Consider the following 72,089-nt stretch of genomic DNA (forward strand, 5'->3'; position numbering starts at 1 on the left):
GAAGAGAAATTACTTCTTGAGTATGCACGCGTTGTGGTGAATGCGTCATGTAGGTTGTGCACTTAACACGTTGTGTAAAGCATCACAGTATGAAAAGGGTAATGCAAATACGCCGTTTGCCCTTCCCCGGTTTGGGGAATGGTGGGACATGTGGGAGAAGGGCATTTTACTGAGAAGCTCCGTTGTTGTTGTTTTCCGTCTTCTTTCTTTTTTCCGGTCTACACCGCGTATTCGGGCGCGGGATTTGTTTTGTCAACGCAGTGCAGCCTCAACATGTGCTACTACCTCACAGTCGACAGCCCTAGTATCGGCCAGATCACTCACTTATGACCATCGTGCTCGCCGGCGATTTCCAGCTGGGCTGATAATGTGGCATAAATGCAGGCGAGCTGGTGCAGGAACTCCATACTGAAAAATGCTGAGTCTGGCCACAGACAAAAACGACGCTAAGACACAAACGACCAGAACTAGACTCGTCGAAGCAGGAACAATGCCTTCCTTGATTTCATGCCCGTCACGTTTGGTCTCCGACGTCGTCTCCGGACTTGCGATGCAGCCGCCACAAATGTAGCACTTCTTAAATAATTCCCCTATGCTTGCCGTGTACGATTCCGCCGATTTTGTCGAATCTATCGAGTACCGTGATTTAGCGCCCAACAAATGACGACTGTATATACAACCTCGTTCCATGTTTCTCGCACCGCACAGACGTGTAGTTATATATGTCAGTATACGCGGCATACTAAAGCCATGCCCCTGTTTGTTTTTCTTTAGGGCTTATGTAGAGACGAGCGTCCTACTCTCTAGGGATACACCGTTTCCCCAGCGCTTTGTCTATAGATCGTGTTCCACGAGAGGATGTCATTGAATTCCTAAATATAGGTTCTATTTCGCAAAATTATAAAGCTACTTGGAATACACTCATACAGACTTTTGCCACAGATTGAGACCATTTGTATTCGTGTTCCGCATTAATCAAACTAATTTGCATAATTAAGGCGGACACATGCGATCGAGTTTACGTTCGCTTCCGGCGAGAAATGGCGGCAACGTCGGAAAATTGTTTTTTTTTTGTTGAAGTGATGCAATCGGCGTAAGCTGAAGAACATGCTAGCATATACGACAAAACCATTATTTTCTTACGCAGGGATCTGGAAAACTGTAGTAAGTTTGTCGAATTTGTTGATTGCAATCAATCTGCTGTTGCTGTAGGGAATGACATCATTTCGGCCCAGACATCGCGGCTGTGCGTGCCGAGAGAAGCGATTTTGTTGCGTTTTCCATAAACTCCCGTGTATTCAACATTTTGACAAAGTTTAATTCGCTAAATCATTGGATCGCTTCAGACCTTAAAAAGGTTTACGAGAACCCTGTGAACAAAAATTTCCCAGAAGTGAGTCCACCTTAAACGTCGAAAAATTCGCAAGGAAAGACAGCATTTTTCTTCCTCAATTTGGAAGCCTATGGCCATAGCACACTATTCTAATCAAAATCGGGATGTGTTTCACAGGATTTCGACAAAAATTTGACAGCCGAAACTCAATCGCTGGGCGAAGAATGCCCGGTGAAATTAGCGTTTGTGGAACTATTGGTTCCGCCTTTATCGAGGTCAAGCGAAAAGCGGCGACGCAGTTTTATTCCGATCGAAGGCCTTGTCGCACAGCCCGTCATTATCAGTGGCTGGCGGTTGATGACAGACACCTTGGTAAAGGCGAAATGTGTGATTGTGGCGTGATTTTTCTTCTTGCACAAGAGGGAGGGTATTTGGACGGAGCCAACAGTTTCGCAAACCTAAATATCAGCGAGCGTGCTTCGCCCAGAGACTGATTTTCGCTGTCAAATTTTTGTCGAAAGCTTGTGAAAAACACCGTGATTCTGATTGGAATAGTGTTATGGCCATAGGCTCTCAAATTCAGTAAGAAAAATCCTGCATTTGCTTGGCAATTAAGGATTTTTGTTTTAATGCATTAAAATAAATGCATTAAAAGTTTAACTATGCAAATTAGCTTAATTAGACGTCACTACAGGCAATGCTTCCCGCCTTATTAGACCTTGAGTTGTGAGCAGTTATATCAGTGCATCAAGGTTTAGGCGCTACCAGTATACAGTAGATCGAAAACGATCGTCTCTCGTGATCCAAGAAAGAAAAGACAGCACGTGCGCGCGCTAGCGTTCAAGCGAGACAGCAAGTGTGAACCACCGAACTGCAGTAGGTACTGTACATTTATTTTTTAAGAACCCCTCCCTGCGTCTATCGAAGCGGACAAATAAAACCTGGCTTGCTTTATCTCGTAAAACAAGTCAAGTTTTGTTGAGGTTCGACTTCGAAACGATCTTTGAAAAAAAAAAAATTGTTGCACCACACTCTCGGCACATTGGACCCCAAATACTGGCTATGGGCATGGTTTACGCGCATGGTGTTACGCAATGTATTATGTGGAAATATCAGTTAATCTAAATCGAAAACAAGGAGGCGACCGAAATTTCCCCTTTTCAGAGCGCCCGCACGATGCCGGCGCATGATTCCACCGGGTATGCGAAGCAACGTAAGACTCGTGTGTCGCAGACGGTCATAGCGGTTTAGTAGCAGCGTTCCGTTATGGGTGCAGGCCATTACGATCATGTATGCTTTTCATCGGACTCGTACGAGTGCGACGAAGTTTCTTCGGAGCCGCGGGTGTACGCGAATAGCAACGCCCGTATTGCGCGGGTGTTCGCCGCGTATGACGAGTGTTCCTTCAGAGCCTCATCTATATATTTTTAGTTCTCTCAGACTTGTGTAGATTATCAAAGGTGATACGAGCGCGACCTTGTATACTCTATACCTCTTCGAGTCATCATTTTTGCATATGTGCCACGTTGAGTTGGTATAGGAGCAGCCGGGAAGAGTGTAGGAACAGCGTGACTCACCAACACTTTCGTTCTTCGGAGACCCATAGCTCGTGCATCAGACGTGCTCTGATGTCGAACATCTGAGATTCGAAATGGTTGGAACATATTCTACTGTGTCGAATCAGTCCACTTCATTCCAGTCTTCCAGAGCGCTGCCTCCCACTCACGGCTAAGCTTTTCATCTTTCGGGAAACGAAAATAGGCAAAATCCGACGTAGAAGACTGTTTGTTGTCGCAAGTTTTTATACACCACCTCTCTTTTCACCCATAACTAAAAAAAAAAGTTAGAGAGAGACCGAGAAAACTATAAGGCGTTGAACGTACACAAGCAAAGACCAAGCAGACGCATACCCACTGACGCAGAATGGCCACTCATTCTTGCTTGCAACACGTCCTTACAGCGGCGGCTCAGAGGCACCGCTCCTCACATTTCAAAAATCATTTTTGTGACATTAGCGCCGTTTTCAACCGAGGTGTTCGTAACCGAGTTTGAAACATGCGAATAATCGTAAAAGTAAGAGAAGCGTGTACCTGATTTTGTTCCGAAGTCTCCCTTTAACATGCTGGTCCATGATAATACAGCAGTGACGATAGTGCGAATTTCGACCGGCTCAACAAAGGTGTTAACAATTGAGCTTCAGTGAAAAAGTCGTGGCGCTGAACTTCTAACATGTAGGGCACCTTCCGGTCGTTTATTCATTTTATCTGTGCGTTCTGTCCCGGAGTTTCCAGTTCTTCAGCAAAGTCACTTTAGGGTTATTGCCATCGCAACCTCGTGATGTTCGCTCTGGATTCCATGTGTGTTCACAGACTGTGGGTATGGTGAAATGAAAAAGCACATTATCTGCTCACCTTGGTGGAAACGGGCCTCATCCAAAAGTCCATTGCTCCGACAATTCATTACTCCCTACTCTCACAATGTTCCCCACTTGCGTTGCTAGCGTATCACGATGGTTGTAAAATAACATATGAAATCTACGGAGTCGTTCAGTGACGTGCTTATTCGATAGGCGTAGGTTTGTGTGCTATTGCCCAGATGGTGGTTGAAACGTTCACAGTTTTCTCTTAGGCCATTCACTATGAGCTGGCCCCATAACGAAGTGGTCGACCGGAAGGCTGAGAGTCACAGCAGCTTGTCTTCTTGCGGCAACTACGAGGACGTGTGCAAGCCTCCGCCCGGTGCTCCTCCCATTCCTCAGCCCAAGAGGAAAGTGTCTCTCAGTCATCTGCCCTTCATTACGCAGCCTCAGAATGAACAGGACATTCGGTGCGGATGGTGCGGCTTTCGACCAGCTTTCCTCGAGAGGTTCGAGCATCCGCGGTACGTACCATAATGGTTCACGTTCTTTCTACTCACGCGCGTAGGATGCGTTAGGGGATTTCCTGTTGTGGGACCAGCTATCCAATGTCGTGAGCCAATAGATCCGCGAATGAAAGCAAGAGTTCCATGCCAGTAACGCCAATGCTGAATGCATACTGTATAGGTCTTGACTGCGACTACATGGAACCATGCCTTCTGAATAGTCACATAGATAAATGATCGGATGAATATATTCGTTCAATAACAGTAAACCAGCCGAAATAACTCGTCAATCTTGCAGAGTACCAACAATAAACGAGCAATAAATGTTAACCGATAAGCAATAGAACCAGCCGTAGCGTTTCTTCAAGACCTATAAGGTATCCAGAAGTACGATTGCGGAAACACGTATAGAGTTCGTTTTGCCCTAGCGCTGTAGGTCTTCTGATGACTTGAACACTAGGTCTTCTGATGACTTGATATCGCACCACGGCACATACTTTTCATTGCAGGTACGTGCTGCTTGTTCTGTGTTGCATGGTGTTCCTGCAAGGGCTCGTTGTTAACGGGACGGTTTACATGGTGTTGCCGACTATTGAGCGGCGTTTCCAGCTCAAGAGCTTTGAGACCGGTTCTGCGATTTCGATGTACTATATGGCATCCTGCATCTCTGCTCCCATTGTCACTCTTGTAGCGTCGAAGCGGAGCAAGCCCACATATCTAGCCATGGCTACCATCGTTATTGGGATTGGCACCATGGTGCTCACTATTCCACATTTTATGGCACCACGCTACAGGTACGTGCAAAAAGTCTCGCAAAACCTCGGTAACTCATAAAGTAACAGTTTCAAGTTACGTGTACCCATTTTATTCCAAGTGTCCGACAGGTCCCTCTAGCAATGATACAGTAGACTCAAAACATGTGGATCGGCCAGAACGCATTTCCAGATAATTGGCGGCAATGTATGATGGGTTCGGCACGAACCTTGGACAAACCTGATAGCAGCGACCTCAAGTGCCTCCTGCTGTGTATTGACACCCAGTTTCTGATAGTCATCGGTTCGCCGAGCGCAACATACCTTGAATTCGCTACGACAGGGCGAGTTTTCTAGTTTTTACTAAAGAGGTTCAAGGGAATACGCTATGCAAGCGTGTCTCTGCGAATGAGAGAAAGAAAAGGTTGGAAGAAAGCACGTGACAAAGCATATGTCCACTGAGAAAACAGCAATAAGGGGGCATTGGCAGACGAGCCCACAACGCTATGGTGAAAAGGACGAAACAACGTGGACCTCACGTGCAGCTGTTGTGGTATCTTATTTGAGAGCGATCCAATGAGACCGTTCTACGTGCGCGACGGGAAAGGGAAAAGCTAGAGGGGCTGCCCAAAAGGCTGACCTACTTGCATAGCGTATATCGTCCGAGACGCTTTCTTGTCGCTCCATCGATATCACACTGTCGCGGTGTGAGCATTAACAAGCACTCTTGATCTCGCTTTAGAATACGTACTAGCTCCTCCTGTCTCTCTCCTGGAACATAGCTCGATAATGGGATTGTGGCTTTTGGACAGAAGCTACAGCCTGAGTTCAAGATCATGGTAATCATAACTCCGGTAGTGTTCTTAGCTGTCAGACTTTGTAGCCGACATATGGTCGTCAATAGACCTTTACCCGAGAAACGTCATGACGTTGGCAGACGGACTGAAACCGAAACAAATCCGAAGGGGAGGACTGGGCGGTTCCACGAATGGGCATTTGTTCGCTGCCTCCGACTGAAAGAAAAGTAGGACGGGAGGTCGTGTCCCTTTCACGGACCATCGTAATCCCCTCAAGGCCATGACTTTCGGGCACGACCTTGTTCGCCCCCTATAGCTTTGAGCGTAGTTCAACTCTACCAAATTGGTGGCGCTGTCGAACACTATGACGTCATTTGCTTACAAACAGGGTCCATCGCAGCGGACACTGGAAGGATTCAGCAAGAACAGAAAAAAAGATTAGTCCCGTTTATTGTTGCAGGCATAGCTTATCTGAGGATGACCTTTGTCCAGCACAGCACCAAGACGCTGCAATCTGTGCATCTGCAAGAGGCAACTTGCGCACCTACCGTTACGTTTTCTGGTTGGGTCACCTGATTATGGGTGCCGGGTCCTCTCCCATGTACACTCTAGCACTGACCTACCTGGATGAGAATCTTCCTACTACTTTATCCACCAGATATATTGGTAAGCGGGACCTCATAACTGCAAGTATGCCTAGAGTATTGCATTTGACTTGCAGCTATCTATCATGCCACGTCGCTGCTGGGCACGGCTTCTGGGTTCGTACTCTGTGGATACATTCTGAATATCTACACCGACTGGGCTGTCGATGCGTCCAAGTAAGCTCATAGTGCAAGGATTCAGTTAATCACTACACTCTAAATCGTTTTACACCTTAAAGGGTGTAAATCAAAATGTTCATGGCGCACACCTTCTAAGGTGTATTTTAACACCCTCATGGCAATTGGGGTGTAAAGGGTGCAACGCCGAATAAAACTGCTGGGTTCGTGGCAATATGCTGGTAACTGTGTATTCACAATTACCAGCATATTGCATATAATCACATTGAGGTCCATATATGTATGTACATCAAGGTAATTAAATATGTGTGTAAACATGCAGAGCCGACATAAAGAAAATCATGTGTGGCGTGGCAGCTGTGCATGGCAATGAAGCATGGCAGCTGTATATGGCTTTTCGTAAAATTGTAGACCTTCTCATGAGAAGGCACCTCCCCCATATGCACGTTCATTACTTAGAACGTTGCATTTATTCGTTTCTTCAATGCTTTGCAGTGTTGTACCCACAAATATCTAACCCTTCTAAAATGCATTACATGGCTTATTATCCTCGACTCATCAGGATGTTTGGTCCTCTGCTAGCTGTATGGTGTACGCGTTTCGAAGGGAGACACCAGCATTTTAAAGATGTTGCTAGAAAAACTCGACATTTTAAGAACATAACCCTTTCATTAGCAAGAAGACATCAATTTTATCAAATGTACGTGTGGTCGCAGCCAGAAAGGCCACATCTACTGATGGTCCCAAAGAGATACTGCTTCAACATGCACCAGAAGCAATTCAGAGCTACATTCATGACCGTGATATTTACGCAGAATCTGTAGTCTATGTGAAAAGTGGAATTGATAATGATAACACGTTTGCTGTTGGCTGTGTTGTTGCCAAAGTATCTTCCGAGGAGGACTTACCCGCGTTCGTTGAGATTATACAGGCATATATGTTATTATCTCTGATACCATTTTTCTCATACAAACATTAACTACAGGTGAGTATGATGAGCACTATCATGTATTTGGTCTGTCTTGCAATGACGAGCAATGTGTTTTAAGAAATTTAAGCATTATATCTCAACAGATCTTCTGAATCTGCGTACATTACTAAATGTGGTAGACATGTTGTAAATCCACGCCATGCACTTTTGTAATGTAACTTCCCGTTTCCTGTTGTTGCATATATTTACTTTTGCTCATGTGAACTAAAATAAACAAACTCCCTTCTTACACCCAGGCGACACACTTATTACCATATTTCATATCAGGGTGTAGTACACCATTGTTACACCCTCAGAAACTTCCAAAACAAAGTTGTAGGGTGTGAAAGGGGTGTGATCATTGTTAATACACCTATTTTACACCTTTAAAGGTGTGAAACGATTTAGAGTGTAGGAAATATAGAGCTGAATCCTCAGTGACGATGCAGCGAGTAAGTTATATATCATGATGAGAAATGTAAAACGAATAATAGCTTGTGAAAGTTATTGCGGTTGTGGAAACATCAGCTGCGCGTGTCAGTTGCGTGTCTAGATGGACACCACACTGAAGATTTTTTTTTTTAAGACGACACATGTTGTGGTTTTGACGGTATGATTACAATACGTAGAAATTGGAACTTTATTTCAAAGGACCTTGTTAACGGTGGGTTCCTGGATGTAGGCAAAGTCACTGAGCATCATTTTGAACAACCATACTGAAAACACCCTAGAATGACGTAAAAAGACGAACACGGTTATGTTCGCCACCATCGGCTCGCCTGCTTTCTCGACGTTCTATCTGACATTTTGAAGCCTATATAATGCGCCGAAGCGGTGGACATGTTCCACAACTCCGTTTACTACTATCGCACTATTATGCAGAATGGGATTTTACATTCCAGGCATGGTCTCACAGCGGACAGCAAGGTCTGGGTGGGTGCATGGTGGCTCGGGTACCTAATAGGCTCCGCTCTATCGTTCATCGTTGCCTTACCAATCAGCCTTCTACCCAAACAGCTCCCGTGTAAGTGCAGTTTCTCATACATTCTTTCGGTGACACACTCCAATGTTGCATGTACTTCATTAGGCCGAATGTGGGCCCAACTGGAGGAAAGATGCGACGCCGTAACCAATAAGTCCAAGTCCCTGAAACATACGAACAATGACATCAAGCATTTGCCTTCAAATGTGGTACTGCTGCTGCGTAACCCAACATTCGTCTTTATCTGCCTCGCGGGAACCACAGAAAGTAAGATCTCTATCGAACCCGGTCTTGTGTCGTACCTGAAAAATTCGTAGCAAAAGCGACCGATTTGCGGGGAAACGCACATAAAAGTCGGGCAAAATCTTCGCCTGGCTGAATTCGTGTCAAATAAGAATTGAGCGACCCACGAAGAAAAAGAGATTCCCATGCATTTTCCAAGTAATACGCACATGTCGCGTAAGCTCGCTGCGTAAACCTTTGAGTTGGAGGGGTTCCGGAACGAAACGAGAACCATGTCTGGCGCCGTTCTTCTTTGCCTCCTTGTCTCCCTCTCTTCCTTGTTTCGGAACTCTTCAAGCCCAAAGAGATGCTTTAAACGCAGACGATGAAGAACTTGTCTTGTGCTAACGTCGTCATGGCGCACCCTTTCGACGAACGTAGCTGAAGTCACGGCCTTAAACCAAGGTTGTATGCTGTTTATCCGTTGCTTCTTTCTCACAATGCAGCTATGATCATAACGGGACTCGCGACATTCATCACCAAGGTATTTGAGTCGCAACTTGGATTGACCACTTCTGTCATCTCCAAGGTTTTAGGTAAGAATAGGGTTCATCCTGTTAGACTCCTCCCGACATGTATGTGTTTCAGGTTGCGTAGCCGTGCCTAGTGCGTGCGCAGGCATCCTTTTAGGCGGCCTGTGCGTCAACAAGTACAACTTGAGCATAGAAGGCATCATCCGCATGTGTCTTATATCTTCCGTCATTCCGTGGTTCACCAGCTTTATTTTCCTCTTCCACTGCCCGAATCTCTCGTTTTTTGGTCTCAACCATACGTCCAGCAGGTTTGTGTTCACTTAACATAAAAACTAGAATGGTGTAACGCCGTTCAAATAGTAGCTTCCGCGCCAAACAAGGAAACGGACTGGCGCCGTGGCCAGCTTTTGTTGATAGTATATACAATAAGTCGAGAGCGATCCCTGGGAGTGGCAACGACACGCGGGTGCTGCGAGACTTAAAGTAGCACAGGAGTCTGTTTTCTTTCTACAAAAATGTAAAGTAGGTCAGTAAGATCACCATGAGAAGTAATTCACACCACAGAGTCATAATTATCGCAGAAATTCAATTTAAAGCACGCCGCAAAAAGCAACCGAGCGCCACGGCGGTGGAGAGCAGTACCAGCCTGGGATCTGCCTGGGATCTCGCGCTGACGCTACAGGGGCCACGCTCGCTGATTTGTCCAGAGGAATGTCTGCGAGACTGCGACTCGGCTGTTCGGGGTTCTGAAAAAGCATTGCTCCTGGCTCGGTCATTATTCGGCCGCTCCTTCTATCCCCAATTCTCCGTGCGAACTGGCACAACTGGTTTACAGCGGCAAAGGGACAGGGCGCTGACCCCCATTGACCTAGCTAACTAGAACGAGTTGCCCCTGTAACGTCATCGGTCTCGTGGCATCATACCTTCTCGTTATGCCCGGATGGCAAGTTTAGGGTGAACGCGACCAGCTCCGGTGGCGCAGCGGTAACGCGTGCGCTTGGAGACTGGGAGGTCCGCGGTTCGAATCCGCGGGCCGGCTGTGCCGTCTGGGGTTCTTCCTGGGTTTCCCTCAGATGTGTAATAGGCGTATGCCGGCACAGTTCCCCTGAAGTCGGCCCATGGACGCAGCTATCCTCCCCCCAAGCGGATTCCGCTCGGTCTTCCACTTCACCCTTTCCTCTCCTCCTCTCCACCACCTTTCCCTTCCCGAGAAACATGCCGCCTAATCAGGCAGGCAGACCTCTCGGGTTCCTCCCAACGACACTCCTGCTCCTGCTCCCCTGGGTGAACGCGGGGAACCATGTTTATGTGAGTTTTCTTTCTTTCTTTCTTGTTTTTTTTTTGGTAATCAAATTGCGCACATCAAAACCTTTCGCACTATGCGGTAAAATGACACATCAGATGTCTGAATCGGATTATTTATTCATTTATTTTATTTATTTATTTTTTTGTCTCCCTGTGTACTCCCTTAAGGGTACCGTAAAGCAGTAGGCGTGCAACGTCAGAAAATTTATCTGTTCGACAGCCACACCTTTCGCGACTCTTACGTCACAATTTTCCTCCCAACTGCACTTGTAGTTTTTGGAAAATCGAAATGGAAAGCTACTTGCAGTGTTGCCACCATCCTCGCACTGCTCGTCGAGTATGGCGGCAAAACTACATTGCACGCGTATAACACCGGGCGTAAAACGGAAAGTCTGCTACGTAATACGTAGCCATCAGGAGCAGAAAATCATTCTTAGGGACGTAGATCTCTGCTGCTTGATAGACTGCATTATTTCCCACCAGACGTCGGTCCGAGAATTTGCATCGCAATTTTGCTAACAAATTAAATATGTTAAAACCTGTTGCGTTGAGTTTACAGGCAATAAACTGTAGAATTAAGCCAATGCAATGCGGTACCCTTAGCTGAGCCTACACTCTTATTTTGGTAACCTTAATATAAAGGTAAAAAATTGGACAAAAATATGCCTTTATCTATAAGTCTACACAGTTGCCTTTGGTTCCTTTAAGCTAGAAGTCTACAGGGTTCCCTGGGAAAATATCGCGGTTACCTATAAATTAAGAGTACATATGCCTTTTATATGTTTTGTTGTAACCCCTAACCAGGGTAGTGACTTGTGGCCAAATTTACCTCATAATTTATTATTTAAGTTTAATCCTTTATTGTGGGTGCTGGTTATAACAGGGAAATGGCGGGCAACATATGAGAGAGAACACTGTATGTGTGTGGAGAGAAAAAACAGTACAATCAAGTCAAGGTTAGTGCCAGAAATATGTATTTTTGAATGCTTACAAGGTATATAAATCAGGATAGATACATTCAGATGCATTCAGTAATGTCAAAATGCAGCCCTTCACGATAATAATATACACCACATTCATAAATACGTACAGTCCAAATCAGGCTGAGCTGTTTTGGTTAGCTGACTGGAACTACAAGGCTGTTCTTGCTGTGAAACATTTCTTGGCAGTGAACCTATTTGGCAAACAAAAATACTTTACTCAATATGATAGTATTAGAGTTCGTGTTTTTCTCAGTCATGGCAAGGCACATTAATAAAAGTAACTGTAGCTGCATTTGTGAATACACCACACTGGTACCAAAAGAAGCATTAGTTTCCTATTGTTTCAAAGAAGCTGTTTTTCTTTCCGTGCGACTTTTCAAACAGAGCATTATAGCTCTGGACGCTGTACTTTGAGTGGGATAACATTGTGGCTCAGACGTATATGGAGTACAAGCAAAGCAAGAAACTGTGCACACACTAATACCATGAAATTTACTGCATAAAAATTGCAACTCTTACTGTCTATGTTGTGACTTACGCGTTCCTCGACTTCAGCGCTCCCCTATCGATTCCATTTTCTTTTGGATTACTTATTAGCGACGTACTTATAATAACACTTTCATGCGAAATTTGTTTCAAAACAGTTAGCACCGCGCACTGTCCATCCTGTCGTTTTTATTACCTGAAATCTAACCAAGAAAACGCCATTACGGCCTTCGCAGTCGAGATACCCATGGACTAGTGATTGGTGATTTGCGGCAAGCTTTTTTTTTTTTAACGCATCTATTTCACAAAGTCCAGAGTGCTTTCCCGGAGTATGCTCGCAGTAGCAGCACAATATTCTTTTCGGCATACCCGCTTCGTTGGTCTCCCATATATACTCTGGGCAGTCGCGGTGTCCATCAGTGCACCTCCCGCGGCGTACCCCATGGATGTCCGTATTCTGAAACAGCATGGCCGCTTGAAACAGTAAGCAAGTTTCAACGACGTGGGCGTCCACTAGCCGCAAGCTGTCAGCTTACCTGCTTCGGCGCGAAGGTACCGCAGGAATACCGGGTTATCACAAGCAGCAAGTCGGAGTTCGAACCCCAAATGATCGCTAAGAATTTAAATGCAACGCAACCGACCGCGTCCGTTGTTCTCGACTTGTTCGCACGGCTCACTTCACATGACAACGCACCTCAGTTGAAGAAAGATAAAGACTCACGTGCAGCGCGAGCGCTCGGACAAGTCACGCGGGCTGTTTTTAGAAGTTGTCACCGTTGCCTTTATTTCCAGGGAACACCGAATTTACAAGTGACGCTGTTTCGGAATGTAGTCGTCACCTCTAAAAATGGGCTGTAACCTTTCCCGCCACTCGTTGTAACCGCAATATAGGACTGTAACCTTTCGAAGAGAAAAGAGTACCTTTTATGCTAGAAGTTACGGCTTTTTATACGTAACGTTTACGGTTACCAGATTAAGAGTGTACACTAGACGTGACCGGCAGGAAACTGCATTTCAAGGGAAGAATAGTGGGACGCTTGAACAACAAACCAGTCTTCTACAGAGTTGTAAACAATCCCGAAGGTGTGGCTGCGCGAGTTTTGAGCTCATTGTCGAAGGGTTGTCTTCGTCTTACCGCGTGAGACTAAATGGACATGGGTGTCTACGCGCACTCACTTTATCATTTGCTGGTTGTACATAATATGGCGATCACATGTAGGAGCCGCATGTAATACACAATTTGGCTTCCATAATTCCATATAGTACGTAAAACTATGAAGCGTGACCGTGACCACTTTAATGAGAATGTGATCACTGGGCTCGAAAGGCTACGAGCTAGGCGGATACGTAGAACCCCGGCATCTGAAGAGGAGTTCAGTTCAACTGCGCTCATATACTGGGGATTGTGTCATTTCTGCAACATTTGAACGCCGTAAAGCACGCTTAGATTATTTTTTTTTTTTGTGCTCTTTGGATCATCAAATTACCTTTGTGCAAGAGCATTTTGTGCAGAGTATTCTCTTCCTTTTTGTCAACGTGGCGATTCCCGCGATTCATTCTGTAGTGTGTCATATAGTCTCTGCACCGCCACCGCCATTGACGGCCTATGACATTATGGAAAGCTGTGAGTAAAATGGCCACTTCCTCGCACGCCGTTGCATTAACGTCACTTCTCTCAGGTTTCTTGTCAACAATGTGACGACAAAATTCGACCAGTCATGCAACGCCTACTGTGGATGTCCAATAGAGAACTACAACCCAGTCTGTGGCAAAGACAAGAGCACGTACTTTTCGCCCTGTTTCGCTGGCTGCCGAAGGGACTATATTTTCGAAAGCTTTAAAGCAAGTAGACTTCCGATGGCACTCGTATGTTTGCAGGAAAGACACTCGTTTTACGTCACTTTTTTGTTCGCCTTTCTGGCGCAGGTGTATACGGACTGCGAATGTATCAACCATGAGGGTGAGTCATTCATAGTGAACACGGGCACCACGGAGCGAGTCCAAGCGGATCGCAAGAAGTGTCACCAGCAGTGCGATATTCTTCCCAGCTACATCGTGGGAATGATCCTTTATATGTTCGCTACGTTTCTCACCTACACTCCGGGATTGTCGGCGACTATACGGTAAGCGCTGCCAACATTCTGAGCATTGTGTAGGAACCTTGTTTCTTCCAGATGTGTGGACCAAGACTTGAAAGGCATAGCACTGGGATTCCAGTGGACGGCCGTGATTTTCTTAGGTTCGTTAAATAAAACGTAGAAGCTTGACTGACCGAATTGACGCAGGTGCGTTTCCGGCATCCGCGGTGTTTGGTTACGGCATCGACAATAGCTGCATTCTTTGGAACTCTGTGTGCGAGAAGGCGGGCGCATGCGCGGTGCACGACAACGAAGTGATGGCTCGGAACCTGTTCACTGCCACCATTGTGTTGAAAACACTCTCAGTATTGTTCTTCACGAACGCCCTTATATTCACGACACCCGAAGCTGACAAAGATGTGCCGGCCGGAGGATCTGTCGAATACGACTCGAGTTCCGCTGTGGTGCCTCTGTCTCAGGGTCGTCGCGATCGACTTCGACGCGCATCCGTTCTATCTCTCTATTGAAATATATTAAATGGGTACACAATATCACTGGTTTTCGCTTGCATTAACGCAATTGCCACGCATGGGAGGCTTTACTTGCGCTATTACTACCCTGTGGTTCATGGATGTACTTTTTTTTAAACCATTGTTGGGAATATGGCCGACCTGGTGCAAAACTCCTCGTTTCACGTAACGTAACAGTTGCCACCCAAACATCAATTCCTTCATCATTGCCTTCTGCCATCACTCGGCAGCTTCTCGCCTTTTTCTTTTTTCTTTTTAGCTTTACATCAGCCTTACCCAATCCATTTGGCGGGCGAATAAAACTCCAACCCTCTATTCACCAGTAGTTGTATTCGCGTCGTACGCGTACTCCACAAAATATTGTCGTGGACAATGCAATTGCGCAACTAAGCAGTAATGGAGCAGAGTAATGGATGTGCATGCGCAAAATTGTTTTGTTTTTCGCTATGAACTTCGTCTTTGACTGAAACGCGAGTTGCATCTGCGCAAATTTCTAGAGAACGAGAAGCTGAAACACGTTCCGGGAGGGGTAACACGGCGTTTAAGCTCGAGATTTGCATCTGCGCAACCTTCGTTCATCTTACTGTGTCCAATAAGTGGTGCATATAACTACACTGACACTACCAGATAATTTATGTAATACTTGCTGTTGTAGTTTACACATTTAAAGGGGTTGTGACATTTTGATAGACATGATTCATTGCACACGCGCACGATGTACTACATGTCACAGTATGGAGGAAAAAAACTGTGTCGTAGGTTGCGATTTATACAACCGTCGCACAGACGAACTTTCAATGAGTGACACTTGCACTTTGTGTCATTCGTGTGCTGTCACACGGCATCTTTTAGTGACACTTGGCGGAAAGTGCATGAAGGATATAGTGAGTTCCCCAAACTCCCTTCACTTCTCTTCGGCGAACCGAGTGCGTAACCTCGACGGCAGGCTTTGCGGTACAGGCAAAACCATTGACTAAATACGAGGGCCCCGACATCACAATATTTTTAAACAAGTGTTTTTGGTAGCGTGTTCATTTGGTTTTAATATACAGTTATCAGTGTTGAAAACTTCGCTGTCTCGGCGATCCGACGGCGGTCATCTTTGTTGTGGCACATGTTTGAGCCGAATTTCTCTTATTTTGGAAGATTTGCAGGAAGTGTTTCTAAGTCAAAGAAAAACATTCTGAGGAAGGTATTGTGGCGCGCACCTAAACGTTTTGACGCACTTCCTATCGTAATTGCCATCATCGCTTAAGTCAGCCAGTCAGCCATGTAGCAACCACGTAATGAAAGTGACATTCTCTTGATTGGAGTGCACTTCACGCCCATGTGGCACTAAATTAGCCCGTTTGGCAGGTGTATCTGAATCATTTCGGAATAAACTTCCGCATCACGCTCCACGCGAGCGGTACGAAAGCCTCGGTTTTTCCCATTGGTTCCCGAAATCACATGACCCCTCCCGTGGCTGCCTCACTTGCTTGTGGGGATATCACAGCCCGACGAGTTTGGGTGTTCGACGTGTAGATTTTCTACGCGTGTGACTCCCTTTGTTGTAAAACTGCGAATGCAGCTTCGATCACATCGCGACATCGATCGCAACATCGACATCTGCCCTTCGCGGATGCCTTGTCTTTGCCTTTGCCTGCCTTGGCGTGAAGTATCTAAACCGAAATTGTACTTACTTGAATACATTGTTAAAGTTTGCCCAAGTTTGCCACGTAGTAATCCGAGTAATCCGAAAAGCCGTTCCCGATACACAGCTAGAGTACACATTTCCAAGAGTTCTTCTTAGATGCTACGTCTTTCATGTATATATCGTGTGGAACGCGCTTGCCGGGCAAGTACTTCTAAGGAATTATGCTGGGTTTGAAATTGCAATTGTGCAGTGCTTTCTTGTTTAATAACTTGATGTATACTGTCGCCTGTAACGGTCCCTTTGATAAGATAACAGCGTGTTAAGCAAATAAGCGAGCACCTTTAATATATGTTTCCTCGTGACGTGCATCTCATTTCTAATGCATGTTCTGAACTTCTACACGAACACTGAAGTTCTACTTCTTCTGAAGTTTACTGAACTTCTACACTGAAGTTCTACACTAATGAGAATTGCAGTACACTGAAGGTCGACTAAACTTTATTAAAGCGGGGAAGCGGCTAAACACGAAAGACGGTAGTATCATATGTCTCTTGTTAGAGCATAGCTTGCTACGCCGCGGGCGAACTCGATTTGACTGATGGATCCCTGACAATAGTCTTTTATCTTTGCGCTCAAAATTCTTGGCTGTGTCAACGTCTCGGATACAGGTGCCACTTTCCGAACTACTTATCTTCAGGTGTGTCTCCACCTGAAAGTCCAACAGGACGCTCAATAATCAAAAGACGTCTGGATGTGGACTGTAGAAGCACCCATTGAAGCGACTGTGGAACGACTAGCAGGCGTTGGCGGTATTCCGCATGTTGTCAGTCATCTCAGCCCACATTTCCGGAGGAAAGCCAGAGCCGTCTTTGATATGTACTCATCGACAAGATAGTCCATAAATATATGGGGCACGCCATTCGCAGAGCTGGGTCAGAGTTCTGCCCCTGTACGGGACAAAAAGTATTCCATTGGCAGAATCGGGGTAGACGTTGAATGTTTCGTTGGCGGAGCAGGAGCAAAATGTTTGCTCCAAAGAGGAATAGCTTTTGACCCACGTCGCCAAAGCAAACCCGGGAAAGCACGGGCAGGGGCGCCAAGCTGTAGTAGAAATCTATTGTAGCTGAAAACTCACGTGACCTCCGGAGCTGGACTAATGACTGAGGACTAGCCACCCTTTTTTTCTTCTTCTTTTTTGATTATGCCGCGAATGACGTAAATGACGTGTCACCCGTTTCTCTCTCACTACTTTCCTCCTCTCTGCTCTGCTTCCCGTCTTTCCCCATTTGTTGTTTCTTTTTGTTCACTATTTTTTTTGGTTCGCGTTTGTCGGAATGCAGTGGGAGTTACAGGAATACGACGGAGCCTTGGTTGTTGTTTTTTTTTTCACATGAAGTATTTTATTGTGCGACATACGGTTATGCAAGCAAGGCTTGCACAGCATGACTGTGGTAACGAAAACAACATGACATTAATATTGCTCTGGAATTTGCTTGAAGAAGCCTGATAACGTCGGACTGCCTCTTGCAAGGACTGCTACTAGGGACTGGAGCTCAGTGGCTGCAAGATGAAAAAAATTGGTATCAGATATACAGCCATGCATGTGAAAGTTGCAATGTAAATAGAAAGAAGGTGCTTGAACGCGAAAAATAAGAACGGTGGTAGGGTTGTGAGAAGCTCGCAGCCATGGGGTGTGATGAGCGACCTTAGTACAAAAAATACCTTTTATTGCGATACTTCACAATGATAATATTCAGGCTGAATTGCCTGACAAACTTAGCTTTGGCGCTACGTACAGAACAGATACTAAGTCAACGTCGGGCGAAACGTGTCGAGCAAAATCACCGAGAATCAGACTTACAGTAGCGTCATACCTTCATACAGTACGACGTGAGCGGGTATTTAATCATAACATTTAGTTGATATTGTTTCACGAAAAGAAATACCTACCATCGTATCTGCAAAGCTACGCTGTCTGTCTCGGTCACAGCGTATTCCGGTCCCGATTTACGGTAACTGTTAAGCAACTTATTCACAGTACACGAAGTGAATGCGGTGTTGTAAGGCAACAAGCAATGGCAAATGACTTACCTGTCGGCAGTCGTTGACCGGGTATCGGGTACGAGGCGTTCGGATGCTCGAACTGTTTCTACACCAAGAAGCAGAGCAGAAATGTTGCGCGCATCTTCCCTGGCAGCTGTGACTGTTCGAGGACACTCACATGATGCAGCTTGCGTTTTTAACCAGGAAAAATCAGAACTCATAGGCCAACCCAACCGCTACACAACACGAGCCGTACGAAACGGACGCCGGCGACTCCGTGGACGCCGGTTCCAACCGGCACAGCCGCCACGCTGTCGCCTGTTTGAGCGCTCGTGAACAAATTTGAAAACGGCCAATCATCGCTCAGAAAACGAATTCATCCTCATGGGAACCAATCAGTAATCACTAGCCACCGGATGTCTCCATGACGTTCAGTTTATGACGTTTTCTGACGTCAGATGACGTGAAACGCGGGAAGCGCCTCACTTTATCCCGCCAAGGAACTGGCGAGATTCGGGCACTTGGCACGGGGTCACGCGCTCTGCGGAGCGCGCGATTCGCACCTTGTACGAGTATTAGCATTCCGTTGACGAAGCAAACCCGTTTGACCCCGTCGGAAGCACGCACTCAAACCCCACCCAGCGCGGGGAAAGACCTGCTCTCCCAATGGAATACGCCAATAGCCGGAGCTTTTCTTCCCGCTGAGCGTCCGAGCACATATCAAACACAAGACAGCCTGTAACTTTCGATGGTCGAAGGTATGGCAAGCCACCTGTTTAAGCCATAAACCCACTTCGAAATTCCCAGGCTTGAAAGACGGTGACAGCCCTATAGTTTCTGGATTTTGCGCCACCATGCATGGCCTAGGTGAAATCGGCATCCTCTACTGTTAGCACTTGGCCACGAGAATGTTACTGCGTTGTGAATGGCTGTCTCAAAGTCGACAACAGCTATTGCTGGTTCAAAAGCCTTACCCGCCTCCGCTGCCGCCTGCTTGACCAACTGCGCCACCCCCAAAGAGCATGTTTCTTCTTTCGATGGCAGCAAGCTGAACACGAGCGGGACGTAAATACCATTCCGGAGGACATGGATTGGGAAGAGTTGCTTGAAGTACTGAATGGTGCACGATCTGAATGGTCCGTCCATGAAAATCTTGTCCAGGGTGCAAAGAAACGAAACATTTGATGCGTATGAAAGGACAACCACTCCTATGCTGCTGTCGTTCGCCAGTACGAAGCTTTCTCCCCTGTTAGTTGTTGTTAAAGATGCAGACGATGCCAATTTTTTGTGTACGTCGTCTCTAGACTTTGGCAGGCGAGGGAGAGTACGTCGCCGCGCACGGTATGCCGCTTCTCGAAGTAATTTCATGTCAATGTGATCGACAGTTGCTTCATGTGTTTCTGCCTTTCGTATCTCCGCGCAGATTAATCGCGACGGTTTTTCTGTGCAGTTAGCCGTAGTTTTTTGTTTCACGGCAGCTGGTACCACTTGCCTGTCTAACGTGTGGCGCGATGCCTCATGGTTGTGGGAGAGACGTTGTAGATCATCTTGCAACATTGTTTCTTCACCGGTGGTGGAAAAGCCAGTATCACAAGTTTTCACAGTGCCCATCGTCATCTTACAGATTTATCTTTCCTTGCGTAGCCACGGCGAAAATTAAATCCACTACCTATAGAACAATTATATCCTTCAATTTGTCGCTACCGCACTTAACCAAATCCTTGGTGATAAGTGAAACCGTTGCGAAGGCGTCCAAGTGCACGAGCAGGGCACGCGCACTTTGCGCAAATACATTACGCCCGCTGTATCGTGTTAAAGGGACCATGAAGCGTTTTTCGCGAATTCCGAGTACTCTGCAGGAAACCGTTCTCATGATCTCTCACTATGGTAAACACATCGGCTTTTTACCGTATTCAGTACAACGGGGGCGCAGTTATCAGACAAAAATAGCAGGGCGTGACGGCTGGATATAAGCCTTCCAAGCGGGCTTACGTCATAGCCATCCAATGCTCTCATCCAACTGTGAGTGAACTTCGGACACAAAATAGCACGACACAGGTGCAGCGCGTGTGAGCAGTTGAGTTCGACCCTGAGTTGCCTGCGTTGAGTTTTCGTTTATGTCCAACAATGCGAACGCTTTGCATCTTATTCCCTGTGGGTTCCAGCCCATTGTGGTGTCGTGGGGAACGAGCAGGCCGACAGCGCCGCAGAAGCAGCACTCTCGTATCGGAACCGGACCCGCATTGTTCTGCTCAGAGGAGACCGCCGTTCAATTCTGCGACGTCTAGTGACACCCCTGGCGTCCCGCCAACGGACAACCGACATTCTTCCCCCCTCTATGTTGAACAGAGTTGATCCCACGCTCGCTTTTCGCATGCCACGAAACACATCTCGTCAGGATGCTGCATTAATCCACCGCATGCGCCTCGATGTGGCCTTTACAGCTCAGTGGCGTTACCACTTGAGACAAATTGATTCTCCCACCTGCTGCCACTGTGGTGCTCTTGAGGATCTGGAGCACATTCTTCTTCATTGCCCTCACTACGAACCTTCCCGAACCACACTCTCCGAGTCTCTTCGTCAGCTGGACTCTCGCCCTTTCTCCCTACCGAAATTGCTTGGTCCCTGGCCCAATCCAGCCCAGCAACGCTCTGCGCTCAAAGCTCTTCTGACATTTCTGGACACCATCGGACTTCGATCGTTATTGTGAAGGGGCTCGTTATTTTATTCCCCCATTCCACCCAGCAATGGGGTAGAGTATCGCCTGTTGCGATGAAACTCCCCACTCTCCAAGGCCGAAAATAAAGTTGTTGTTGTTGTCCCTGTGGGCACACAATGGTTCAGCTTCATTTCAATAGCAGCGGTTCTTACTTCCTGAACAGAATACTGTCATTGACTGAACATCACGTTTTATGACATAAATTGCCATGGAAGAATCGGAGAGAAAGCAAGAAAACAAGTGGACGTGAGTGAAAAGCGAATTAAAAGTAACTTGGAACTTAGCTTAAGTTACTTTGGCAAAGTTACCTGAAAAAGAAATGAGTTCCTCTGAAAGTTACCACGGCGCAAAAGTAGAGAATTAAGTTATAAGTTACCAAAAAAGGAACTTAGTTACAGTAATGAGTTTCCTCGAACTCTGGTTGAAAGTGTGTATTTGCATGAAAGTCTAGCCTCTATGAATCATGTTCCCTAGTTGAGAGTTTCAAGCGATGGTTGATGATTGGAATCAGTACTGCATTAAGGGCACCTTAAAGCTGCAACTAGTCCAATATATGAAAACACTCCTGAATTATTCATCCATATGCAGTTAAAAGCCACTCCATATTGGATAGGACAGTACTAAGATGGGCAAAAGCATATAAAGAAAAAGTATTGCATGAAAATTTTGCCTAACATACAAACTCGTATTAGTGGGACATACAAACACACCAGCCACATGTCTCTTTGCTGGGTTCCAGCATGTTTACTTTACTTAGAGACAATAAATAATTTTTCAAACTCGAATGTCTACTCTTTATTCTCCCTGCTTAAGGTTGCGACAATATATGTTTGAATGCAGCCCAACTGAAAACAATGTGATCCGTCTGATCAAAGAAGTTTCCCAGTGCTACAGCAGTATCGGACTGTGCCACCTTTCCAAGGAATATACAGAGAAGGTGACAGCCAGGCCTCATTTGCGAAAGAAATTGTCAATGTTGATCATATTCAACAACCAGTAATGCACTCTGGCCACTTACCTGGTTGACTGCTTCAAACTTGCTGTTGGAACTGGACTTGTGATACTTTAATGTTGGAGCGTTCACCACAAGACCTTGGTACTTAGCCTTTTTATGACTTATTCACTCTACCTCTAGTCATTTTGAACTGTCTTTACCGCCATTTACTTCCCCAGTGCGCATATTTCTAGTCGATATGTTTTTACCGTCATATAGCCTTTATATCACGTAATATCATTCTAGTCCTTTGGAAGTGTTTTAGTTCCGTTCGGCATTTCGTGTCATAGCTAGTCTATCTAAACTTCCTGTGCAAAGCATAATGTTTATACCCAAGCATATTAAGGTGGTTACATTAACAAACGTGCCAAACATTCCCTGGCATTCCACACCCCCGAGCAGAAAGGAAATGGGAGAAACACGAGAAGCAACACGCTGCACACACTGACAGACGACAAAAGAAACGTAACACAACAAATACAACATCACACAAAACCAGCAAATCACATACTCGAAGTTCAAAGTACAAAATTGGAACGACACGACCTCACACGAGTACAAAATAGACAGGAAATAACATGTATGTGGCGGGATTTCACACAAAAAACGTAAGGAATCCAATCACGAGGGATTTCTGCAGCGATCCGTGGCAAAATTTTAGCGAAGCAGCAAGGGAAGCGCTCACAAACAGCAAAACTTGTCACAGCTTACATGCATTCCAATGGGCTGTAATGTCTCTTTTGAGCACCGCAATATGGCGGCCGGTTGGCGTACCCTTTCCCGCGATACCCTCACCCATCCGCTATCCAGCCTTTATACATAGAGATCAGTGGTCGAACGGTAATACTTCTTTGCTACTCTTGAAGCTTGAAGCGTGAAAGATCAAGAAAAGATCTTCCCGGAACAGCACCGCAAGCGGTACTGCCCCGACGACCTTGTTATCGGCCGCGCGTTCAAAGACGCGGACCGCGTTATCAAGGGGCCCTTCTCCAAATATGAAGCTTGAAGCGTGAAACGTTGTGCCGTGCAGTGTTGCCGTTGTAGCGACTTTATCACCAGATTTATTAGTGACTTTCGGAGCAGGTTAGCGCCCAAATCTACGGGTGTGGCGCGTAGCGACAAATGTAACGACACGAACAGTCACCGACTGATTGCGGTCTCAAACAACCAATGCTGTCTGGCAGTGATTTATTCAGACACCCTTAATACTCCCACAATGTTCAGTGCCACCCACCTAACTTTTTTTTACCTGTGTGCCTCCTACCAGTGGGTGCCGTTGCGATTTCAGCTTTAGACACACGTCTAGCTGTAACGACGTAACTATATAATAATAACCCCCCCCCCAATTTTTTCCAACACCCCTTGTGAAGAACAGAAGGACTCAACGCGGGTCCAAGCATTCGCTTTAATCCGAACAAGTGAGCGTGCCCACGCTAGCTTAACTAAAAGAAGAAGCTAAAAGTCCATGCAGGTGAGCTGGCCACCAGCTCCTCTTTTTTCTCCACATACGAGTTTCAACACCCCTCCATGCTTGGGACTCTGGATCACGACCTACATAATAACAGGGCGACCAGGCCACTTTCCCAAATCCCTATGGGGCGGCTGTCCGCTGAGCCTCCTCGCCCTTTCCTCCTCTCACCGGTGAAACGTCCGCTTGGCGCGCTGCCCACATTCCCTAAAACAGCGGGACGCCGCATTGGGACATGTGACGACAAGGTGTTCGTATTGACTCGTGTATATATCTTTTCGACGTGTATATTGGTTTGTAATGTACAATATCGACTGCTGTACTCGTTTTGTCGGGGCATACTTGATAGGGATACTGTTTATTTTGTTTTGTCGTGCTATGGTATGGTATGGCATAAGCATATGCAGTGCGTGACACGAGCGCATCTCGTATTGGTACACAGCACAAGGTACTTGATTTGATACCACGCCGTCCTTACAAAACAATTAAGTTCCCCCATACCTTGTCGAGCCTGGGAGGTACCGGGTTCGAGTCCCGGAGCCGGCTGTGCTATCCGGATTTTTTCCTGGGTTTTCGTCAGACGCTTTCAGACATATGCATGTCTGCCAGACCCATAGTGTCCCAGCCAGCATGTCGAGATCCTATCTGCAATTCACCATTCGCAATTAACTGAAACCGTATCCTGAACCGAATCATGTGATTTCAGTTACCGGATCACAAGAATCTGTTCAAGCGTGAACGCGATCAACTTTGGATGCGATATTTGTATTGCTTTACAACTGTGATTAGTGGTGTTGAACCTGCTTCTGTTGAACTAGATCTCTTCGTCATATAATGGCTACACTTCTCAAAGTAAAGGGGAAACAGTTCAAAACGTTTTCGCTAATATATACTTGCAGTGCCGTCCTGCTAATGGGGGAGGGGGCTTGTTTATCTATAAAAAAGGGCAAGGTTATAGCCATGCAAAGAGCCGGTTAAGCTTCTCGAATAAAATTTCCCTAGACTTATATGTTCATTTTTACCCGTAGGCACTTGTAGCTCATTTTGCGACATCCACGCGGCCTGCGGATACATCCTAGAGAAAACCGAAAAAGTACCGGTTCAACTGTTTGGTTACCGGTAACCACAAGCATTAAAACGGCGAACCACGTAACTGTCACCGCTTTCAGAGTTCTGACACTGAACCGTAACCGAACTGATATTCGCTTCGGTTTCAGTCCTTGAGTGATGGACTAAGGTCCGTTTTTTTTTTTTTTTTTCATTTCATTTATTTCTTCACAGAAAACAAGTGAAGGGGAGGCTGAGGCAAAAAAGTCTCTAAAGGACTTGACAGAGGCCTCAGTCACCCGACATCAGCAAAGACAATGCATATATACAGCAGAAAGCACAATACGTAACACTGATAATGCTTGATAATACAAACATGATAAGTATAATGATTTGTAACATACACTCTCGTTACTTAATCAACTCAAAAAGTTTTCGCACTGCAACTAAAAAGTTTAATGAGTAAAGCAAGAAGTAGAAAGTACTGCATTCGGCTCAACATGAAAAGAAGCGGCCAAAAACATTATTCTAATGCACAAAAATAGCCTAACAATTCACACTTGGATATTTTGGTAAGGTCATTGTCAAAAGTATTTAACAGCTTACTTAGATTGTACTGCAAAGTTTGAAAGCCATAGGAAGTCCTACATTGAAGAAAGGAGTATTTACAAGGATTGCGGTAGCTGTAGACGTGGCTCACGGATTTCAAATTTGCCATGTCTAGAAACCCGTTGTCATTTTCTCTAATGGCTTTCTTATATCCTAGAGCAAGTCTGTAGTTATACAAGTTGTGAATTTTTGGTATATAATGTTTTGTGAACAAGCCTAACGTTGTATGTCTATAAGGTAAGTTTTCTAAAAGCCTTAAGAATTTTTTCTGAACCAGTAAGAGTTTGGAGAGTGAGTGTTTTGAGGATGTGCCCTAAACAAGAAGACAATAGTTGAAATGCGGTTCAATTAGCGTACGATATAACAATGTCAAAATGTTGTCTGGTAAGATGAATTTGTACTTAACTATTAGTCCAAGACTGGAGCACGCCTTCGCCCGAACATGTTGAATGTGAGCATCCCAAGTTAGAAAGGCGGAAAAATACACTCCTAGGAGTTTAACCTTTTCAACTACTTCAACTTTTTCGCCACATAAAAGTATATCATTTGTTAATTGGAAGCTTCGGTTGCGAGATCTGAAAATGATTGCCTTGGTTTTGGCTGGATTAAGCCGCAGACGGTTTGTATCTGACCATTCAGAGAGCTTTAGAAGTACTGCATTAGCTTTCTCAACAACATCTCTGATGTCCCTACCCGTGAAGAACAGGCTGGTGTCGTCCGCATACATTACGAACTTTGTCTCTGAGCACACGTCTACAATATCATTTACGTATAGGTTAAAGAGAAGGGGGCCCAACAAGCTGCCTTTTGGAACTCCGGATTTCACGGGCTTGAAAGATGACTTCTTGTCTTTTATAACTACGCACTGTAGCCTACAGCTAAGATATGACGTTAACAGCATTAAAGGAAGTCCGCGTATGCCGTAGGAAGAAAGCTTACTTAGTAAAATTGTGTGATCTATCGAGTCGAAGGCTTTGGAATAATCGGCTATAACCCCTAGTGTGAACTGCTTGTTCTCAATTCCTTTCGCTACTATTTCCTTCACTTTTAAAAGCGCTGTTTCAGTGGATTTTAATTTTCGATACCCATATTGTGCTGGCGTTAAGATAGAATGACGATCAACAAAAGTGATCATTCTTCTATATATTATTTTTTCAAACACCTTAGACAGTACCGGTAAAATGCTTATCGGTCGGTAGTTGGACATGACCTGCGTGCCCCCCCCCCCCCTTTATGTATCAGACAAGGTTTGGCTATCTGCATTTCAGCTGGGTACACTCCGTGCTCAAAACAGAGATTGAAAATATGCGGTAAGCAGGGTGCTACACTGTAAACTTTTTCACACCTTTAAAGGTGTGCGCTATGTACATTCAATCTGGTTGCGTAACATTGCATCTCCAGTATGATATTTTACAAAATCCGGGAAGCATTACTAAAGATCAAGTGTCAGTGCAAATCTTGCTTTCATTATGTCTTGGATATCGTCGGTACGAGCAAATGCATATATGCATCGCTATCGATAATCAAGCACGCGCAAGTGTCTACAATACTGTTGAGCAATGTTGGTCTGTTGCAAGACTAAATTTTTGGAGGACAGACAACACACGAGTAAAGAAAATTTGTGCGAAACCGTGCTCCATTATGATGTTACCAAAATTACACCTAAAAAGGCGTGCGCCATGCACGCTATTACACCTTTAAAGGTGTGAAAAGATTTAGAGTGTATGTGGCTCGCTACGCTTTTTATTGGCGCTATTTGCATGTTGAAAACATCCAAGCTCTTGCTTTTTTTCAGAGAAACAATAGTTGAGGACACTTCATTAGCATCAACCGGAGAGAAAAATAATGACTGTAAGTTGCTACGTGCTGGATGCATTCGTGTTGGTGTTGATTGATAAGATGGTGGAAATGGATTCGCAAAGTACGCGTTTATGCCCTCAACCATATCTTGTCCTGTTAAAATGGTATTATCATGGACAACACTGTGGATGCAGCCATGACCTGTACCATTTCCTCGCAGTTTGTTAATGACACTCCACATATTGCTTCTCGGATTCGTCAGTGAAAAGTCTCACGTAATAATCTTTCTTAGCACGTCTACTTGCCGCCGTGGCGTAATTCCTAAAATTCTTATATGTAGTGTGATTGATTTCAGTTCTATCTTTCAAAAACATTTTATATAATTTGTCTCTTTCCCGTATAATTTTCATTAAACTAGTTGTCATCCATGGCTTCCTATAGGTTTTGCGCAATGTTTTCGTAGCCATAGGGAAGCAGGAGTGGTATACCTCAAGTAACTTTTTGAAAAAAGAGCTGTAGGCTTCATTAGGTTGATCTATTAGGTTTCACCAACACCAATTAACATTTGAACCGAGACAGGAAGTATCGTCACTGAAATATTCATCAGATCACGCAACCCTGGACCATAGGCTAACAGCAGTTCCTGCTGCTCTTCCTGTGGCGATACACTTCTATAAGCCGCTATTTAAATTTAAAATGAATTTAAAGTTGGTGCCATCACTGTACAAGTGGGTCTGACTCGTCGTCTCCAAAGTGAATTGTTGTTGCAAATCTTTTCTACTTGCTCAAAACGAAAAGGAAATAATGTTAACAATATTTTAAGAGGTAACATAAAAGTCACCGCCGTTGGACTGTAAGCTTTTAGAGAAATATCTCAGATGACAGCACACCTTTTCGCTTTTCGCGCGAGGGGGCATCTTGCCCTGCAAAAAGGGCACTACGGCATAAACCATGCCCATGTGAACTGACAGTCTTCGTGACGGCTTGGTGCGTAAAGATTACGACATGTTTGTCGAAAAAAGGGAACAAATAGCTGACGCGGACGCGAAGAAAGTTACCGCATAAGCACTATAACCCCACTGAAGTAGGGAATGTCGCTAGCGCCACCAATGCTCCTGCGGCAAACATGTGAAACAAAAAAGCCGCCGCTGGGACGGGGGTCAAGTGAACTGGTCGCTCTCTTATTAAGTAGGTCGTGCTCTGGATAAACCACTGCTGTCTGGTACCCTCGGAATGACATTTGTCATCTAGAGTAATTTTAAAAAATAAAAAATATTTTTATGAACTTCAGCTGCGCACAGCTCGGAGGTCTGCATTGTTTGGTCCACATATATGCACACCATAGGTGGGGAGTAACGCGTTACAAAGTAGTGCGTTACCGGTAACGCGTTACATTCGAGTAGTGAAATATGGTAACGCATTACTTTTGGAAGAAAAGTAATGAGTAACGTAACGTCATTACATTTTTACTAACTAACGCGTAACGGCGTTATGCGTTACTGCGTGTTCGGGAACATTGCTTCATCGTCTAAACTTGAAAGCTTGAGCGAGGACCGAGCCTGCAGAATCCGGGAAAATCCCCGACTTTTTTCTATTCATCTTCAATAATGACAAGAAGGTCACATTCGCACCCACGAAGAACGCAAAAGAACGATTATTCACCTACCCTGGTTGAGGTCTGTCACCTTTGTTTACCACCTCTATTTTTCACTCCCTCTGGTATTTTTCGACGAATGGGGGCGAAAGCGACAGAAAAATAACATCTACCGTCTGAACAAGTAACAAAGTACCAAGGAATTGGCTGTTTGGATTTGTACTATATGAGATAAAAGGTCACCGTCTCTATCAACCTGGACAAGGAGCACTCACTGGTCATTAGGCGTCCTCTCAGTCAAACGGGCGAAGCTCACATATAAAAATTTTGAACATCAACTACTTCTGCGTTGCAATAAATCGTACATGTAAATCGTATTCATGCGTGACCCTTGTTTGTGCCCAACATTGGTTGTATTGATTTGCGGAATGCACTTATGTGACTCAACCAAAAATGGTACATATTATAAGGACAACTTGTGAAGTAATGCAGAAGTAACGGCATTACTTACGGGAAGTAACGGCGTTAGTAACGCGTTACCTACTACCGCAACAGTAACGAATAACGTAACGCGTTACTTTTTGAAAAAAGTAGTGAGTAACGGTAGTGCACTACAAAATAAAAGTAACTTCCCCACCTATGATGCACACCAAGGGATAACATTTAATCACACATATATTCACGCCTGTATTTATTCAGGGTGTCCCAAAAAACGTGTCATTGCATTATATAATAAAAAATCATATTACGTAAGAATCGTAGCGTAAAACGGCATTTGTTCTTACTAGGTTTTTGCAACCTCCTTTCGTCGGACTGATAACGATTGCTCTCATCATCGATCACTATGATCTTCGTGCCCAGAAAAGCATGATGTTAGGCTATTTTTTCCGATATAGGATAGCTCCTCAACATCCCTTTCAATTATCAAGAATTTGAGTAAATTCGGCGTGCTCTTCACATTGGTGAGGTGAAAAAGTTGCCTGTACTTGGCAAATTTTCGAGTTCAGTTTGCAAAAATTTACATAATAAACCTTATGCTACATGACATTTACATCAGGAAGTGGCAATGACCTGGTAAGAACATATCCTGTGGACCGCATGCTTCTAGGTGGCATAGTTTTCTTTATTATAATTCAATGACACATTTTCTTGGACACCCTGTATATATATAAGTTGTGGTGTTTTACATGGAGGTCCTGCAATCATCATGAGTCATGACATCAGTGCATGAGGTTCTTTGCTTGCGTTGCTGCAGCTGGCAAACAGCATGCGTAGTCGTGCTCCATACTCGATGTCATGTCTGAAGCTGTCCATTATCCCGCTTCAAATTAGCAGAAAGTTCACCGATGGTGTTAGCGTAATCCACTACACAGGTTACACGCAGAAGTACTGATATTGGAAATCACTTCACCTGAACTTTAAGTCTGGCGACCTTTTCTAGCAACATTGCAAGTTCATCTAACGACTTTTTGAGGTCCCCCTAGCGAGATTTCAGCTGGACACTTCGACAACACTGCCATGTAACCTTACCGTCCATGAGTTGTGATAGCAGCACCATTTAACTACTGGAATTTTGCTGAGCACATAATTTGCTTTCTGTTCGAATCCTGACTATATTCACCCCTTGGAAGAATGAGGTAGCCTACATGAATAAATTTAATATATCAAATCTTGTGTAACAATGTCTAAATGGAAATACCCCCAGTTTTTTTGTGTGTTTTACTGCACTTGGCTTGCTGTGGCATACCAGCCATTCATGCATTGCACATTTCAGCAGTCTAAACGTCTGGTGCTACAAGATGCTCACGCAGGCTCTCAGCCTTCGACCCAACACGGCCTCGTGCCCTTGAGTGTTCACGGTTTGGTGGCGTGTATCTGTCCAACTCCATGACGGTTGTGGAGCACGATACAGGAGGTCTCTGTCTTCCCATTTCCTTCTTCTGTTGGCCAGAACATCCTTTTGTGGGAGATGAGCGTACAAGGATACCAGCACTCTGCGGTATACTCCTCTGGATCATGCTAACATGGTCTCTTGTTGATGATAAAAGGGACATCAATGTTTCTTCATCAGTACAGCAGTAAACGAGGTTCTTCAGTTTGTCAAGTTCCGCTGCAACTTTGCTTTTCAGGCGGCCAATTCCACCAGTTTGCTTGCGTGGCAGCTCGGTAAGTACAGTGTCATCTGGGAAGTCCTCATTATCATCAGCATGCACACTTTGGTCCCCCATTGCTTGCAAGTCTGATGTAGTTTCTTGGCATGCTGATAACGACAGCAATGCACTGTTACGCTAGCTCTGTGGAAGGGCATCAAAGCTGCAGCCGTCAACCTTTAAGAAAAGTGCACAGAGGTGTTTGCAAGGCAGGTGGTGTCTCATAAAGTCTGTGCAAGTGCAGCTTGGGACACAGAAGTTGACTGTGTACGATTTCTCTGCATCCTGTAGTGACTTCACATGGAAAAGTCCACTCCCGATGTCTCGAATGTCCTCACCAGTAAAGCATTCAGCTACTACAAGTCGTTGCATTATGTGCTTTATGGTGCTCTGAGGCCTCTTGTGCAAAAATTTTGGCACGTACGTGTGGTATACCCTATAATCTTCAGATGCACTGAGCAGCTTCTTCATATAGTCTGTCTTTCTCTCCAGGAAAAACTGCTGTAGAAGTACGCGCAGTAGCCCCTCCAAGCTTCTTCTCCCACAGTGTTTGTTGAGGTAGTGCTCCTTCAGTTGTTTATTCTGCGTCTCTGTACCATTATTTGTTGTAATTGGAAGATCCAGATGGTGGCAGGACACCCATTTTTCTTTCTCAGAGAGCCACGTCTGAGTGATATACTGTTGTAGTTTTGGGTTGTTGATCCAGTGCGGTGAAGATTCGAGTTCCAGGAGCCTTTCTGTGTACTGCTGCTCTGTCTGTGCTCTTGCAACCTGGCGAAGTAGGCCGAGGACAGCATTCTTGTGTGTGACTCCGTTCTCTTTTCTCCTTATAGCCATCGTTCCCAGGCATTCTCGCGGTGGAAATCACAGAGGGCAATTTGAGATTCTGGGTACACTCTCTTAATTGCATTGATCTCAGCTTGTGAGTAGTCTACCATCCAGTATTTGGGGTTGAAGGCAGGGCACCACTTCTTGAACAGATTAAGAGCCTCTGCAATGCACTCTTTACTTTCAAACTGTACAACAAACGTGTCAATAATGACATATCCTGTTGGTGTCTTTGCCACGAGAAAAAAAAAGTGGTAGTGCGTAATCTGTTGTTTTGTTTGTGGCATCCATGCTCACCACCGTGTCAGAAAATTGGTCCATTATTGTTTTCCTGAACGGGGATTGATAACAGAACAAGAGGGTTTCTTCACATTCTCGCATTACTTCCAAAGTTTGATCATCTGGCGTATCACTGTCAGTAGAGCCTTGGCTCTTGTTTGTGCTTGTGGCATCACTGATTTGGTCACCATCTTCTTGACTGCACTTTGTGAATGGCCGGAAAAAAACTTGAGGGTCAGGGTTTTGGCTTTTGAACTTGTCTATGAAAATTTTGGCATTTACCTGATCTATGGTACTGTACCTCTCCCGTCGAAGAGCATGTTGGATGTGATTGCCAATATCTTTTCGTGTAGGATAAAATGCCCGTGAAGATTGCCGTGATGGCCTGGCTGAGTCCTTGAAGAGGACATCTTCAACAAAGAACCGTAAGCATGTTTGCACCTCTTTGACTGATGTTATGCCCTCACGCACCAAGGAGTGAATCCTCTCAACAACCTGCTTGTTCACGGGGTGTGCAAAACTCATGACCGGACCAAAGTCATGGTTGGTGTGACCATCCTTTCCTGATATCAGGACATAGAATCGTTGCTGTCTTGCAACTTCTGCACTGTGCCTTTCATCTTCTAGTGCTTGGTGCAGTCGAGTTAATGCACTGCTGATCAATTCTCTCCTTTTCCTTTCAGTCGCCTCTTGTGGGACAGAGATCTAAAAGGGCAGAAGTTTTTCAGCACACAAGTTACTCTTCTGCCTGTAATCAACGTGAATATGCAAAGTTCCATGTGTAAGAAATGTGTATTTAACATCACCTGCAGATTTGACTATAGTACGAAGGCAGAGTAGTTGGTGTGCCATACTGGATGTACCAGTTGCAAAAAGGCACCACAATAGAGCAACTGCTTACTCTCAGCTGAATGTTTACTGAAAGGAACATTGAACCGCCTTATGGGCCATTCACTAAGATGTATCTTATACTGCAAGCATTTGGCAACATGAGTTGCGTTATGCCCTTATCACCACAGAAAAGAAACCATCTCATCCCGTATTCAACAGTCTCTATGCTTAAATTCAGCCACGCAATGTCGTATGCGGATATACAATTCCGACAGGTGAAAGAAATAATGATTGCATGCAAACGAACCTGTGATACCGTATTCTGGATAAAAATGGCTTTCATGATTTCCCCGGTTCTAGTTATCCACGTTGCATATTTGCAGCGCGGAAAATTAGATATATACATTATGTAAACCCCCCTGAGACTAGGGACCTTGAATGGACTATGGCCTGGACCTTATGAATTATCCTCACCAGCTCGCTTGCTAGTTAGCAATTTTTTCATAGATATATACGCTATATATCTGCAGTGGTGTTAAAAAAAACTGCATCATCCTCATTTTTACCCATTTTTAAGAGTGACTGAGATGGAAATTGACAATGTTAATATTCTTCTTAATTCCTTTCAGAGCACAAATTGAAAAATAGAAAAAGTTGTACTGGTGAGCAGGAAGAAATGATGCCCCATAATTAAAATATAAATTCCTGAGAACAGGTATCACATATGAATTTGTAGTGGAGTTACATAGCTGTTTTTAGAGAAACTATGTTGTGTGCAGTGATGCAGTAGTGTTTCGTTGGTCCCCCCCTCACCCTAATGACTGTATGACATTGCAGGGACATACATAAGGCCAAAGTTTTGATCTAAGCCTGGGACGGCTTGTGGTACAGCTTGGGACAAAAGTTTACGGAACGCCAGGGTGTTGCTTTTCCCCATTGGTGCGACACCCTATGCTGCAAACAGAAGCGGGCATATATACTGAGAGATGCATTAAGTACCCTGTCCGTCGTTTCTTATTCTATCTCTTCCTAATAGCTAGCAGGGGCACACTCAGTTGAAGAGATAGGGTGTTGTGTTCCGTAAACTTTTGTCCCATGCTTTACCATACATTGCTAAGTGCTTTCTGAAGCTCATACAGTGTTTGCGGGTTGAGATCTCGGCTGGTCCCTGGCCACCATGGTACCTTACTAGTGTCAAGAAGACCCACCTGTTAGGAAGACCCACACTACAGAAATGAACGTAAACTTTCTGATGTGAAGTAGTGTCTCCGCTAGAATATGATAGTAATTGGTAGTATCTCTGACCAGCAATCAGAGGGTGTGGGTTCGAATCCCACTGCTGGTGCATTTTCTTCAACTGCCATTATACAATTGAACATAAACCTTAATTGTTATATATAGACAGTACAGTTGACGAGGTTTATACTTTGTGCTCTAGCTCTGTGACGTGAGGCTGAAGCTCCTTCAGAAATGCTTTTTGGACTGCTGGACATGACCTGAATGGAGTGGTCAGAAACTGCAGGAAGTATGTTGGGCTATAAGGATGCCTGGTATATCTGCGCACTCACAGGACTTTATACATGCTGGCAAACTCCTGGGTACAAAATGCACAAAACTATCTCACTTTACATAAACTTCACTGTTTGTGTAATAGAGTCTGGGTGAACTTGATCCCTCCTGCTCTATCTCCTCACCAACAGCTGTCCATGTGAACTGTCTGAGGAATTTCAACTCAGCCCAATGTCACAGAGCTAGAATTCTAAGTATTGGTAAACGGCAGCAGCTATATTGTCCAAATAAAAAAGTATATATGTTCATTTCTGTAGTGGTCTTCCTAACAGGTCGCTATGCAAGAACACTATTAAGGTGCTGTGGTGGTCAGGGACCAGCAGAGATCTCAACCAGACTGAGAACTGCCAGAGGTAAATCGGCAAGGCTGCTGCGGATGAGAAGTCGCAAACACTCCATGAGCTACAGAAAGTACCTCGTATGGCACCACAAGTCGTCCCAGGGTTAGATCAGAACTCTGGCCCCGTATATGCAACTGTATTGCAAGTCAGTCATTGAGACAAGGGGAGGGCCGGTAAAATACCAACGCATCATTCCACACACACAATCTTCTCTAAATACACTTTCCAACACCACTACATATTTATATGTGATACTTGCTCTCAGAAACTAATATTTTTATTCTACAACATCATTTCTCCCTGTTTGCCAATTATGAGATTTCTTTTTTCAGTTTGTGCTCCAAAATAAGTTAAGGCTATTCACATCAATTTCCATCTCAGTCACTCTGTACATCATTATTCTTAGTTACAGAACTTTACTGCAGAATGCTATGTCAATGTACTAGGCTGCAGTTGATAAAAATGGGTAAAAGTAAAGGTGATGAGATTTTTGTAACAGTACGGTGTATGAGCGCGGATAAGCGATATCTGACCTTATAAAGGGTTAAAACCACGGCAATGAAACCATTGAATTTGGCATGAGCTGGTTTGTTTTTTGTAGTGCTTAGGGCATAATGCAATACATGTGGCCATATGCTTATTATAAGTAGAGTCCTGTGTGGGTTGAATTTCTTGACCTACATGTGTTACCCACACCCTGCCGTGACCCGCACAATACAAGAAAATCTGGACCCACACCTGCAGCAATGTGTGGGTCGCCTGCAGGTACACTGCCTGCACCAGCCCGCGAACCCTACAATGAAAAAAAATTGGATCCCGCACCTGCAGTGTCGTGTGGGCCACTCTCAAGTTGTGCAGGACTAACTATAAGATACATCTTAGTAATTAGATTAGATTGTTTCTGGTGTCTGTATTTAAGAACTGTTTCCTTCAGTAAACATTCAGTTGAGAGTAAACAGTCGTTATGTTGTTGTCTTTCATGCTGTCCATTTGGTTGCTTGTACATGCAGTACTTGGAGATTTACTTTTACCATATTTTTCCAAAGTCTATAAGTAATAGCAATTCCTCATCTATAGCAGAGAGGAGGAAGAAATTCGGGTCCGAACCCAGAATGCCTAACCCAAATGGTGCAGCTCACAGTTGCTGTTGGAAAATGCTTCACATAGGTATTTTGACATCTTCCACGTGAGAGAACTTGAGAGAACATCATCAACTCATCGTTATCTTCCACGTATTTGTAGAGTTTGGTGTCACCATGTCAGAGGGCGGGGGAACAGGTCCTCTGTGGTTTGCACACTAATTATTCCATAGCCCATATTGGAAAATTTATGCTGTACTACTCGCACGGAAAAACAACGCACCGGACGCAGAATGATCCGAATCTACATGTCGACATTTCTTGACTGAAAGTCTCGTACAAGATGTTATGCGTGACTAAATCAAATGAACATGATGGAAATAACTTATTATCTAACTCAAACTCTCTCTAGCTCAAAGGAACCATAAGGATTTCCACTGGTTACACGAGAAAAACGGGGGCTTTTCCTGTTGAGTTGAGCAGTTGCCCAGGCTCAATGGTTTCTGGGTAAAACATGAGAGAGTTCTGAGGCTGGAACAACATAGAAAGGACAAATACATACAAAACCTCAAATTGCATAAGAAATTAACGATGAAAGATGAAAGTCACTGAAAAGGTTAGCCAGCTGTAGGTTTCGAACCCACATCTTCTGGATTACCGATCCAGGGCTCTACCAAGTTAGTCGATCCCGTCGTATGATTCTGTGTATGAGTGAGAAAAATGTAAGAGTGAAAGGGGGATGAGTGAGAGAGAGTGGTTGATGTGTCCCTTCAGATGATGCGCCCTTAGAAGTCGCTGGGGAGATGTGTTATCTTAGCTGAGTTGGTAGAGCCCTGGACCAGTAATCCAGAAGATGTGGGTTCGAGTCCTACAGCTGGCTAACCTTTTCAGTGACTTCCATCTTTCGTGGTTTCTGGGTAAGCAGACATCTGGTGAGGATTTGTTGTGACCTCGTCAAGCATGTTGTGCTCAAACCCATGAGCATTAAATGGAGCTAGGCAAAACGGAGACAGAATAAGATGTGAAGGAAAATGACATGGCAGACAGGATTTTAGCTACAACCTCTCAAGATATATGGTGGGGGAGCATAATGAAGCGCCACTAGGGATTCTTGTTAGTTTGAACCAGATTCTGGAAGCAGGAGATGGACATCCAGCCATCTTAATTTTGTTTCACTCTATTCTTGAGGAATTCCACTACGTATACCCAAGGACAGCAGAGCACCAGGAAAGTGTGTCGTACAGGTCCCGACTAAAGTTTACGGAACACGCGAGCGGTGTATTTTCTCCTCGGTACGACACCCTAGCGGCAAGCGGAAGCTGGCGAAATCAGACCAGTTCACTGCCTCAGAGGGGTGGACGACTGCGCTCTTAGCGACACACAGCGGTAGTTTCGGTATGATTACTGTTGTATGTGCCCGCAAAGTGATTTGGATTTTATTGTTGTGCTCGCCAACAACACGTGATTCAACGATTGTTGAGACAGGGAGCTCGCCGCTGTCATCGTGATAACAAGGATGACTCATGGTGGCGACACTTTACGGTGTATTGCTTTATTGGAAAGCCATGTTACGTAGACAAGAGAAAGAAAGGTATCTTGTAAACAGTTGCTTTATTATTGACGACGCGTGACGAGCTGATAAACAATTGACACTGACATTGATAATTGATTGATTGATAAACAACTGACATGAGTCACGAGTTGTTGACGGGCACAACGGTAAAATCCAACTCATTTCGCGGGCACATGACACAGTAATCATACCGAAACTACCGCTGTATGCCGCTAAGAGCGCAGTCGTCCACCCCTCTGAGGCAGTGAACTAGCCTGATTTCGCAGGCTTCCGCTTGCCGCTAGGGTGTCGTACCGAGGAGAAAATACACCGCTCGCGTGTTCCGTAAACTTTTGTCGGGACCTGTACCTCGTACTCTGGAAACACTTCAACTTCTTTGATGTACATCATGGCGACACACCCTTTCTTCTTTGTGCCTTGCGGCTTAATCTTTTTTCGGCTAAAGATGTCACTAGGCCAGTCTGTTTGATTGTCATGCTGCATGAGCATGTAAAAACAAAGACAATAAAAGTTTTTCATACGCATATTACTGAGTTACCTACATCGATGCAAAATAAGTGTGCACGTACCAACTCTGACTGATGGCTGGTATGGCGGTCTTTGCCAAAGACGTGTAACGTAGGAAAAGACGAGGACGAGGAAAGGCACGGGACATGGGGAAAAACAAAGTTACGCCTAGTGTCCGGACCAGGAAGTCGGTTTCGGAGACTGGAACGTTACACACAACCTTTGTGAACATTGGAAAGCACCCAAAAGGGCATGTTCAAGGTCAGTGGTAATGCGCCTCCTCTTGCGGAGAAGGCTAACTTATCTACGGGGGAAAACACCGACAGCTATCACAGTGTGGTCTGTTGAGTTCAAGGAAACAGAACCAAGAAAAGCATTAAGACTTTATTCAGAACACTGTCTGTTTCAAAGGTTATACAGTACAGTAGATCTAGGATCTACTGCAGATTACAAGGTTGACATAGTGCAGCAAGGTGGATGCGGGACAAAGACAGTGAAAGACACACGCAGCTAGGAATCTGTTAACCCTGCAGGGTTAACAGATAACTAACACAAGGCAAACGGAGGAAGACAAAGTCCAAACATGAATCTAATGAAGAGGGGGTGACCAAGCAGCAAAAGGGATCAAGTTCAGCTAGGCCCAGGGGAAGCCTACAGGTCAAATCCCATTGCATCTGAAATACCTTATAGTTGTACGGTCATCATGGCTAGAGACTCAGGCTTCCAAAATTTTCCTCACATTTTCTCTCGTTCTTCCAACGACTGAAATATAGTGAAAGTATCCCCCCTGTCCATTTTACTGTGGTGTGTCAACATTGTCACCATACCAACAATCCTGAGTCTCAACGTTGCTATTGCCAGAGTTTTGAAAAGGATTTAAAGAGAATCAGTGGAAAGGGTTTTTTGTCTTGTGTATGGTTGTGGCTACTGCACGGAGGAATCTGTATGCTAGATCCTTAATTAACTGTCTTTGTAACTGAGTTACCTTTTATAGGTAGCGTTTATTCTTTTTTGAGTGTACTTTAGGAAATGACTGACAATAGGCATGAACAGTGCAAAGTTAGGTGGAGAGTGATGATGCCTGCAACCCAAGCGGCATGAATGATAAAAATTTTGAAATGGCTGTGCTCCTTCAAGCAAACAAAAGGTACACAAAACACAAATAAATATAAATTGAGAATTCATTTCACAATGAAGTATCAACTTCCAATGCGGCACTGTTTGCCAGTCCAGTATACTACATACTTCTAGCAGTAGAATAAAATATTTATTTTAAGTGCCCATTAACATCCTATATAGGCCCTAGTTGCTTCAGGGTATGCTCAATTTGTTATTCAAATAAAGGTATTTTACAGGTCGTCTTTTATTCATATGCAGTTTCCATAAAAATAGGCAGAGAAATGGAAGGAACAGTAAGAGTAGCACGGCACATTAGTTCAGTTGGTAAAATCTAGAAAGTGACTTACTGAGTATATTTTTGAAGGTATCGTATCAGTGGTACTTTTCTTAAATCGTGTACCTCCGGCAGACCAGGTACCTTTTGAACACATGTATCTAACTGTAACTCAAATACTTTTTAAAACATAACCTTAACAACCCTGATCCTTATCAGAACGTCCCCGTTTGTTCCCGTACGGGCGTACCAAACGGGTAACAGAAGCGGTCAGGGCAGCTCATTACTTCGTTCACTGAAGACAACGGAAGGAAGGACTAACGCCCAGACTTACAGGTGTCCCGAAGGGAGGCCTTATGTCGGGAGACTACTGTTTGGAATGATACGTTCAAAACTGATAGCCTTCGTTCGAGCTCGACCAGTCTGTCTTTTGACTCGACGTACCCAAACCAATTACGGTCGACCTTTGCGAAATCCTGCAGATATTCCCGTAACAGCGCCTCTTCTGCGGCCAATTCCTCTTCGGTGACATTACTGCAGCAGCCGCCGGAGGCTTCCGCAGGTTCGACATCCATTATTGAATCCGAACTCCTCGAAACACGAAACCTTCCGCTTTCGGAAAAACGCCAGAGAAGGAAGGGAGCGACGCGCATATCACGTGGTCCGGAAAATCACGTGGTCTTTCGTCTTCCGGCAGGAGAATGCCACGGAAAAGGCTCTCCCGAGCGTAGCCGGCTTCGCATTGCATTGTGGGATACTCCTGTCTACCACGTGACCGCTCACGTGACCCTCCAGACAGCACGGCGCCACCGGAACAGACGACACGAGCTGTAGTTGTGTCACAGTCATAGCTGGACGAACTCACTCATGAGGGCCCTCATGAGTGCCCCTCACCTCACGCCTTTGAGGTGAGGGTGAGTGAGGACAAGCCCGCGATCAGGTCATCCGTGAGTGCACTCATGAGGTCTTACCCTCACGAAGTCTCTTGTGAGTGCACTCATGAGGTTTTACCCCTCATGAGACCTCCTGTGAGCGCACTCATGAGGTGTGAGGGGCGCCAGGTCTGTGTGAGTGAAGTCAATGGTGAGGCCTGAAGGGTGTGAGGTCAGTATGAGTGCATTCAGAAATGAGGTCAAATGCGCTTACGAGACGTGAAGGTACTAGTGATATGGTTCCAGCGACCCAACTACATGCAGTGTGCACTTTAAAGGGCTGGTTTGCCCGTTTTTAGCAATTTCGTCTACGTCGCGCTGGAAACACAGCCAAGCGTCCTGAGCTGACGGATTAGTAGGTGATGTGGTTCCAGCGACCCAACTACACGCTGTGTGCACTTTAAAGGGCTGGTGTGCCCGTTTTTAGCGATATAGTCTACGTCGCGCTGGGAACACAGCCAAGCGTCCTGCGCTGACGGATTAGTTGGTGATATGGTTCCAGTGACCCAACTACACGCAGTGTGCACTTTAAAAGGCTGGTGTACCCGTTTTTAGCAATTTCGTCTACGTCGCGCTGGGAACACAGCCAAACGTCCTGAGCTGACGGATTAGTTGGTGATATGGTTCCAGCGACCCAACTACACGCAGTGTGCACTTTAAAAGGCTGGTGTACCCGTTTTTAGCAATTTCGTCTACGTCGCGTTGGGAACACAGCCAAACGTCCTGAGCTGACGGATTAGTTGGTGATATGGTTCCAGCGACCCAACTACACGCAGTGTGCACTTTAAAGGGCTGGTTTGCCCGTTTTTAGCAATTTCGTCTACGTCGCGCTGGAAACACAGCCAAGCGTCCTGAGCTGACGGATTAGCAGGTGATATGGTTCCAGCGACCCAACTACACGCTGTGTGCACTTTAAAGGGCTGGTGTGCCCGTTTTTAGCGATATAGTCTACGTCGCGCTGGGAACACAGCCAAGCGTCCTGCGCTGAAGGATTAGTTGGTGATATGGTTCCAGTGGCCCAACTACACGCAGTGTGCACTTTAAAAGGCTGGTGTACCCGTTTTTAGCAATTTCGTCTACGTCGCGCTGGGAACACAGCCAAACGTCCTGAGCTGACGGATTAGTTGGTGATATGGTTCCAGCGACCCAACTACACGCAGTGTGCACTTTAAAGGGCTGGTGTGCCCGTTTTTAGCGATTTAGTCTACGTCGCGCTGGGAACACAGCCAAGCGTCCTGCGCTGACGGATTAGTTGGTGATATGGTTCCAGCGACCCAGCTACACGCAGTGTGCACTTTAAAAGGCTGGTGTACCCGTTTTTAGCAATTTCGTCTACGTCGCTGGGAACACAGCCAAGCGTCCTGAGCTGACGGATTAGTAGGTGATATGGTTCCAGCGACCCAACTACCGCAGTGTGCACTTTAAAGGGCTGGTGTGCCCGTTTTTAGCAATTTCGTCTACGTCGCGCTAAGAACACAGCCAAGCGTCCTGAGCTGACGGATTAGTTGGTGATATGGTTTCAGCGACCCAACTAACGTAGTGTGCACTTTAAAGGGCTGGTGTGCCCGTTTTTAGCAATTTTGTCTACGTCGCGCTGGGAACACAGCCAAGCGTCCTGAGCTGACGAATTAGTTGGTGATAGGATTCCAGCGACCCAACTACATGCAGTGTGCACTTTAAAGGGCTGGTGTGCCCGTTTTTAGCAATTTCGTCTACGTCGCGCTGAAAACACAGCCAAGCGTCCTGAGCTGACGGATTAGTTGGTAATATGGTTCCAGCGACCCAACTACATGCAGTGTGTACTTTAAAGGGCTGGTGTGCCCGTTTTTAGCAATTTCGTCTACGTCGCGCTGGGAACGCAGCCAAGCGTCCTGAGATGACGGATTAGTTGGTGATATGGTTCCAGCGACCCAACTACACGCAGTGTGCACTTTAAAGGGCTGGTGTGCCCGTTTTTATCAATTTAGTCTACGTCGCGCTGGGAACACAGCCGAGCGTCCTTAGCTGACGGATTACTTGGTGATATGGTTCCAGCGACCCAACTACATGCAGTGTGCACTTTAAAGGGCTGGTGTGCCCGTTTTTAGCAATTTCGTCTACGTCGCGCTGGGAAAGCAGCAAAGCGTTCTGAGCTGACGGATTACTTGGTGATATGGTTCCAGCGACCCACCTACACGCAGTGTGCACTTTAAAGGGCTGGTGTGCCCATTTTTATCAATTTCGTCTACGTCGCGCTGGGAACGCAGCCAAGCGTCCTGAGCTGACGGATTAGTTGGTGATATGGTTTCAGCGACCCAACTACACGCAGTGTGCACTTTAAAGGGTTGGTGTGCCCGTTTTTATCAATTTAGTCTACGTCGCGCTGGGAACACAGCCGAGCGTCCTTAGCTGACGGATTACTTGGTGATATGGTTCCAGCGACCCAACTACACGCAGTATGCACTTTAAAGGGCTGGTGTGCCCGTTTTTAGCAATTTCGTCTACGTCGCGCTGAGAAGACAGCCAAGTGCCCTGGGCTTTGCTGTGTTCCCAGTGCGACATAGACGAAATTTCTAAAAGCTGGCACACCAGCTCTTTAAAGTGCACCGTACCGGTAGTTGGGTCGTTGGAACCATATCACGAAGTAATCAGTTAGCCCAGGAGGCTTTGTTGAGTTCCCAGCGCGACGTAGATGAATTGCTAAAAACGGGCACACCAGCCCTTTAAAGTGCACCCTGCCGGTAGTTGGGTCGCTGGAACCATATCACCAAGTAATCCGTCAGCTCAAGACGCTTTGCTCTGTTCCCAGTGCGACGTAGACGACATTGCTAGATACGTGCACACCAGCCCTATAAAGTGCACACAGCCGGTATAGTTGGGTCGCTGAACCATATCAGCAAGTAATCAGTCAGCTCAGGACGCTTTGCTGTGTTCCCAGCGCGACGTAGACGAAATTGCTAAATACGTGCACACCAGCCCTTTAAAGTGCACACAGCCGGTATTTGGGTCCCTGGAACCATATCACCAAGTAATCAGTCCGCTCAGGACGATTTGCTGTGTTCCCAGCGCGACGTAGACGACATTGTTAGATACGTGCACACCAGCCCTTTAAAGTGCACACAGCCGGTAGTTGGGTCGCTGGAACCATATCGTCAAGTAATCAGTCAGCTCAGGACGCTTTGCTCTGTTCCCAGCGCGACGTAGACGAAATTGCTAAATACGTGCACACCAGCCCTTTAAAGTGCACACAGCCGGCAGTTGGGTCGCTGGAACCATATCACCAAGTAATCAGTCAGCTCAGGACGATTTGCTGTGTTCCCAGCGCGACGTAGACGAAATTCTAAATACATGCACACCAGCCCTTTAAAGTGCACACAGCGGGCAGTTGTGTCGCTGGAACCATATCATCAATGCCTTCATAATTTAATTTGCGCACGGCTGGTATGCGTCATTTGACCTCATTTCTGAATGCCCTCATACTGACCTCACACACCTCAGGCCTCACCAGTGAGATCACTCACACAGACCTGGCGCCCCTCAGACCTCATGAGTGCACTCACAGGAGGTCTCATGAGAGGCACAACCTCATGAGTGCACTCACGTGAGACCTTATGAAGGTAATACCCTCATGGGTGAGGGCTTGTGTTTGTGAGTGCCGTGGGGGTCAGGGCGAGTGAAGGCATGTGCCCGTGAGGGCCTGTGCTCGTGAGGGCGCTGAGGGTGAGGGCGAGTGAGGGCATGTGCCTTTGAGGGCCGTGAGGGTGTGGGCGAATGAGGACATGTGCTCGTGGGGGCCGTGAGGGTAAGGACGAGTGAGGTTTCACCAAAATGCCCACCTATGGTCACAGTTCAGGTAGCAGTATTATTTCGGTATGTTAAAATGTTTACTCTTCTATTAGAAGACCAGTCACAGTGTGCAGAACGCAAAAGGAGTACGCGGGACGGGAAACATCACGTGTGGCAACAGACTTCCAACGTATGTACTCAGAACAGTATTAATCAGATTTTTACAACAACAGAGGATATGAAATGAATCTGCGGCACAGTGTCAGGTTCGAAACGAACAATTCAAGATGACTCGAACAGACACAGGCGACTAAAACAACTGACCGTGTACTTACGAAGAAAACGTGATCCCGTGACAGAGCTGCTTTCAGTTCAACGAGAGCCGCAGCCGGGACGCGAAATTCCGTAACGTAGGCTAGTTTACGCATAGGAGAATGCGCTGCATCGCTATTGGTTGGCGCTGCGGCAGCCTGAAAACCTGCGGGAGCCAGAAACGGACGCAGCCGCTACCGCGGTCAACATGGCGGCCAGTGTGTGTTTACTGACTGCGAACTGAATTATTGCGACGGCCAGGTGCAAGGTGCAAATAAAGTGGTAGATGAACTACTTACTCGTAGTGCAGTGTTGCAGTGGTGAAAGTTCTGTGGCCAGCCTTCGTTCCGTGTGGCGTTTCGTGTTGTTTGGTGTATGTGTTTTAAGCTCGGCATGGACCAAGTACGATCAGTAGATGCACCCAAGTGTCAGTAAACTCAACGACCGCTCAGCACGCAAGAAATTCTGAAATTGGTTGCGTTTTCTTAATTGCACTTCTCGCTTCTGGCCTCTGTTGACGCAGGTAGTAGTGCCACCAGGAACTTGTTGCTGTGATGGGATTCTGAATGAGGGCAAAGTATTCCGTATAGCCAAACATGAAGGGCAACTACTATTTTCATTTTCACTGTGTCCCGTACATTTGGCGAGAGAATTGAAGTAGAATTGAAGTAGAATTTAAGTGTGCTGTTATTTTTGCGTCCTAGTCGACGATGCTTGAAAGGATGTAGTCAATTTGTGCGGTTTCGCGAGCAATATTCCAAGCTTCGCACCCCCCTCCAAATAAAGGGGAGTGGTGCGGAAGGTCGTCTGTGTCCATCCAAGAGCCGATATACCAATAATTACCATGCGTATGTCATGTTGATTGAAAGGGGATCTGCCTGTAATAATAAAATTCACAGCTGCCCTTAGTTGTGGTAACCAAATGCAGCATGGTCTCTTGGGCAGTCTGTTCTTGTGTGAGCTTGTGACCTGAAACTGCAAGTTGTAGCACTTGTCCAGTTATCATGGGCCATTTAGTAATTTTGCGAGTGACTGTACAGCAACTGAAACTTACTTTTCTGCATCAGATAATGCAGCTTACTGTAATTTGTACATTTTTTAGCGGCTTTTCTCAAAACTGCTAGTTACACATCTTTGGAGTCGAATGATTATCTCATACTGCACGAGTACACACCATGTGTACATTTTCAGATGATTTGGAAGCAAGAACCTGCAGCTCATGCAAACAAAGCTGAATGTTGTGGTTTTGCATTGATAGGTGGCAATGCACAGCAAAGTTTTCACAGGGCAGAAGCTGCAATGAATCTTTAATGTGACATGCTGTGTTTTCACATAAGCCTGCCCCCTTTGGCATCTGTAATAATAAGATTCAAGTGCATTTCAATGTTTTGACTGCTGCAGAATGAATGTTTCAGTTTGCACAGCTCCCCACAATACCCACCCCGTCTTATTCGTCACATAACACTCCCTCTGCTGAAAGTACAATAAGTATGTATTTGGAAAGAACACAGTGGCCTCTAGGGTGTCTTAGTGTAGCAAATTCTCCGTCGTGGATTGGCATGACAGAAAATTGACAAAGTTGTTGGTGTTATGGCCTAGCATTAGGATGCTTTTGAGGCTTTTTTTGAAAGAGCATCACCCACTGCTGTTCATTTTGCAAGAATGCTTGCACACGCGCATGGCTTGGCTCTTTCCAACCTATCTGCCATGTCAGCATCAGCAAAGTTGTTGGTGTTACAACCTCGTGCAGACTTACGTACGTACAGTAATACAGTAAGTACGTACGTAACGTAAGTATTACGTTAAGTACGTAATACAGTATACTTTTTTCTGTATTTTGATACTCTACGCAATACAGAAATCTGTTCCTATTCATATTCCCAGGTGAATCCCCACGGGATTAGGTACAAGAAAATCCCAGCATTTATCTCCTTAGTCACCAAAGCAATAAACACGCTTCAAAAGTTGAAAGACCCAAGCCTGCCATACAGGAGGGGTTGCAAAGTTTTGGGTCAGAATATATCACCAAAGTTTACTTGAGCTCACCAAAATGACACAAAGACCTTGACAGAAAGACCTTGGAAACAAACATTGTGCTTAAGTATGGCAGATGAAGTTTATTCCTTTCAGTTGTACGGCACCATCAGCCAGAATAGGCGTTTCACTTGCTGCTAATGCAAAAGTACTTTAAATAGTATCTTAAATACTTGGGTATTTAGTGCTTTACTCAAATTACTTTCAGTTTTGAGAGTATTTTGTACTCTATTTTAAATGCTTTTTATGCTGCATATTTAGCATCTTACTTTAAATACTTTTGCGCATTATTTTGTACATGTCGGGCCTCGCATTAAGATTCTTTTTCGAAAGAGCATCACTCACTGCTGTTCATTTTGAAAGAATGCTTGCACACATGCTCTGTAGCAGTCCTGGAGCAATGCTTGGAGCTCTTCCTTCGCTTTTTCCAAACCATCTGCAGTGTCAGCATACACAATCTGAAATGGATTATCACATTGTAAATGGCATTTGACGGTAACATAAAAAATTGTACATGGCAAAGCAACTGTACAAGAGAATTGTACGAGAGTCTTTTTTTTTTTTTTCCTTTTCTGGAAAAGCATTGCTCTACTTCATTTACTTTTTCTTTTGCTCCTGTCGCTCTGCTGATCCACTCAAATAGGAGTAGCAACGCATAATGTAAAACCCCGAGACTAGAGAACACGAAGGGACAGACACAACACAAAGTCTCGACTTCGACTTCGTGTTGTGTCTGTCCCTTCGTGTTCCCTAGTCTCGGTGGATTTACAGTATGCATCATCTTGCCCAGCTTGCTTGCTTCCTAGCCATGTTTTCATTGTCAGGAGTAGGAAGTTGGACTTGTTTCTATGAATTTGTTGTTGGAAAAAGAGTGCATATGCAAAAACACACTACACACCACTCTTGCAGTGTATGCTGCCATATTGGCTCCTGTTCAATTGCAATGGTGGAACGAAGAGGCTCTACCACAATTTCGCAGTTTCAGACAAGCGTATCGCAAAAGCCTTTTTGAAACTACTGTAGGGTGCCTGTTTCTTCGGTCATCATTAGCAATGGCAGCCGCAGCTGTGAGTAGGCGACAGGCATGCACCACTGCAACTAGAAGCACTGTTGTGGGTCTTAGACTGAGCTACGGAACCTTGACACAATTAGAAAATAGGGTGGCACGAATAGTGATTTTCAAGTTGAAATCAAATACAAATTGAATATGAATATTTTTAAATCGAAATGAACGAATAATCAAGGCATAAAATGAGTCACGCAAGCCCTGACTGTACAGCATTTTTGCAGTTTCCTAAAACATTTATGGTTTTTATAATTGACAGACCAAAGTGGGATTGAGCAGCCATCAGCTTTAATGGTAGACCTTTCCTGATAGAGGTCTTCACATCTGTATCTGAGTAGTGCAGATCGTGAATTTGAAATTAAAACGAAACACAAAATTGAGAATGGAGGACTACCAAATAGAGGGTGGTATCTTTACACGAATAACCCAGACAAAATAGAAAGTAGCATGGCAAACGTCAGCATTGGAATTGGGATGCAATTTGTCCAACTTTTAATGGCCCTGGGGAGCTGTTAGCCCTGTCATAAATGTAATTTTTGTGTGCTTCCAGACATCTTAGTACAACTTTGACCAGCTTAGCTAGTATAATCGGTGACGCGTAGGAATCAGCCCGAGCTCACTGCTACACACAAACATGGTTGTAGTCACACTTTATCAACAAATCGTTTGAAATGCTGACATCAGCTCCCTCCGCTGTTCTGGGCGGACATTCTTCGTAGATTTTAGCCAGTGCCACTCTGCTGAGCCACATGGAGGTGGCAAAGGTGGCCACTTTTGGCCAGAAGCTATGAAGAGCTGCTTTTTCAGCAACTGTCATGGAGGGTTGAGGCGCCTACAAATAAGTAAAATCACGTTGAAATAACGGAAAAATAAACAGACTCTTCATGCAGAAACTAAGAAGACAGTGGTGTTCCATATTTACTAGTGTGATCACCACTAGCTGGCGGAGGTACAAAAGTCTTAAAGGAGGCAATATTACCTTGAATCAATGTACAGAGACGGAGGACAACAGATGCAGACAGGAGTCCTGTCTCCCTCTAAGTCTCTTCTCCGTCTCCGCACATCCCAAACTTAGGGTAATATTGCCTCCTCCAAGTCTACACTGACTCGCTTGCACTCTAGCTTTATGTCCTGGTTCATTCCATGTCCCAGATGTTGCGCTAGACTGTCCCTGACTTCTTTCAAATAAATTGTGGTTGATTGTTCCCATGCAGCCAATGCTCTCCCGTTTGCAAAAAGAAAATTGCTTTGTGGCCGCTTCTTGAAGACTTGCGAAGGGACATGTGACCTACCTATTGAGAAAAAGAATTCTAACAAAATAGTCTCTCTTTTTTTTGCAAATTCTAACCAGATCTCGTCTGAGTGATGACAAAGCGTAACACTTTCGCGCCATATGTACTGAAGGTTGATCGACGCTTTGTGATCGGTGGCTGATCGATAGTTTACGCCCTGAGAAAACTAAAATTCAAAAATTCTTTGAACTTTTATGGAACTCCGCAGCTTTTCTGAGCCACTCAAACTGTTCAGCACCCTTGCCTAGGAGGCACAGAACATGCTAGAAATATTTTGAGGTGCGTATATTTGGAAAAGTATGTGAGAAAAAAAAAAGAAGGTCAAATATATTGCATTTTGCCACTTAGTCAGCATTCAATTGCACAATGAGGTGGTTCTGAGAAAATATGAGACAATTGCATTTCATGGTACACACCTTGATTATTTTTTCTACAACGTTTCATAAAAGGACTGCTTTTGCAGTGAAAGAATTTTAGAACTTGACCACCGTCACACACATCCGGCGTTGCCCCGCAAGGCTGCTTCAGCCCACAACGCATCGTCGCTGCTTCCTCCAAACACACTGGAGCACCACTACCCGATTTGCGTTCTTCAGAAACAACTTGTAGAAATTAACCTTCAGACTTCAGGTTCTCACGAGAACAGCCTACTTCTGCGGCGCAGTTCAACAGGAGCACTGGTCCTACGGATGCACTTAGGTGACATTGGACACGGGCGAGCCATTGAATGACCATAATCAGTTTAAGCGATGACGGACACGATGCTTACTAACCAGGGTGTCGGAGCGAACCGAAAACCGGAACCGAAAACCGAAAAAAAAAGCTATTTTGGTGCGAACCGGAACGGAATCGAAACCGTATACGTTTTTTTCGCTCAGGAGGGAAACCGAAAAATATATTTAACGGTTTTCGGACCAAGAAAAAACTTCGCCGGTTTGGACTACGGATATGCGAATGAAACAGACGTCGTGTGCTCTGAAGTCATGTCATGGATACTATACGAGGGTTACGGTTACGGTGGAATGTATGTCGGCATACTATGACCCTTAGACTCCCTTTGTAATGGTTTATCGTTCACGCACGCACACAGACTTAGAGGTAAATGTGACTCTCTAGCAATGTGCCGTAGTGTTCATTTTAATTTGATCCCCGCAAACTCTCCTCAACTAAACAGCGACCCGAGGGGGCTGCATAACGGCTTCTTTATCGGTAATGTCGCGCAACGCGTCCCTTATTTGAGAGCAGCTAAGTTGAATACCTTTACGTACACGCAAGGCAAGCCCGTGCGAAGTGGCAACTCTTTTGTGGAAAGGACACGAAGAAAATAAAACGGAGCCGTCGAGCGCGTTTGTGAGTGAAGGTGTTCCTCAATTTGCGTCGTACTCGTGCGGTGGTGCTTGCTGGCTAGGCACTAGCAACAGACATTCGGATGGGACGAGATCGCTCCAATCCAGCAAGAAAGTACTTTACGTATGACATCACGACAAACAAGTCCGTTTGTAGCATGTGCTTCAAGAAAGGAGAAAGCCCATTTGAACAGACAGTAACCTACAGAAACCACACCCCAATTTCACCAGCTACCAGGAACCACACCAGCTACCAATTTCACAGCTGTCTATTAATATTAAATACCATGTATGCTGAATAAACGGGTTTACATTTTGTAACATTGATTTTTTTGTGGGGATGAATATTCCCAGCAGAAGCGGAACCGGTTAAAAACCGGTATGAACCGTAATTTTTTTGCTTTGGAGCAGAACCGGTACCGGATCGTTTATGATGTAACCAGAACGAAAACCGGAACGAAAAACGTTTCTGTTCGACACCCTGTTACTAACACAGACTCTACGGTGCAAGGCAATAATATGTGTGAAATAAACAGGGAAAGCACAACAACTTAACTCTTTCAGCTACCACAAAAGAAAAAATAACTGAAGCCTCGAACTGTCCAAGTGAAGTAATTGAGGGGTCAGGCCCCGCCAAACTACAGTGTCGTATCTTTTTGCCTGTACCCCCTAAACCTTTGGTAAAAATAAAAATTATGATATGACGAGCCAGCTCAGCAGGCTGGTGTCGCCTCCAGTTGAAGTGAGCTAGATATAATAGGTGAAGACTCACCGTTACTGAAGTATATCCTGGTCTCCAGTGCTCCTTGTGCACTGTGCTGCCGCAGAAGGCCATTCTTTCGAGTACCTCAACCGTGGAATGTTAATTTGTACCAAATGTTTTTGCAGGCAACGTAAATCTCTTTGGGTTGCTCCCGTGTGCGTTTGGCAGCATACTTGGGGTGAAGGAGCAAGGCAATGCCGCATGAGTGTGGGGATGGTCAAGTTCAATATTTCTTTTTTTTTTTTTGCTGCAGATGATGAACCTTTGTACAATGGACATATTTCGAAATGAAATTTATCTCATATTTTTATCAGAACCACATCAGTGTGCAATTAACGGAGGAATATGCGATAAAAAGCAACATTTCACAAATTCATAATTTTTTTATGATAATCTTCCAAGTCGGTGTACCTCAAACTATTTTTGACACATTCTGTGCTTCCTATTCAACATCGCTAACCATGATATGTAACATTATTACATACTAGGTTTAAAAGTATGTTAACCACTAAAATAACTTAACATAAACTAAAATAAGCATGGCAGGGGTTACCATCTTGTCTGTATAAACAAGACTTTTCCTTCAGGTTCTGAATGGCCTCGCTGTCATCGCCATATGCATCCTTTCACCACTGTTCATACCAGTAATACACTGTTCTCTGCGTTGGGTTAGCAGCTGCACTTGCAAGCAGTTCATGGGCATTGTTTTACATCTCCAGCTTAGTTTCATGAAGGCGTATGGCCTCGAACACAGCCATGCCTCCAAGGAAGCAACCTGGTTGTGACAACAAAGATAGAACAAATGAACAACAAATAGAATGTTGTATGTTAGCTATGTAACATGAGAGTGCACTGTCTTGCAATAAGATCAACAAATATACCTCATGAGAACCTGAACTCCTTGTTGAGCAAGTTATACACATTTAAGATTGCATATTGCCAATCTAGTCTTGTTCCATGATTTTTCTATCTTAACTTTTCTACTAGTGTCCAGCATAATATGGGCTAAGATGACTATATAAGTAGTATAGATTCGAGCCCCACAACAGCCACCTTTTTCTAATCCAGTTCTAGGAATTTCTAATCCACCACCCATTTCTAATCCAGGTCAAGCCAGGTCTAATCCAGGCTCCACCCCTTCATGGTGATCCATCTACTTCTTTGTGATTGGCTGCCCTTCATTGCCACATTTGCTCACTCGCTCATAAACACCAAAATTATCTATTCTATTCAATTCTAAGTCAGTTCATAGGCTTCCAAATTGCTCTTTTTTCTAATCCAGTTCTGGGAATTTCTAATCCACCACCCAATTCTAATCTAGGTCAAGCCACTTCTAAGTCCTCTGGTTGGTTGGTCACAGCTCCATTCCTTCACTCTGATTGACCGATCCAGGCTCCACCCCTTCATGGTGATCCATCTAATTTCTATGTGATTGGCTCGCCTTCATTGCCACAACATCTGCTCACTCGCTCGTAGACACCAAAATGATCTATTCTATTCAATTCTAAGTCATATAGGCTTTCAAATCACTCACCTGTCTATTGGTCTGGGGGGTGGTCACTTCCATTCATTTCTAAAACCTAGTGATTGGCCTATTGGCTGCCTCTCATACATGCTCGATAGACTCATTTGCCATTTCCACTCTCTAGTCACTCGGTCACACGCTTTCAACTGCATATTGCTTCATAATTTCAACTGCATCATAGACAACCACTCGTGGGTCAATTCCATTCATTTCTGGTGAGCTCACAAGCCCCCCAAATTGCATATTGGCTTGGAACGCTTTCTAGTTAAGCCAGGACAACGCTTCGGAACAGTAACCCAGCAAACACACATGATTCCCAGATCATCCCGTTTTCATCTCACGGCCTCATCGGGATGAGTTGATCCATGCGTCGTCCCCCAGATCTCCGGGAGCGAGCAATAGGAAATCGTCCCATATTCATCCCTGTGAGAGCTGCCTGCGAGAGTGCAGACGCCGCGAACCCTTCGCGCCTCCATCTGCGCTTGCACGGTACGCAACTGCGGCTGCATTTCGTAACGTTACTACGTGATCCTTAATATGGTCGTTACCGAACACTATGTAAAATTTATCAATTTCATTCTTCATATTTACGCATGGCACATCCAGTATTTTGTGGTTTTAATAAGATACGCGACTTACGCGGCTTCTAGGCGACCAGTGGGAGCGATATTCAACCGTTCAAACCGTTAGCAAGCTCGTCCGGGTTGCAGGATGGAGGTGTTGTGGTGTGATTTTACAATTGTGAGCGAGTTGTGCGTTGTGTTGTGAGTTGTGTGAGCGAGTTGAATTGTGTTCATTTGTTTGACTGCTTGTGAGTGTAGCTGGGAGAAAAGACACCACTCTGGAACCAGACTGTACGCTGAGGTGCCAAAAAAATGTGGATGCCATCACGCACATCTCGACGAAATGTCAGTGTCCCCGTGAGTGAGAGCCTGCAAGCAATACGTTCCGTAAGGTACAGCGGCGAAACTAACAATGTGACGGCAACGAGGGTAGCCGGTACCCTCAGTCAGGGCACGATAATACGAGTAACAGCGGTCCAATGCTCTTGGAACACGGCGCGTTTCTATCCCGCAATTCTCAAACAAGTGGTTCGCATGTCATGGACATTTATGAAGACGCTTCCGATGAAGGTATAGAAGGAGAAGTAGCTGTTACACCAGCGAGGGTCACATATGGCTCATTTGAGCAACGCTTGTACGGAACAGGCGTTACCGATGGCAAAGTGTCGATGACTAAAGTGCATGGACGCTTGTACAGATGTTCAGTCAGAGGTGCAATTCTGAAGGACACTCTCCACTAACATACATGGACTTGAGCGACGTTCAAGGTAAATTAATCTTTATTACCACAATTTAGGAAGCGTAGAGTCAGTACATTTTTCTTTGTAGAAAATTCTGTCACGCCAACTTCTGCAGCATGACTGTTCTCCCGTACTGAAAGGCCTCCCTTGTATGTCAAGTGAGTCATTGTTACAGAACATGATCACTCTTTGTTGAAAATAGGAGAAATGCTGTCACGCTGTCTATGCTGCAGCGTCAAAAATAGCAGACGAATCCAAGATGTGCCGTACGCCTCCACCTACTTGGCAACCTTATTCTCACCGTATGATTCATTCCAGTGTTTCATGGCCTTGCATAAAACGTGTTGTACTTTAACGCTGGTAAAATTAAGACATTCATCATGCAGTGAATGGAGCTGGGCATCCGGACCCTGAATTTCCCATTGGGGTACGCAGAATTATGTATTTCCAGCCATACAAAACGCTTTTGAACATGCTTTCAGCATGGTTGGCAAACCAATCCAACCTAAATTTCAGAACCGCTGGATGACCTTGACACTTTATGCGCTTCATATCGCTTTCGACATTGTCACACAGAGCCCCACACAGTCCGCCAAGTATACAACGATGCAATGGCAGACGAGGGAAATGAATGAGCGTCTACTTCAGCCAGTGGGGCAGTCAGCCCAGCTGTCTCAGTCCCAGCGAATAACGCAACCAGACACACAAACTTCACAGTATGGTATGCCAATAGAGATTCTCCCAAACGATATTGTGATGCGTTGACTGTTGTATGGTGAACTAACTGCAAAGCAAACTGTTTCAGCTGTGCGTATCCCAAGCAGAAATCAACAAGATGAGCGGCCCCTCCCCCGTACTGCTGCAGTGTATATCCTGCACATGGTAGGAACATTTTCCTGTATGTTAGAAGTGCATTGCAGATCATAATTCCGTAGTCAGCATCATAAAAAAGAAAAAAAAAAGGATCGCGTACTATACCAAGCATACGATTCCCTCTGTTATGGTGAGCTTCTAGCTCACCAGCCTCTCACCATACCTCACCTTCTAGCTCACCATACCTCTGTCAATAATTTATTTCCTTTTCTTTCTCCCAGATATTGCGCGTGAGTAGCTGGTGCTCTTAACGAGTGCCAACATCTCCATTTTTCTTCTTTTTCATTCCATTAATGTTGCACATATTTCCAAATCTGTAAACACATTTTTAACACTCTGTACTCATGAGACAATCATGTGCTTTGGCGTAAAAAATGTCATCTCCTGTTTAGATGCCAACGTCTTGCAGCGGAGCAGATGCTTTGCACATCGGTCACAGGTGATCAGAATATTTTATTTAACATAATTATCTAAGTACACAAGTCACAGGTATGTAGCTTTCAACGTTTTCCTTGATTTTGTGGCAGATTGCATCTTTTGTACGTTTTTTCTTCTTCTAGGTCTTAGGGTGTTAATAGGTGCTTCTCGAGGGCTGTCTCACGAGATCTCCCCACATCGGAAGTAAATACCTCCACTTTGCCTCTTTGCTTTCAGCGAAAGGGCGCAAAGCAATTAACATCATTTACTTTAGCCTTTACAGCTCAAGTGCTCAGAATCGTGCATACCATGAAGCTTATTCAGGAGCACCACACCGCGCGGCTTGACCTCATATTGGCCAAGTTAACAACGGCACCAATGGAAGGACCTTCAGAAAATGACATCTTGAGGGAGCCATTCTAATATCGTCAAGAGCTTCTGCGATTCGATGTCTCTCTTTACCATCACAGTGGCTATAATTGGTACGTTCTACACAATCGCACGCCCATTGTCTACATGTATTTGGGATAAGGTTGTGCGTAAAGTTCTGTTTTCGTCAGTTGAGTATCTCATGGCTTTTCTTAATGATGCGCGAGCACGTTCTTCTGAGATGCGGGGGCAGTGACGAAAGGGACACCACTAGACTGATCCTGTGTCAACTGATGTCAGATGATGTGGCACAGAACTTCAGCAGCAAGGGTCGTAAAGGGGAAAAAAGAACTTAAGCGCCCTCAATCTGGGGCAAGATTGTCACTCGTATGTACTTTACTCTGCATACTAAAGTGCTCATAACACTCAAATCATCCATTTGCAGCCTTCAAACTGTCTTGTCAAGTTCTCATACAGTGGCGTAGCTACGGGGGCTAGGGGGGGCCCGAGCCCCCCCCCCCCCCTACCTGCCACTGACCGACCCACGCAAATCGTGCAAATCCGAGGAGAAAATAATATATGGGGGGGGGGGGGGACCAGTGTGACGATCGCGAAAGTTCTTACAGTTCATGGCGTCTATCTAAGCAGCACACTTGAATGGTTTCCAAAGTATGAGCTTTTCAAAATCCTTCCAATCTCGTGACACCACGTCATTGGACATCACAGTATAATCGTATTGTGAATGTCCAAATCAATTATTTTCGGGTTTTTTTTTTCAACCGCATGCTGCGGTGTACACAAGTATTGTGTGTTGTCGCACCCAGGATCAGCGGGGGGAGGGAGTGGGGCGGGTTTTCGTATAGAGCCCCCCCTACCTTGGAGGTCTGGCTACGCCACTGTTCTCATGCATGCTCAAACGACTAGAATGTAGCCCGCTCGAAGCTTCTGCTTGCCAAAAGTGCAGAGGGGAGTTATACTGTGATATTTTCTGGAGCATCGTTTATCTAATTGAAGTACTGTATACAATATTTCCTTGTGATCTGACTTAAAACGTTGTTCCTTAAAACTCTATTATGCGAGGGAAAAATCCAAGATTTTTGTCATGTAAAGTATGTCTCAGCCACATATGATGGAACGAGGAATGTAACAAGAAAAGGCGATAAGTGTTGTATATCAAGAACAGTTGTTGAATGTTTCGAAAAGTAGTATGTTTTGGTCACATGTATCTTTTCCTTGAGACAAATTAAATAGCTGTGAGTAATTGCCTAATAATGCGTTACGTAGACGATGTTCGTAGCAAAAAGATCGCGAAATTGCCACGATACGAAATAATACCAGAAGTGACAATCTGTCACGAGCTTTGTGCCTTTCGATAGAATACCGTCCACGCTTATGTGAAAAAATGTCACCTTTTCTGTGGATTTCCAAGTTGTAACGCGGTGCATTTTCCTTGAAAAAAGAAAAAAAGTGTACTTTGACTGAGACACAGGGGTAGGTGTTTCTCAACCCAGTCTATACCTTCTGGTTGACACATAGACCCTATATAATAAGTGAAAAACTTTGCTTTGTTATCCCTAAGTTATTTATTAGCAGCATTGGGGAAAAAAACGGGTAGGCAGATTAACAAGGTTCATCAGCTGCTGTTCGCGTAGAACGCTTCGCCTGTTTTAATACCGTGGTTCACATTAGCTGGGACACCCTGTATACAAACATTTCGCAGTTTACTGTTCAACCCACCCTTTTTCTATTTTCTCTTCTGAGAGAGATGAGAGAAGTTTGTGAATGTGTATGTGAAGCCAGAATAGGTGGAACCTTGCACCTCCACTGAGTTTCAGAGGTTTTTCCAACAGTGTGTTTATGTACTCCCGTTTGTAGTACGTGTTGTGTACAAGGCCATGTGCGCTTAGGAAATAAATATATTTTACTGAAATTCCAAAGCAGTAGTTTCAGTGCTGTTCGCCATTCTGAGCCACGGCAGTGGGCGGGTAGCGGGAGGAGGAGCTACCGCGATCTCTGGTCTGCATGCATGCTTCACTGCAATACCTCAAAAGGCGCACGCAGTATCATCCCAGCTTGATCGCTCGGGTGATCCCCGGGTAGCTTGCGGGGACGTTACTCGGGTGGCCAAGTTGTGCGTTTTTCGGAGTTTTTTCGGGGATTGGCATTCCTACCGGGAACGAACGCATCGCCCCAATGCGTGGTTCGGGGTTCATCGCAGGTATGGATTTTGGTTTGCTGGGAAGGACATAGAAAAACACGGGAAATAGTTTTCAACATTTATTAGACACATCATGGTGTTCTCAGAGAGATTGCAGTTCTCTCTGGAGCACTTCCAGCACACTGAACATTTCCGCCCGCATCCATGGCGTTTTTCACATAAGTACCATGTGGATCACCCAAGCGTTCGTCCTTCTCCATCCACGGCTCAGTCCCAGACCGCACGCGAGAACAGCATGTCACAGAAGTATCAGTTCTCTTCCTGCACATCTTCTGGAGCGAAAAAAGAACATTATGAGCTTCACTGTTTACATCATCCATTTAAACTTACCATATTCACAGCTTCCGTAAGGGTAGGATTCGATGTCATTGCAGAGGTATCGCTTGTCGTCATATGCCATCAGACTTCTTTTGACGTTTCTGATGGTGTACATGCACTGTTTCTTTCCAACTATTGACACTTGCTCATTCGATATGCTCGTGTGGTCGAATAAGGTATCACAGTATGTCTCATGGAGGAGGTGCTTGCGTACAATATTTTTCTTTACCCCTTTAGCTCTTGCAATTTGCTTTTCTCCAGCTAGTTTGATGGAGTACATTTTAGCTTTCAAGCATATTACTTCTTCGATAGGTACACTACCAGTTTCGCTTTTGAAAGCCCCAAGTCTCCCATGATTCTTTTCACTGTACAGTGGATGATCCTGGCCGAAGGAAGACAAATCTAAGTGGTCGTCGGCGATCGCTCGTAACTGATCTTCGTAGTCCTTGCAGAATAGGCCGAGGATCAGAGAATCCGTGTCAAAGTAACAGGTAATCACTGGACAAGTGAGCTTACTCAAGAGGGTTTCGTAGTAGAATGAGTACATGGTTAATTTACTCAGTTCCAAAATCGTAAACCCAATCTGGAGCGGGAAATCGCATCGCACTTTTCTTTTGCGCATTTCGTACATGACACAATCCGGGGACAAAATTTCCATCCTCACGCATTCCGCCCGACTCCCGAGGCGACTCGCCGTCTCCTCATCGAAGGCTACTCGAATGTCCCGCATGTTAAATTTATTTAAAAGCGTTCTTCCGAATACCACATTATTTGAGAGTTTATAGAAATTTTTTTCGAACGTCGTGCTCGAGGCAACGCGTCTGGCAACATTGTCCTCGATGTAGGGACGCAGGAATGGTGCCTGGTGAAATTTTAGAATTCGGTGAATTTTCGTCACCCTCATGCCCAATCTACAATAGAGTGCGAGCAACGCGTAATGAACGACGTACTCGACCTTGTCCTTGCACGTGAGCAACAGCTTTTTGCTGTTAGCAGGCTGATACATTAATTCTTCGAGAAGCCCTCGCTGGAATGGCGAGAGCCGTTCCTTTGGGACGACTGCCTTCTCGGGAGCCAGGGGGAAGTACCTTGTTAGAGAGTGGATAGATTTTGGATACTCCAAGTCACATACGTACACATACCCCACCTCCGAATCCGTGGGGTGACGCATAAAATCCACGGAGCTAAAATCCTCGACCCATTCGAAATCCCCGACAGGGAGGTGCTTTATCATACTACATCCGTAAAGATTGTTGCAATCTATGTATGATATGTACACCTCCTCTTTATCAGGATCATAGCCGCTACACAGAGGGTTATTGGCACGCAAATGACGCCTGCTCGCCTGACAGAGCCCGCCTCTAACGCCCGATTCGATGATTCTGTACATGTCCTCGTCGGTAATCAATTCCAATTTTGCATTCGTATAATTTAACGCACATTGCCACGAATAGGATGCCAGAGAAACGCAATGAAGCACTTCCGACGTCTGTGCTACAGCGCACGCGGATTGGAATTGCTTCATTGCGTTTCTCTGGCATCCTATTCGTGGCAATGCGCGTTAAATTATACGAATGCAAAATTGGAATTGATTACCGACGAGGACATGTACAGAACCATCGAATCGGGTGTTACAGGCGGGCTCTGTCAGGCGAGCAGGCGTCATTTGCGTGCCAATAACCCTCTGTGTAGCGGCTATGATCCTGATAAAGAGGAGGTGTACATATCATACATAGATTGCAACAATCTTTACGGATGTAGTATGATAAAGCACCTCCCTGTCGGTGATTTCGAATGGGTCGAGGATTTTAGCTCCGTGGATTTTATGCGTCACCCCACGGATTCGGAGGTGGGGTATGTGTACGTATGTGACTTGGAGTATCCAAAATCTATCCACGCTCTAACAAGGTACTTCCCCCTGGCTCCCGAGAAGGCAGTCGTCCCAAAGGAACGGCTCTCGCCATTCCAGCGAGGGATTCTCGAAGAATTAATGTATCAGCCTGCTAACAGCAAAAAGCTGTTGCTCACGTGCAAGGACAAGGTCGAGTACGTCGTTCATTACGCGTTGCTCGCACTCTATTGTAGATTGGGCATGAGGGTGACGAAAATTCACCGAATTCTAAAATTTCGCCAGGCACCATTCCTGCGTCCCTACATCGAGGACAATGTTGCCAGACGCGTTGCCTCGAGCACGACGTTCGAAAAAAATTTCTATAAACTCTCAAATAATGCGGTATTCGGAAGAACGCTTTTAAATAAATTTAACATGTGGGACATTCAAGTAGCCTTCGATGAGGAGACGGCGAGTCGCCTCGGGAGTCGGGCGGAATGCGTGAGGATGGAGATTTTGTCCCCGGATTGTGTCATGTACGAAATGCGCAAAAGAAAAGTGCGATGCGATTTCCCGCTCCAGATTGGGTTTACGATTTTGGAACTGAGTAAATTAACCATGTACTCATTCTACTACGAAACCCTCTTGAGTAAGCTCACTTGTCCAGTGATTACCTGTTACTTTGACACGGATTCTCTGATCCTCGGCCTATTCTGCAAGGACTACGAAGATCAGTTACGAGCGATCGCCGACGACCACTTAGATTTGTCTTCCTTCGACCAGGATCATCCACTGTACAGTGAAAAGAATCATGGGAGACTTGGGGCTTTCAAAAGCGAAACTGGTAGTGTACCTATCGAAGAAGTAATATGCTTGAAAGCTAAAATGTACTCCATCAAACTAGCTGGAGAAAAGCAAATTGCAAGAGCTAAAGGGGTAAAGAAAAATATTGTACGCAAGCACCTCCTCCATGAGACATACTGTGATACCTTATTCAACCACACGAGCGTATCGAATGAGCAAGTGTGCAATAGTTGGAAGGAAACAGTGCATGTACACCATCAGAAACGTCAAAAGAAGTCTGATGGCATATGACGACAAGCGATACCTCTGCAATGACATCGAATCCTACCCTTACGGAAGCTGTGAATATGGTAAGTTTAAATGGATGATGTAAATAGTGAAGCTCTTAATATTCTTTTTTCGCTCCAGAAGATGTGCAGGAAGAGAACTGATACTTCTGTGACATGCTGTTCTCGCGTGCGGTCTGGGACTGAGCCGTGGATGGAGAAGGACGAACGCTTGGGTGATCCACATGGTACTTATGTGAAAAACGCCATGGATGCGGGCGGAAATGTTCAGTGTGCTGGAAGTGCTCCAGAGAGAACTGCAATCTCTCTGAGAACACCATGATGTGTCTAATAAATGTTGAAAACTATTTCCCGTGTTTTTCTATGTCCTTACTGTTCCGAAGCGTTGTCTTGGCTTAACTAGAAAGCGTCCCAAGCCAATGTGCAATTTGGGGGGCTTGTGAGCTCACCAGAAATGAATGGAATTGACCCACGAGTGGTTGTCTATGATGCGGTTGGAATTATGAAGCAATATGCAGTTGAAAGCGTGTGACCGAGTGACTAGAGAGTGGAAATCACAAATGAGTCTATCGAGCATGTATGAGAGGCAGCCAATAGGCCAATCACTAGGTTTTAAAAATGAATGGAAGTGACCACCCCCCAGACCAATAGACAGGTGAGTGATTTGAAAGCCTATATGACTTAGAATTGAATAGAATAGATCATTTTGGTGTCTACGAGCGAGTGAGCAGATGTTGTGGCAATGAAGGCGAGCCAATCACATAGAAATTAGATGGATCACCATGCAGGGGTGGAGCCTGGATCGGTCAATCAGAGTGAAGGAATGGAGCTGTGACCAACCAACCAGAGGACTTAGAAGTGGCTTGACCTAGATTAGAATTGGGTGGTGGATTAGAAATTCCTAGAACTGGATTAGAAAAAAGAGCAATTTGGAAGCCTATGAACTGACTTAGAATTGAATAGAATAGATAATTTTGGTGTTTATGAGCGAGTGAGCAAATGTGGCAATGAAGGGAGCCAATCACAAAGAAATAGATGGATCACCATGAAGGGGTGGAGCCTGGATTAGACCTGGCTTGGCCTGGATTAGAAATGGGTGGTGGATTAGAAATTCCTAGAACTGGATTAGAAAGTAGTGGCTGTTGTGGGGCTCGAATCTATACTACCGTATTTTCACGCGTATTAGCCGCGGCTTATGCGCGATTTTTTTTTCTCACGGGCGCCCTGCGGCTTATCCACCGGTGCGGCTTATCTGATGACTATTTTTTCCTGGTATTTTCCGCATACGCCGATTTTAACGAAAGGGCCGACAGTGTCTCTGGAACAGTACTGCCCTGCCGATGCACGAACAGTGCGTAACAGGGATGGGTCCACATTCGAATAGATTGGTCTTCCTGGTGCGTTCCCCCAAGCAGCTTTAAGGAAGGTGGTGACAGTGATTCACGTCTTCTGGAAGATCACTGACCCATCAGTCCATGAAAAACACCCGACAAGGGCACAATCCGATCTTGGTAGAACTCCAGAACTGACCTCCTCTGTTGTACACTGTGCCGATCCCGGAGTATGGACCACAGGGTTTATGGCCTTCTCTATGGTCTCCTTTGTCGCACAAATCAGTCGTCTCGTATTGCCCGCGGCTTATCTGCGGGTGCGGCTTATCTGCCAGAAAATTTTCAAAACGCCCCAAAAAACGCGTCCTGCGGCTTATCTGCGGTGCGGCTTATACGCGTGAAATTACGGTACTTATATAATGCACCTCAAGACCCCTAATCATCAACCAGCATCATACCTAAACCCCTACCCTATGATATATTGCTTTCAGGAGGTGGGTAAGCAGTGAGCAGATTGAAACAGCAGAACTACCTGAAAGTGCAAAGAACTCACCGTTCAGATCTCTTCACTGTGTTAGTAATCCATGAGGTAGATGTACGTTTAGTGCAGTCATCCAGCCATCGTTGGGCGTCGTCCATAACAATTTGGAAAGAAGGACATTCGTAACATACGTTGAATTTGAAGATGCTTCGTCCTCAACACAAATGATGCGTACTGACACTGTTTCCAATCGGAACATGTCCTAATTATATCTTGTTTCCAACCCTTTTACGTGACAATATTTACAATATTTTCCTGGCAATGTTTGTGGCACAAATCATTAATGTGGAAGAATTAATCGAAGTAAGTTAAACTGACCACAAGGTGTCACGAATGGAGTGTGCAGAGAGTGCGGTGGGTGCGGATAGCGTTTAGAATTAGCTGGTGTAGCAACAGCTGTTATGGCAATTCACATTATTGCTCTAAGCATTCTAGCATGGCGGATAGCTTGCAAATGCTTGTCAAGACGACGCAATGCTGATTTGCCGTGATAGTTTGGTCTTGCAAGTATACTGCCTTAATTTTTGGCCATGTTCTACTGCAGTCAAGTAATATGTTCTCTTGTTCAGTGAAGGTCTCCAGTATCTGTAACCATAGAACGATGCTGCGGTGCGCTCAATTTTCAATGCTGCTGCGGCACTTCATATTAAAACGGTGGCACTTCATCTCTGGGCTGCAGTCCTTGGGTATCTTACCGAGTTTCCCACATCGGTATGGGGAGGAACGGAGCTTTTGTGACTTTTCGGTATTCATGAATACTGGAACATTCTATTACTGAAGATTTCTACACTTCGACACACACACACACTTCGACACAGGAACACATTACCGTACATCGTTTCTACGGGTGCTCATATTTTCACAATTAATCACTTTCCCAAAGCGAAATGATACGGAAAGCAGCGCGAGAAACAAAGCCATGCAAAACCGAAACTTTAGAGGGGATCACGTGGTGGACAGGACGTAATGGCGATTTTGTCTCGAGCGACCGCTAGAGGGTGGCTACGCAGGTCTGGCGCGAAGAGCCGCTACTTGCGTTGCCTTCCTCCATGTTTCAAACTAACGCCGAAGCTTGGTGGAGAGAGGGAGAGGGCGTGCTTTGGCTTGTTGGCATGCGCCCAGCGCGTGCTTGGCGTTTGTTCTGGAGGCGTAAGCTTTTGGCGGTTCAAAACGCTAGCAGTCTCGACGTGTTTGGAAGGTGAGTGCAATTTCAGTTTCTGTAGGTTGGTGAACATTGTGAAGAAGAGGAGCTTATCAATGAAATTGGTTTCTGCATGTCGCAGGTACCTAATCTACAGGGTGTGTGCAGAAAGACGTGACCCGCATTTAGGCACATAGCTTGTTGCCTACCTAACGAACGAACTTCCGGTGGCGCACGATGGCGCATTTATGCGTGCGAAATCTGCAGAGAAACTGTGGAAGCCATACTCAGCTTAAAAAATAATCGGAACAACGAAAACGTCGGCTTCCGTGCATCAGAATAGGGCAACAGGGTGGACAACAGGGTGTATGTCACGGAGGAAGGAAACACAGGAGCGGCCCTTCCAAGTTTTTGCCATGGGGACGGGAGTGCCAGCCTCGCATTGCACTCTGGGATGCTCCTGTCTACCATGTGACCGCTCACCTGACCCCAAGAGCATGCGCAGGCCAGCTCCCTAAGCAGACGACGGGAGTCGTGATTGCAGCTCAGACGCTCAGGTATCTGCCTTGTACGTGATGAGCACCGCGCGTCCAGTTTTATTTGTGTGTGTTCGGAGGTTTACTCTTGGTTTACCCCTCTACTACAAGACCGGTCACGGTCTGCAGGACAAGCAGGCAGTACCAGAAACATCATTCGTGGCAGTGACGTTTGTGTGACGACGTGGCCACGTTTTGTGTTTGTTGCTAAAGTGGTAAAGCAGGCCAGTAATCAAACTTATACAACAATGAAGGAAATCCCATGAATCTGCAGCTCTAGCACAGCGCTAGCTTGCAAACGAACGATTCAAGATGACTCTCTCACAGACAGGGATACGAAACAAACCGATCAAGTACGTACTTACGAATGAAACGTTATTCCCGTGACAGCTGCTTTCTGTTGAACGACAGCCGCAACCACGGTAAGAACACGTTAACAAAATGTTGTTTCCGCAATGGTGCTCACATTTTAAGAGTAAATGACTTTGGAAAAGCACGGAAAGCAGCGCGAGCTACAAAGCGTTGCTAAACCGAAACTTTAGAGAGGATCACGTGGTGGACAAGAAGTAATGGCGGTTTTGACAGGGTCGACCTCCAGAGGGGTCCCACGGAAATCTCTCCGAAACGGCCGCTCCTGTGTTTCCTTCCTCCATGGTGTATGTGAAAGGGCCACATTGTGGACGTAGGAGAGTTGTGTTCAAGGACTGCTAGGGGAGCTATCGGTGCATAAATCGAAACGATGTCCCACATATGGATGCTCATCAGCAGTACCCCTAGCGGTGCCTGCACATAACTCTCCTGAGACCGAAATGCACTACCATGCACTGTCATGACCGCCCTATTCTAATGCACGGAAGCCCATGTTTTCGCGCTCTGTTTATTTTTTTACACTGAGTATGGCTTCCAGGTATGGCTTCCCTTGTAGCTTTCGCACGCATAAATACGCCGTCGTGCCCCACCGGAAGTTCCTCGGCTTGGTAGACAACGAGTTACATGTAAAAATGCGGGTCACGTTTTTCTGCACACACCTGTACTTCGATGCGGTGACGGGCTACCACCGAAGGATATGGAGTACACCAACAGAGACCTTAAAGGTTTCGGTCGAGGGGAGTGGAGGGAACGGAAGTGCGACTGTTCGGAATCCACCCAGCGGCACTTGCTGTCTTGCAAGCACCACCCAGCCTTGGCTGGTGTATTTACAGTGGCCATCCCCCGACAGCGCACATGCTCTTGGGTAAGCCGTTCGGTTCTCGAAGAGCACATCTCGAGAAAATTGTCTCAAGCGCTGCAGCTGTAACAGCATCTGCTAGACCTTCTGCTATGCATTTCGACTTCTAAAAATGTTCTAAGTGCGACATCTTGCGTTTATAGGGCACGCCGTCCTTTACTGAAGTACTTGCAGCTCACTTGAGGGATGAGGCTGACATCAGCATTGAAGTGACTACAGGTACAGTAATTTTACCTTAGAGTGATTATTTCTTCGTGTGTTTATTGTTGCCCGTTAAAAAATGTGAAGTACAAATCCAACCACAGGAACGCTGAACCAGATGCATGCAGTTATAGGAATGAGCAACACAGTGTTTCTGGTGAGTTTCACAAATTTTACGAAGGGATGAAATGTCATTTTGTTAGTCAACGTGTAATATTCCTTCCTTGTGTTGCTTTAGCATCCGAAATGGTTAGTGCCTATAGCTCCAGATGTGCGGAATGACACTTGTGACTTCGTTCCACTGTTCGTGCAACTGTTAACCAGCCTCATAACTTCGTTGACGCATCATATATACTGGCAATCTAAAAACGGCGTCTAATAAATGTAATACACATAATAACTTTGCATTGTTACGTTCCATATTGCGCCATTGTACACCTTGCCTCTTCAGCTTGATCTCTTCTAGGCGAGTGACAAATGCCTTTGGCAGGTGACTTGCAAGACACCGGAGGACTGGTTCCACCACTGGTGATGCTGGCGCGTAAATCGGCGACGCCGGTTCCGGTATACGAAAGTAGTGTATAGTCAGCTCAAGTATCCGGAAACTCACACAGAGGCCTGGGCGCCATTAATTAGCAATTAGAGCTAACTGGGACCCCCCACATTAATCACCACCCTCCAGTGAGTCATCATACTAATTGGGGAGCCTCTAACTCGTGTGCAGACCACTGTGTGAGTTGCCGGGTACTTGAGCTGATAAAAATAAAAAAATGGCATAAACTAAAATAAAAAGATAAAAATAGGATGGAGAGAAGGAGTTTAGTTGAAGTTCAACGACGCCATCTTGAAGAAAGCGGTCGGGAACGGTCGCTGACCATCGCTGGGCGACGGAGCACAGAGGCAGGCTGCAAAGCATCTTGCAGTTCCGGACATCCTGTGACGTCTGCTGTGACGTCATCACGGCATGTATGGGCAGGTTAGGACAGCTCTAGACATGCGAGCAGAAAAACACTCATAATACAGAGGCTGGGAAAGCAAGAGTATGCTAACCATCAATAGCTAACAACAAAAAGAATTAGTTACACAACAAATGAGTCCACCACAATGGGAGCGCAGAACGATGCGACTGCTCCATCCGACAGCCAGGCAGAGAACTGACTCGCAATGGTTTTTTCTTCTGTATAAAGTCCCGCAGCCGCACCCCCTAGCGGTTACTTTCTCAACAAATCTCAGGACAAAGTTATTAAGAATCACGCCAGCGCTACTCTCGTTTCTAAGGCAGAAGAAGATAGAAAATGGCGGGGATGCCCGGACAACAGCAACCAGCACCCGACGTGCATGGGCATGAAAATTGCAAACAAAGCGGGGACAAAGTTGGAGAAAGAATTAGTTACACAACAAATCAACCCACCACAACAGGAGCGCAGACCGATGCGACTGCTCCATCCGACAGCCAGGCAGAAACTGAGCGAGCGCGGGGACTGCGGAGCAACCGAGCGCACGTCTGCTCTCCGTGACATCCAGCGAGCAACTGACTGGGGCGCCGTGCCGCGGCCGCTACGCATGCGCGCGCTCTTAGCGCCCTCTGCGGCGACCACCTACGAGGGGCTAAGAGAGAAGAGCATTCCTGCACCCTCTTCTTGCGTTGCTCATTGGTCGTGACATCATCCCATTGTCCCAAGCCTGCACAGTTTTTTTTTTCCACACGGTCGACACAACTGGACAATGTCAATCTGCAATGAAGCAGTGGCATGATATCATCATGCACCTGCGTGGCTCAAGGACGCGTATGCTCTAGAGAGGGGACCTATTATTTATTGAATCACCATCCCAAGATTATTTCCTTTATTCTTCTATAATGATTGCATAGGAAACTATTACGAATTCCAAAGTCTTACTAAATGAGACTTGCAAAAGAATAAAATATCCTAACACGTAACTCCATCAATGGCTAATAAGAGGACTAGGCACTCAACAAGTCAACACAGAGTACGGGTAACAAGGAGCGCAGAACGATGCGTCTACTCAATCTGACAGCCAGGCACGGAACTGAATCGTAATGCTTTCTCTCCTCTATAAAGTCATGCATCTGTCCTTCTGAACTAATTTAATCGCAAAATTATTAAGAATTGTTCTAGCACTATTCCCATTCAGGGCAGCACTATCAACATCGTCAAGACAAGAATGTTCCTTGTCAAAAAATAAAAAAAATACAAAGCGTCAACAAAGGAAAGCATGCATGTCGGGGTATGTCAGGACACGTGAGGAGAAATCGCACGACTGCTGGGCAACAGAGGAAAACAAATACAGAGACACTTGAACAGAGTGAAAAAGACACTCACCATCATTTTTCACGTTTACCGCATTCCCTCATTGTAAATCCGTTCGTCACAAAATCCACCACAATCGTCACACACCATTCACCAGTGTCGAACCACACATCCGCACCCCACCAGAGGCAGACGGAACCCCACTGAAGCTACGCTCTTCCACTAATTGCCAACGCAATTGCTAGGAACAGAATTAATGCGTCCACACCCGTCAGTGTCCAATCCCAGTCCCGTCCGTGTCTACTCCATCTGACAGCCAGGCACGGAACTGAATCGTAATGCTTTTTCTCCTCTATAAAGTCATGCATCTGTCCCTCTGAGCTACAGTCGAACCTCGTTATAGCGAAGTCTAACGGGAACCGCGAATTTGTTCGTTATATCCGAAATTCGTACTAAAAGAATACCTCCAAAAATTGTAGGAGATTGCCACTAAGCTGCTAACAAGTGCGTGCACCACGTTGTGGTATGATACAGTCAGGCTACAACCAGGGTGTCGAACCGCAAAAAATACGGGTTCGGTTCGGGTTCGCGTTGTTTTGATTTCGTTCCGGTTCAGTTCCGGTTCGGCCAGGCCAGAAATCGAACCGGTTCAACGTTTCCGTTATATATGTTCCATAAAACTGCTTTTATCAGGAAATGCGTGGCTAATAGCTTACTGCTGTTGTCTGCATTGACGTCTCTAGCGGTGAGGTAGCCCTTTAGTGAGAGAAATGAGAAATGGATGAACACTTATTGCAACTAGAGTTCACGCTGTTGAAGTGGTGTAGTCCTGCTACTTTCTGTTCCCAAAATATTTTTTTTCACACGCACAGTGCCAGCAAGATACACTTAAAGGAAGCCTAATAAGATGGACAGCGTAACATTGACGACAGTACTTGCCGGCAAACTGCCTTCGCAGCGTGAATCGATCTGAAACCGTACTGAAGCATGTCGAAAATAAGCCTGCAAGCCTTACTCTGTCCGAGCTCACAGCAGTGTACTTGTTAATCCACAACACAACGGCAATGTGTCACGACGACACAACTGCGCTACCAATAAGCAGAACCACATTTACTTTTCAAAGCACGACCAATCCAACAGGCACCGTTCTGCGTACGCTCCTTCTCCACTTCTCATGTTTCTGACTTGTTTAATTTGTGCTGCTCACGTGTAAAGGGAAATCTTGGGCGCTTATTTGATCACATATTCGTCCTGTAGAGCTATATAACTGGCCTACTCCATTCGTGTTTCATTCGTCCGCGTGGCACCTGGTCTCTGAAGAGTAGACGCCGCACCACGTGCGTGGGGCGCTAGCCGCGGCACTCACAAGGACAACTGCGCTTCAACATGTTAAAAAGACGCTGAGAGTATACTTACTATACGTCGTCGTCTGACTGCTAGGTGAACATTTCTGAAGTTTATGATATAGGCGCGTGATGATGATGCCAATGTGTCTTCGTTCGGGGATAGAGAGGAACTCTTATGCTGACTTCTTTTTTTCTTTTTTTTTTCCGTTTCCATCAAGAGATGGCGGTGGTCCCAGACAAAAAGCTGCCATGATGCAGCTTGAAAACGCCTGGGGACCGCGACGTCAATAGCAGTGGGGTAGTTTCATTTTAAATCGAACAACGTGTGAAAGTCGTATTTTTTAATTCGTCCGGAAAAAATATATGTTAGAGGACAGCACAAACGACGCAAATCGCGCCACGTGCGACGCTCGTGAGTGTAGTAGTTTCCGCGTAGGAGAGGGGGAAAGTCTGAGGCTGCTTGAGCACGCTTTCTTCTGGACCGACTTTGACGGGATCTAGCACCGCTAATTTTATGTCTAGGAACTGGAGGTTTTTTGTGATTATAGGCTGCACCATAGACACTGTCGACAGTCACCCACAGAACTCTAAGAGCCACAGATTTTCTGTTAAAAAATGCCAAACTTGGCGTAAACGTTCAAAAAGGCCAAACTTTGTTACCAATTTGCTTCATGACGGAATCTCTGAGAACATCGAGCTTAGTGCCATTCGATAGGACATTGAAAGAGCTTTTGTGCTGTATAGAGCTCATTTTCTTCAGCCCAGTTATTTATGTGTTATTAGCTTGAGAATCACACATAGTAGGCGAAAATTGCCAATGTTGCATCTCAGTTTTCTCAAAAATGCCATCTTCGATTTCCTTGATTATTTTTCAAAAGGTGGCGTCATGTCTCTACTTTAGACGCCAAGTGACACAATATTTTATTTTTGCCTGAGAGACGCGCAGCGATTTTTTTTGTGAGGCAGGGTGCACGAGGCTGCGGCCTTGCGCGCCCCACCCGCGAGCACGCGACTTTCAACCTCTTCTTTGCTACAGGTGTCCCGCTGACGGAAAAATCAATGACCACACTGCGTGAGCTTGTTGTAGTGCCCCCAGAGCATCACTTTACGTTTACCCAATGGCCTCCCAGTTCCGTCAGGCTCATTCAAACCGTGGGAGAGTACATGAGTTGCCTGTGCGCCCTTGACGAGAAGCCCCAGTTCGACGAACATACCGACAAAGCAGTGAGAAGAAACGAAGCGCTTCGTAGAGATCTTTATCCACTGGTAACATCTTAGCTTTTGTTTCAGGTTTCCACCAGTACCCCAGGAAGTGTGAATGTCACATCCTTCTCATTGGTAAAAGAACGAAAACCGAAAGTTTCGAACAACGTAAAATGTGCCCATTGCGAGATCCCTGCAGGTGGTGGCTGCCACCATTGGATTAGCATCATCCGATAGCTTTACACATGTCCTTTCACATGATATAAAGTGAATGGGTTCAAGCGCATGGATGCCAGAAGGACTACTGAAGACCACACCGAGGGTTTAAGGTACCTACGGCTACCGGAAACGAGGGATTTTAGTTGTGCGTTGTTCTGTCGGAAATTTTGATTCTCACGGTGACACTGACACATCTCGGTGAGGGCGAACGTGTTATACTTGAGAGCAGCAACTGTCATCACAGCGGTCTTTCGGGTTTTGCACCACTCGTCGTGGTTCCGAAATAACGCTACGGAGCATAAAACTAATTAAAGAGAGCATGCACACCTTCGGAACTATCACTTATTGCGCCCAAGTTAAGAGGCGACTGCAACCACGCGACCACAAATTTGTATTCTCAGGTGTTGTAACTTTCTGTCCCCTGTGGCCGTAGTTCTGCCTTCTTAATATTAACTCGCACGACAGCCTCATAGCGCGCGTATGTGCATTTCCTCAAGCACATGTGCGGGAAAATAGTGAATATGCGCACGTGCGTATACGCACACGTCGTGCGTGCGACTCCCATGAAAGTGCGTAATAGCAAGTTCAAGTCGCCCACGAAAGTATACGTATTGTCCTGCGTCTCGAAAGGAAAAAATAAACATACGTACCATAAGTGCAAAATAAGTACATAATGCAACACCTGGCATTAAATTACAAAGCAAAGACTACGAAGCAAAACGCGCTCGTAAACATACGAAGAGCGCCTTTGTGTGGAAAAATCGCTCCGCGGAAAGGTAGCCTTACGTCTCAATCAAAAAGAGAAAAGGTACTTTACCAGCAGCGCAAAGTACCGGCATAATTCTACCCCTGTGGAATAAATCGTGAAAAACATTCCGGCTTTTTAGAAATAATTAAGATCGAACATGCAAAATTTTCGCGTACCACTCGTGGTTTTGCGATACTAGGCGGACAAAGAATGCGCTTGAACCCAGTCACTTTATATCATGTGAAAGGTCATGTCTAAAGCTATCGGATGATGCTAATCCAATGGTGGCAGCCACCACCTGCAGGGGTCTCGCAATGGGCATATTTTACGTTTTTCGAAACTTTCGGTTTTCGTTCTTTTACCAATGAGAAGGATGTGCCTTTCACACTGCCTGAGGGACTGGCGGCAACCTGAAACAAAAGCTAAGATGTTACCAGTGAATAAAGATCTCTACGAAGCGCTTCCTTTCTTCTCACTGCTTTGTCGGTATGTTCGTCGAACCGGGGCTTCTCGTCAAGGGCGCACAGGCAACTCATGTACTCTCCCACGGTTTGAATGAGCCTGACGGAACTGGGAGGCCATTGGGTAAACGTAAAGTGATGCTCTAGAGACACTACAACAAGCTCACGCAGTGTGGCCATTGATTTCTCCGTCAGCGGGACACTTGTAGCAAAGAAGAGGTTGAAGGTCGCGTGCTCGTGGGTGGAGCGCGCAAGGCCTCAGCCTCGTGCACCTTGCCTGACAAAAAAAATCGCTGCGCGTCTCTCAGGCAAAAATAAAAGATTGTCTCACTGG

At 45.5% G+C, this 72,089-nt stretch overlaps 1 protein-coding gene and 1 long non-coding RNA gene across 2 annotated transcripts; both read left to right on the plus strand.

Moving 5' to 3' along the window:
• Positions 1-2,159: 2,159 nt before the first annotated feature.
• Positions 2,160-14,636, plus strand: LOC135395449 (solute carrier organic anion transporter family member 4A1-like). Its single transcript, XM_064626647.1, has 13 exons — positions 2,160-2,213; positions 3,962-4,213; positions 4,705-4,989; positions 6,205-6,410; positions 6,466-6,565; positions 8,399-8,520; positions 8,584-8,745; positions 9,207-9,296; positions 9,349-9,541; positions 13,687-13,849; positions 13,934-14,130; positions 14,182-14,246; positions 14,293-14,636. Exons 2-13 carry the CDS (start codon positions 3,972-3,974, stop codon positions 14,610-14,612), a joined length of 2,145 nt encoding a protein of 714 aa, XP_064482717.1. The 5' UTR covers positions 2,160-2,213; positions 3,962-3,971; the 3' UTR covers positions 14,613-14,636.
• A 15,697-nt stretch (positions 14,637-30,333) lies between these two features.
• LOC135395450 (uncharacterized) lies at positions 30,334-31,590 on the plus strand. Its single transcript, XR_010423095.1, has 3 exons — positions 30,334-30,524; positions 30,655-30,691; positions 31,509-31,590. It is a non-coding gene; the product is annotated as an uncharacterized LOC135395450 (long non-coding RNA).
• Positions 31,591-72,089: the final 40,499 nt, after the last annotated feature.

The sequence above is a fragment of the Ornithodoros turicata genome, chromosome 5, assembly GCF_037126465.1.
Source record: "Ornithodoros turicata isolate Travis chromosome 5, ASM3712646v1, whole genome shotgun sequence".
NCBI classification, from domain to species: domain Eukaryota; kingdom Metazoa; phylum Arthropoda; class Arachnida; order Ixodida; family Argasidae; genus Ornithodoros; species Ornithodoros turicata.

Bases quoted from the DNA above. Each gene is read 5' to 3' on its own strand.
- LOC135395449 (XM_064626647.1), top strand. From the start codon at position 3,972: ATGAGCTGGCCCCATAACGAAGTGGTCGACCGGAAGGCTGAGAGTCAC. The intron at 4,990-6,204 runs GTACGTGCAAAA...TTATTGTTGCAG, and splicing joins TTTATGGCACCACGCTACAG to GCATAGCTTATCTGAGGATG. The intron at 8,746-9,206 runs GTAAGATCTCTA...CTCACAATGCAG, and splicing joins CCTCGCGGGAACCACAGAAA to CTATGATCATAACGGGACTC.